The sequence below is a fragment of the Camellia sinensis genome, chromosome 2 (genome assembly GCF_055761805.1).
Source record: "Camellia sinensis isolate YWXY chromosome 2, ASM5576180v1, whole genome shotgun sequence".
Taxonomy (NCBI): Eukaryota; Viridiplantae; Streptophyta; class Magnoliopsida; order Ericales; family Theaceae; genus Camellia; species Camellia sinensis.
Genome location: NC_138962.1, coordinates 38,099,120 through 38,170,797, shown reverse-complemented (window position 1 = coordinate 38,170,797; position 71,678 = coordinate 38,099,120). Strand labels below are relative to the sequence as shown.

The 71,678-nt window shown below is 36.9% G+C and overlaps 3 protein-coding genes, 3 long non-coding RNA genes and 1 pseudogene across 10 annotated transcripts in view; 3 read left to right on the top strand and 4 right to left on the bottom strand.

Moving 5' to 3' along the window:
* LOC145819971 (uncharacterized) overlaps positions 1-568 on the top strand; it is a 2,134-nt gene extending 1,566 nt beyond the window's left edge. The window contains exon 2 of the long non-coding RNA XR_014360812.1: positions 1-568. This exon is cut by the window's left edge and continues 107 nt beyond it. This is a non-coding gene — a long non-coding RNA (uncharacterized LOC145819971).
* LOC114295717 (serine carboxypeptidase-like 18) overlaps positions 1-11,685 on the top strand; it is a 15,186-nt pseudogene extending 3,501 nt beyond the window's left edge. The window contains exons 2-15 of the transcript XR_014360811.1: positions 1,236-1,369; positions 5,816-5,892; positions 5,988-6,110; positions 7,671-7,773; positions 7,895-7,932; positions 8,483-8,558; positions 8,747-8,772; positions 9,227-9,313; positions 9,410-9,565; positions 9,879-9,950; positions 10,040-10,158; positions 11,024-11,137; positions 11,239-11,293; positions 11,399-11,685. The product of XR_014360811.1 is annotated as a serine carboxypeptidase-like 18 (transcript). The remainder of the gene's footprint in view (positions 1-1,235; positions 1,370-5,815; positions 5,893-5,987; positions 6,111-7,670; positions 7,774-7,894; positions 7,933-8,482; positions 8,559-8,746; positions 8,773-9,226; positions 9,314-9,409; positions 9,566-9,878; positions 9,951-10,039; positions 10,159-11,023; positions 11,138-11,238; positions 11,294-11,398) is intronic.
* Positions 11,686-15,381: 3,696 nt separating this feature from the next.
* On the top strand, positions 15,382-23,265 carry LOC114295716 (serine carboxypeptidase-like 18). 2 transcript variants are annotated; one of them, XM_028240029.2, is made up of 14 exons: positions 15,383-15,673; positions 15,933-16,069; positions 18,566-18,642; positions 18,738-18,860; positions 19,543-19,645; positions 19,768-19,805; positions 20,400-20,501; positions 21,025-21,111; positions 21,207-21,362; positions 21,671-21,742; positions 21,832-21,950; positions 22,652-22,765; positions 22,846-22,900; positions 23,005-23,265. In XM_028240029.2, exons 1-14 carry the CDS (start codon positions 15,498-15,500, stop codon positions 23,086-23,088), a joined length of 1,443 nt encoding a protein of 480 aa, XP_028095830.1. In that variant the 5' UTR covers positions 15,383-15,497; the 3' UTR covers positions 23,089-23,265. The 2 variants fall into 2 exon arrangements, with proteins under 2 accessions (XP_028095831.1, XP_028095830.1); XM_028240030.2 differs by lacking the exon at positions 18,738-18,860 and having other exon boundaries at positions 15,382-15,673.
* Positions 23,266-31,639: 8,374 nt separating this feature from the next.
* Positions 31,640-44,177, bottom strand: LOC114295726 (boron transporter 4-like). 3 transcript variants are annotated; one of them, XM_082914120.1, is made up of 5 exons: positions 37,351-37,421; positions 37,082-37,105; positions 36,814-36,984; positions 32,816-32,979; positions 31,640-32,026 (listed from the first exon to the last, which is right to left on the bottom strand). In XM_082914120.1, exons 1-4 carry the CDS (start codon positions 37,393-37,395, stop codon positions 32,893-32,895), a joined length of 327 nt encoding a protein of 108 aa, XP_082770246.1. In that variant the 5' UTR covers positions 37,396-37,421; the 3' UTR covers positions 31,640-32,026; positions 32,816-32,892. The 3 variants fall into 3 exon arrangements, 2 of the variants coding, with proteins under 2 accessions (XP_082770246.1, XP_082770247.1); XR_014360810.1 differs by having other exon boundaries at positions 36,814-36,935; positions 37,082-38,182; XM_082914121.1 differs by lacking the exons at positions 32,816-32,979; positions 37,351-37,421 and adding an exon at positions 43,666-44,177.
* LOC114295727 (uncharacterized) lies at positions 33,317-34,158 on the bottom strand. The gene is made up of 2 exons (XR_014360282.1): positions 33,772-34,158; positions 33,317-33,663 (listed from the first exon to the last, which is right to left on the bottom strand). It is a non-coding gene; the product is annotated as an uncharacterized LOC114295727 (long non-coding RNA).
* On the bottom strand, positions 34,329-36,147 carry LOC114295732 (uncharacterized). Its single transcript, XM_028240038.2, has 2 exons — positions 34,556-36,147; positions 34,329-34,448 (listed from the first exon to the last, which is right to left on the bottom strand). Exon 1 carries the CDS (start codon positions 36,007-36,009, stop codon positions 34,642-34,644), a length of 1,368 nt encoding a protein of 455 aa, XP_028095839.2. The 5' UTR covers positions 36,010-36,147; the 3' UTR covers positions 34,329-34,448; positions 34,556-34,641.
* LOC114295725 (uncharacterized) lies at positions 39,360-41,006 on the bottom strand. Its single transcript, XR_003640987.2, has 3 exons — positions 40,871-41,006; positions 40,188-40,283; positions 39,360-39,495 (listed from the first exon to the last, which is right to left on the bottom strand). It is a non-coding gene; the product is annotated as an uncharacterized LOC114295725 (long non-coding RNA).
* Positions 44,178-71,678: the final 27,501 nt, after the last annotated feature.

Sequence of the window (71,678 nt, the reverse complement as noted above, 5' to 3'; positions counted from 1 at the left end):
AGCTCTTGAAAGGAACATCAATCTACTTAGTTGGGGATTCATCAGAAATCAATGAAAAAATTGCTCGAGAACTAGCTATAGGAGTAATTACAGTAGCTCTGTCCCCTGCCTTCGTAATTTTTATTTATTTATTTATTTTTTAATCTGGGCAAGATGTGTTTGAATTTCATGGCACATTGTTTTTCACATAATTTGATTAATCCATGAAAGCCTTGCCCCCCAAATCCCTTATTAGATCATGAAGAAAGTTGAAGTATTTTTATTTCTTTTCAAATTTGAGTATTGTGACATTGTTTGATTGAGCAAACCAAATAGGATGTGCTGTGAATTGAACATTTGGGTTCATGCCTTGTCTTTCAGGAGGTAATGATGCTTCTCACTCAGCTGAAGCTACAGCCCGCAGAGGATCAAGTAGTTTTGCTCGCCCGAACGTTGTATTGTGCTGTGTTGTTAATGAATGTGTTTGAATGTTAATGCTTCAATTTAGAGTTGTATTGTGTCGAATGTTAATGAATTATGTGTTGTGTCGAATGTTAATGATTCAGTTAATTTGAATGATGCTTTAAAATTATAGGTTTATTATGGATTGAATGAATTATTAGGAATTACAGGTGTATTGTTTTCTTGCTTTGGCGACCAATTTATTAGTCGCGACAAATAAATAATTTTTTTTCGCAAAAAATGACAATTGCCGACCAAGAGTTTTGGTTGCAAAAAATACATCTATTGCCGACCAAAACAGCACTTGGTCGTGGAAACTCACTTTTGCCGACTAAAAGTTTTAGTCGCGAAAAGTAACAAATGGCGACCAAAACCTTTTTTGGTCGTGGAATGTCACAATTGGCGACTAAACTTTTTGGTCGTGGAATGTCATGATTGGCGACCAAAATTTTTTGGTCGCGGAATAATGCTTTTGGCGACCAAAATTTTTGGTCGTTGAATGTGATAATTGGTGACCAAACTTTTTGGTCGGGAAAATTTCACTTTTCATGACCAAAGTGTTTTAGCGACTAAATGAATTAGTCGCGGTAATGATATATTTCGCGACCAAAAATTTGGTCGGCAAATCCGACTTTTTCCGACCAACCAAAATTTTGGTCGCGAATTACTTTTGCCGACCCTCAATTGGCGACCAAAGTAGTGACCAAAAAAATTGGTCGCGGATAACTTTTACCGACCAAAAATGGGCTTTTAGCGATCAATTTTTTGGTCGGTAAAAGTGTTAATTCTTGTAGTGATATTAGAGTAAATGAGTCGAAATTGTTTTACTATTTCATTGAGTCACAAGGGAACCCTCAAGAGGACCCCATTTTCCTTTGGCTCACAGGCGGTCCTGGCTGTTCTTTTTGTGGACTTGTTTATGAAATTGGTATGTTTCTCTTACTTTGTTTAGTACAATTATGGTACCAACACAGAAATCCAAACATATAATGAATTATTATGCCAAAATTTGTCGATAGGGTTAAACCGGGTGAGACTAGACTGCCTTTGATGGTCTGAGTGCGTTACAATCTATGAATAATTTTTTTGGATTATTTTGCTTCTACCTTTCCAATTGGCTAACTAACTTTCACTGTACTTTCTCAGACTGTTGCTACTTTCCAGTCTGTGTCCTTAGTGACACAAATTATTAGGTTTTGCCTTAAATTAACTATTGATCAAAAATGTTTGTTACAAGATATAGTACGTTAATCACCTGATATTTTACATTCAGAATCTTCATTTAAAATGGTGTGAGAATAACTTTTTAGATTGTTTAAAAAATACCAGGGGTGACATATTATATTGTATAAAAAAAATTCTATAGTTTATTTTTGAAAAAATGTATGAAACTCTAAGGGTGTGTTTGGTAACGTTTACGTTTTCAGTTTATATTTACAAAAATTTTATAAACTGGTTTTTGTTTATTTTTTGTTTATTTTTAGAAAAACATAAACTGCAAACGCGTTTGGTAATTGACAAAATGTTTAAAAAAATTTAAAAATATAAAAAGAGTGAGAAATAGCAAGTAGTGGCAAGTGGTGGCAGAAGACGGTGGTGGAAAGTGATGACGGTGGGTGGTGGGTAGCTGGTGGTGACAGGTGTAGTGGTGGTGGTGGGTGGGTGGGTGACGGTGGCGGGTGGTAGCGAGTGGGTGGTGGTGGTGGTGGTGGTGACAGGTGGGTGGCGGATGGCGAGTGGTGGTAGCTAGTAGGTAGCGGGTGGTGGTGGTGGGTGGGTGGGTGGGTGACGGTGGTGGGTAGTAGCGAGTGGGTGGTTGTGGCGGGTGGTAGGTGGTGGTGGCAAGTGGGTAGCGGATGGTGGTGGGTGGTGGCGGATGGGTAGTGGGTGGTGATGGTGGGTGGGTGGGTGACGGTGGCGATTGATGGGTGGTAGCAAGTGGGTGGTGGTGGTGGCGGCGGGTGGTGGGTGGTGGTGGCAGGTGGTGGGTGATAGTGGGTGGTGGCGAGTGGTGGTGGTGGTGGTGGTGGTGGGTGGGTGACGATGGCGAGTGGTAGGTGGTAGCGAGTGGGTGGTGGTGGTAGTAGTGGTGGGTAGTGGCAAGTGGATGGCGGGTGAGTGGCAGGTGGGTGGTGAGTGGTGGTGGCAAGTAGGTGGCGGGTGGTGGTGGCGGGCGGTGGATGGTAGTGGCGGGTGGTGAGTGGTAGCAAGTGGATGACAGGTGGGTGGTGGGTGGTGGTGGTGGTGGTGGTGGTGGTGGCAGGTTGGTGGTGAATGGTGGTGGCAGGTGGTGGCGGGGGGTGGGTGGTGGTGACGGAAGACGGTGGCGGAAAATTGTGGCGGGTGGTGGCTAGTGTTAGGTGGTAAAAAAAAAAAAAAAAAACTGAAAACTCAAAATGGAAACACATTTTTTGTGTTTTCATTTTTTGGCCAAATTTATAAACTGTGACCATTGATTTATAAATAAAAAATTTTACCAAACAAGTTTTTATTTGAGTTTTTAAAATTTTTATAAATATAAACAGAAAACAGAAAACGTGTGTTACCAAACGGCACCTAAAAGTTTTATTAAATTTTCTATCAAATGTCTCACATAGGTATGAGACTAACACCATATGATTCTCTTGTGAGTCTCATAGCCATGTAAAACATTTGGTAAAAAATTTAATAAAACTTTTAAAATTTCTAGCATTACTCTTATGTCTATATAGAAAAACCTTCTAATGAAAATACTGATTGTACTAGTATTTTTTTTTTAGGAATTTTAATGGAAAATGATTGACAAAATTCCTTTTTTATTTATAATATTAAAATGGGCTCATAGGTTAGCTATTGCACATGGCTGTTTGGTGATCATTAATTGATGGAGGAATATCAAAATAATAGGAAGTAAGAAAAATAATTCTAAATTTGTAAAAGTATAATAGTTACATAAATTTAGTGTATAAATTATTTATGTTTTCATGAGCTTGAAATCATTTTTCTCCTTCCAACACTTTTCATATTCCCCCATCATTTATTCCCATTAAGGTGTTTGTATGGCATGATTTCATCCCTTTTTTTCATTCACAATATTCACACAATTAATCAAACAATTTGACTAGATCGTATAATTGTGATTAATAGAATAGAAAAAACTATGACTTTTGGAAAATGTTGATGACAACCTTAAATGTTGTTATTAGTCTTCGTATATGTGTAAAAAGTATATTAAAATTATAAAAATGTTTAAAAAATATATAAAAAATATATTAAGATTATAAATATTTTGATATATGTAATTATTAATGACAACCTTTAAAGCTATTGTTAGCATGACCCATTACTTTTTTAAGAATAGAGATCCTAATCCCAATTGGAGGTTAAATGATTTCACTTAGTAATTGAAAATTTTAAAACTATCTTTGATTCGTAATTATATTTCAATTTTAAACAGTGAATATTAATTCCAATCAAATAATCAACAATAAATCGGCATAACGATTTAATGTGAAAAAAATTATAATTGGAGCATCTCCAGTTGTGATAAAAAAACCATGAGCCAAAACTACAAACAATCTGCTAAGAAGATAAAAAAGGAATTACACATAAGTACTCTCAATTGCCTAACGAAAATTCACGTCCAAATTGACCCAAACCCGATGTGTCTATTCCACCACCGTCTTCACCTTAGAATTGCTTTGCCTAACATTGAATTCACAACGCCGATGTTGAATCCATGACGATGAGCCGTTCCAGAATCTACCAAAGCTTCAAGCCCGAGCTCTCTGAAATCCACCGAAGAACACTTCTCTCTTTTATGAATGAAATAATAAAAACAAACTCTTTGATGCTGTCAATATGAAACTCGTAAATCCATCGATCACTCTCAAATCATCAAAGAAACCAACATATAAATATCATCCAATATAGAAAACCTTGGTAGCTCTCATCTTTGAGAATTTGGACAGGTTAAACCCTAAAACTAGCAAACGGCGCACTTTATACTAAATAGAATTGCAAAGACTGCTCAAGCCAGTGCTTTACCACTCCAGCAGTATAAGAAAAGGCGGTGCAAACATATAGGCCAACCGCTTGAGCGCAACATCGACCGCTCGAGTGGTCAAACTTGTCTCCTACAAGTTCAGACGCAAACAGAGATACCACTACAAGAAAAAGCACCTTTGGCGACTAAAAAATCACATTTGGTAGCTGAAAGTATAGGTTTTAGCGACTAAAAATGCATTAGTAGCCAAAAGTAAAGATTTTTGGCGACTAAAAAAATTTAGTAGCCAAAAGTATAAGTTTTGGCGACTAAAAATCTGTTTGGTTGCCGATATATGGCTTTTACCGACTAATAAAATTTTAGTAGCCAAAAGTAAGGCCTTTCGGCGACTAAAAAAAATTTAGTAGCCAAAAGTGTGGCATTCGGCGACTAAAAATCAGTTTGGTCGCCAGAAGTGAGGCTTTTACTGACTAAAAAAATTTTAGTAGCCAAAAGTAAGGCCCTTTGGCGACTAAAAAAAATTTACTAGCCAAAAGTGAAGCATTCGGCGACTAAAAACATGTTTAGTAGCCAAAAGTAAGGCTTTTTGGCGACTAATGTGATAATTTAAGCGCGGAATTTTTTTTTGTAATGACTAAAAAATAATTAGTAGCCAAAAGTATAGAATTGGTGACTAAAATTATGTTCAGTCGCCAAAAGTGATCTCTTTTTTTTCTACTAAATAATTTATTTTTACATAAATTATGTTCAATAAAAAATAATTATGTTTATATATATACTTTTATATTAATACGTGTCTAAGTACTATATAAATAATATATGTTGCATATATAATTATATGGTGTTATGGAGGCGTAGTGGAAAAAGTGTGTTGTATAAGGTTTATGGTGTTGGAGGTTGATGGTTTGAATCTCCACAAAAGCATAGTGTAATTTTTTTTTTTTTTTTTTTTTTTTTCACGAATGAGCTTTTGGCAACTAAAAAATTGATCGGTAAATGTATAATTTAAAAAATATAATTGACTATTGGCGACCAAAGTTTTGGTCGCTAAAGACTTTTATTTTTGGCGACTAAAAATTAACTTTTGGCGACTAAAAATTCAGTCGCCAAAGGGTTAGATTTTTTTTTTTATTAATTATTACTCCGTATAATTTTATTTCTTCAATTTTGTAATTGTACATTCAAGACCCCTCTCAGCCATCAAAAGTCATATATTTGACAATGAAGAGTTCTAAATGTGGGGCATTAAAATTAAAGGATGATATGATATTCAATAATAATTGAAATAAAGTAAAATATAATCAACCTTAATAATAATAATAAGTCAACAATCGTGTTCTTGTTTGTTTATTTAATTTTTATTGCACGGGTTCATTTGTTTCCATATAGGTCCAATGGAGTTTGTAATTCAAAATTACACCGGGGGTCTACCAAAATTGAGATATTATCCATACGCATGGACAAAGGTGAAATAATAATAATACTTAATCTTGGTGTGTATTTTTATTTTCTTTTATTTTAAATTATTATTAAAATAATGGTGAAAATTTTAATTGTCAAGACTGCTAGCATTATATTTCTTGTTGCACCTGTGGGGACCGGGTTCTCCTATTCACGAACAATGGATGGTTGGCCAACCTCAGACTCCAAATCAGCAGAACAATCTTACTAATTCCTTAGAAAGGTTAGAAACTACAAAAAAATTGTTATAATAGACACATCGAATAAAACACATGATATTACACAACAATATCACTAATGTTGTGTTTGGTTGAAGGATTTGGAGAGGGATTTGGAAAGGAAAATGAAAAAGGTAGGTGAAATGTGAATAAAACATGCCTACATTTCACCTAGTTTTACCCACCTTTTCCCTTTCCCTTTCCATTTCCAAATCCCTCCTCAAATCCCCCAACCAAACACAACATAAATCAATTTTTTTATATTTCCATAATTATAAAAAGACTATATGATCAAGTTAATTTCATTCGTAATTTTTTTATTAACAAATTGCACCTCATATGATTTTGTCTCGATTGGACTCTATATTTGTTACTCGTGCACATACACCTTGAACCTAGGAAGCATGGATACGGATACGGGATACGGATACGATACGATACGGATACGACGATACGACAAAATTTGAAAAACTAGGATACGGGTACGGCGGGGATACGTTCATAAAAAATATTATTTTAACAATTTTTAGTAATGCAGTATGCATAAAAATAAAACCTAAAGCAAAAGACAACTTGATAAAGAAGAAAGATTCCTATAAAACTAAGAGTCTTCAAGGTCAATAGCTTCAACTTGTTCCATTTCATCATTGAATATCACAAGGCCTTAGCTAAAACCAAAAAACCATTCTTAAATAAAAATTTCAGCAAATATACTTTTTTAAGTCATCAATGATAGCCTAGGAAGCACGGATACGAATATGGTGATATGGGGATGTGGATATGGCGATATGTCAAAATTTGAAAAAGTACGATACGGGTACAGCGGGGATACATTCATAATTTTTTTTTTTTATGTAATTTTAATAATGTAATATGCATGAAAATAAAACTTAAAGTAAATTAATAAATAAGGAGAGGGATTCCTATTCACCTAAAAGTGCTCAAACATTCATAAAACATCCAAAACTAAAAGCAAAAGCAAATGCAAATGTAAATTAAATATCATCCTCACATGCCAACACCAAAAAAAGAATGAGAGCAGAGAGAAGAAACGTGAGAGAGTGAAAAAGTGAGAGAGAAGTGAGAGAGACAACAAGGATACATCAATTTGACAAATTCTATTACTTTAACTCTCACTATATTCCTCCTATCAAAGAACTAAACAAAATATTATAAGTAATATATAACTTCGAGTATTCGATACTTCAAAAATTAAGTATCCGATACTTCAAAATTAATAAAAAAATTAATTAAGAAGTATCTGATACTTTTAAGAAGTATCTGATACGTATCCGCGAGTATCCGAGGAGTATCGGTATCCGATAAGTATCCGATACGGATACGTCACCCTTTTTGAAGTATCTGTGCTTCATATGAACCTCTTTATTGGAAGTAAGGGTTACAATTAGTTCAAATTTAAAGATAATATTTTAGGGATTACATTTTCTTTTTTATGTGACTTAAGCAAAACTGATTTTCTATATGTATCATGGTTTTAATTTTAATTATTTTTTAAAATTTTGCTCTTAATTTGCTTATATTTTTGTTGTGAAATATGATTGCAGTGGTTTGATGAACACCCTCAATATCTAGCAGTTCAACTATTTGTTGGTGGTGATTCTTATTCAGGCATTACTGTCCCATTGGTCACTAAAAAGATTGTAGATGGTGACTTCTAACCCTCTTCACAACTAAATCTTTAATTTGCACACAATAGTCTCTTCATTGATACACATCTCCTCCATAAATTCCAACTCTTAAGCTTAGTTTTTGTTTTGTGGGTTTGCAGGTAATAAAGATGGAGTCAAGCCATTTATGAACCTCAAGGTACATGTTTCAATATAAAAGGAACTTGGATACTTCTAGTTAGTCTCTTAAAATTCTTTTAATTCATTGGTCATTAAGTCTTTAAACGGTATAAATCAATTTTCTTTGAACAGTAATGTTACAAATCAAAAGAAAAAAAAAATCACCGAAAAGAATGCAGTAGTACGTGGGTCCCACCCAAATTAATGAAAAAATTATGGGTTTTTAGTATTGATGCTTCTTTGAATTTGAAGGAAGCCTATCAATAGTCCACCAATCAATGCCTATCATGTGCTTGTTAAAAAGCCTATGTGAAGTAGATGGCATGTTGGGTTATCCTGTTTGTTTTAGTAGACTCTTGATGTTATGTAAGGATTAATTGTTGGGTGTTTGTGGGTTTTGAGGTTCTTATGATTGGTCGTTTTATGCAATTTTCTTTTTTTCTTTTTTTTGGGAGGGGGGGGGGGGGGTGCGGGGGGTGTTAGATAATGGTGTGCTGCCTTCTCTTTAGATAAAAATTGGTTGTTTTGGCTGATCCAAAAGCGCTTCTTTGTGTTTGAAATGGTGTCAGGGGTACTTACTTGGGAGCCCACGAACAGATTTGGTTATTGATGAGAATTCAAAAGTAGTTTTCGCTCATAGGATGGAGCAAGGATCCTCTAGAGTGATTTTTTCCTAAAGTTTCCTAAAGTGCTACAGTGTATGGTTGAGATTTATTGGTAAGTCACATCAATTTTTCTGATGTGACTTGCCAGTAAATCTCAACCACACAATATAGCACTCTAGGAAATTTTAAAGAAATTTCACTCTAGAGGATCCTTGGTGCATAGGATGACACTTATATCAGATGAGATTTATGAGGTGATTTGAACTCTTCCGCTGTAAAAATCACCTAATATATTTACACTTCATTCTGATATCTTATGTGATTTCCATAGGGTGATTTGAACTCTTCCACTGTAAAAATCACCTACTATACTTAGAGGCACTTATTTATGTGTAGACTAAGCATATGTAGCTCTTTAAATGTTACTTTGCATACAAAGTACAAACTATTGTCATCTTCATCATTTGTTTTTGAAAACATCTTCATCATTGAAAGTCAAATTTTAGCCCACAAAAAACTGATTTCTCTAATTGTAATGGTTTAGTGCTAGTTCTTTAAATGTTACTTTGCATACAAAGTACAAACTATTGTCATCTTCATCATTTTTTGTTTTTTTTTTTTTTTTGAAAATATTTTCATTATTGAAAGTCAAATTTTAGCCCACAAAAAACAAATTTTCTAATTTTAATGGTTTAATGCTCTTTCCAGAATGCCAAAAAGGGTTGCAATGAGACTTACCTGAATGTAGACCCAGCAAACACAGCATGTATAGTTGCGCTCGGCAATATCAAAACGGTTAGATGGATCATTACTTGTTTTTAATTTTAGTTCAAACATAGTCTTCTTCAAATTCTTTGGGCTTGAAGGTTGAATGAAATCTTGACTTTGCAGTGCATTAAAGATCTGTTTCACAATGATATTTTGGAACCGAAATGTGTTTTTGCAACTCCTGACCCTGGAAAAGAACCTGCAGCACGAAGGTCTCTTGAAGAAGGTCCTTCAGATTTCCTTCTCTCACCTCTAATGATCCCGAATCTTTGGTGCCGAGTAATCTCTCTCTCTCTCTCTCTCTGAACTTTTTTGGTTGTGTTCTCATTTTTCATATTTTCAGAAACTAAGCAATAAAAAGTTCAAAAATACCCATCGTCTTCAATTTTGTGAGAAAACAATTAAAAAAGTAGTAGACAACTTTTTTGGTGTCACATAAAAAGTGGGTTATTTTTAGAATATTATTATTAACTTTTCTTTCTTTCTTTTTTTTTTGGAAATAGTTCACAAAACAAGATTCACTTTCTTTAAATACACATTGTACTAGAAATGTAGAGAGATAGAAAGTTGAACTATTTTACTTCTTTTACAAAATTTTAATTATGTACTCTCCAACATCTGGTCAAATGATGATACTGTTCAAGAAGCTTTACATGTTCGAAAGGTATATTGAACGATCACAACCTTAATTATATATACTTTATATGATCCCACTGATTGACAAATAACGTATCAATGATGGAGCACAATTAGGGATCTGTATTGAATTGGGAGAGATGCAACAAAAGCTTATCATACACAAAAGACATCTTGACTGTTGTTCCTGTTCATGAAGAACTCAAAGAATTAGGCTTAGAAGTGCTTGTGGAGACCTAAGCTTTCTTAACTTTCCATGATCTTGGCTATATTTTGGTATTTTGGATTTGTATGAGACAATCAAATGATCAAAGATACAACATATGATAGAACTCATGATGAAAACCAAGGATGTAATATACTAAACCTGTATTGTTTGCTAGATTAGGCAAAACCTAAAAGCATATATATTAATGGAAAATGGAATGCAAAGAGAATTTTTATACAAAACCCCTCCAGAATGAGGAGTCACAATAGTTGGTGTTTTGATTTTAAATGAAAGTATCAGAAGAAGTGATCATTTTGGCATGAAAATTTATGTACAAAATTTTTATTTGTATATAATTACTCTTTTTGACATTATGAGCCAGATTGGGTTTTGATTTGAAATGAAAAGGCTAAAATCATTGTGTATAATAATGCGGTACAAGTAACGTTGCTTTGAATGATTCAATATTCACCTTACTAACTTCTTATGTATATGAGGAAGAAAGCAAATTGAATTTTTCAGCCTCATAACAACTCTTATGAATCAGGCAGGCAAAACTGAAGGTTATTTCTGATCTACTAGGGTGCATCTTGAATTAAAACAAGGAAAATGTTTGAGAACCACAATTTTTGTGGCCATAATGGCTCAAAACTGCCAAAACGACGTCGTTTTGGGTGCAAAACATGCCAAAACGACGTTGTTTTGACAGTTTTGAGCCATTGTGGTCACAAAAATTGTGGCCCTCTAGCATTGTTGTTAAAACAATGCAAGCTGCATCATACTTTGCTAGCTAGGCAATAATTAATGTGATGAACTTAAGTGAGTTTAGTTATGTTTGAGCCAAAAGTATTCGATCTTTGCTCACTAAAATATTTATTCTCTTTTCTCCACAGTGGTGACCGTGACATGGTTGTTCCGTTTGTGGGTACTATGAAATGGATAAAGTCTCTGAATTTGACAGTTGTCAATGATTGGAGGCCATGGTTCGTCGACGGTCAAGTTGCAGGGTAAGTTTTTTTTTTTTTTTTTTTTTTTTTTTTTTTTTTTTTTTTTTTCAAGTTTCTTATGATCTTATAAGATATTTAAATAAACTTTTTGATGAATGTAGATACACAGTAAAGTATTCTGAGCATGGGTATCGTTTGACATATGCAACTGTAAAAGTAAGATAAAAAAAGAGTCTCTCAATTACTTTCTTCACTGTGATGTACAAATTAAAAATTAAAGAAAAATTATATGCAAGATTTAATTTTTTTTGCCATTTACAGGGTGCAGGTCACACAGCTCCAGAGTACTATCACAGGGAATGCTATTACATGTTTGACAGATGGATTCATTACTATCCTATTTAGTCTCAATATATATATATATATATATATATATATATATATATATATATATCAGGCTGATCAAATTAATATGTTCCATGAGTTCAACCTCATGTAGTGAGCTTGGTTTTTTATTAAATAAACTTAATTGTGTTTTAGTCTTGTACTTATGAGAATCTGAGAAATAATATAAATCTCTGCAAAGTTATTAATGAAGTTTTACATAATTGCTTTGTTTTATGCTAAGAAATGATTGATTGTTTTTGTATGAACTTGCTAGACAATTGAATGTGGTGGGTAGATCTAACCACTAATATTTGGCTACAAAATTAACCATTTGGTGAGAAAGGGAGAAGTTGGAGAGAGAAAAAGGCAGAGTGAGCATTTGAAGATATGGACAGGGAGAAAAAAAAAAAAAAAAGTGCACATTTGAAGGAACAGGTGGAAAGGGTCAAGGAGGGTGAGAGAGACTTTTGAGAGGTGAGCGGGGATCCAATAGAAAATAAGGCTTAGTCTGGGATTCAGCTAAAAAATGTCAATTTTTTATTTTTTGTTTTTTAGTTTTTAGTTTTTAGTTTTTTTTTTCCCCTTAATTTGTATCATTTTTTTTTATAAATACTTTTATGGTCCGTTTAGTGTAGAAGGATTTCAAAAGTAAAAAAAAAAAAAAAAACTAAAAGCTAAAAAAAGTTTACTAATGATAAAATTTTAAAAAAATTGCATTGAAAAAATCTACTAAAGACAAAAAAGGCCAAAAATAATTTGACTTTTTAGTTCCCCTGTGGATTTTTTTTTTCTATATTTTTATTTTTCTTTTTACTTTTTTGATTTGTCTAGTTAAATATAACCTAAAACAATAAAATCTTTTGAAAATTAAAAAAATAAAAAAATCACTAAAGATGAAAAACCAAACAAAAGTCAATCTCAAACTATACTTTAGAAATTATTCACCATCACTAATCGATGTTGTGGTTTTAAATAACATTTTTGGAGTAAGAAAAGAATGATAGTAGCGAGATGCAGAGAGAAAAAGAGTCATGAAGGAGGGAGATATGAGAGGGACAAAGTGGAGAGCGTCGAGGTGTGGTGGCAAGGGCCAGGGGATGCCGCCAAAGGTTGGGGAAGGGATGGGGCGTGGTGGCAGAAGGTTTGAGAAGGGCTAGTCAAAGCACCAAACTAGTTGAAATTAGAGTTTTGGACATTTTAATAATTTAATGAATGATAAAAATGTTATTAAAATATTTAAAATTTAGGATGTCTAACCCCCCAAAAAAACAAAAAATTTAAAGTGCATTTAGAGTCTACCTAATTCTTCATTTCCATATGAAAATTGTTATATATTCTCATCCATAAAATGATTGGGGAGCTTCTTGTTGCAACCAACTATTAGTTGTTCAAACTTTCTTATATTTATACAAAAGATAAGGCCCAGCAATTTGACCGTTAGCCTTGCCTTTGAACGTCTGATGTCTTCAACCGTCTCCCTCCCACACAAGGCAATGTTTGGGAAGTGTTGGTATGACATGTGGGTTTAGGTGGGGTTAGAGTTATTTTAGTCACAAAAAGATAAAATAAGTTTCTTACCTTAATAAAACAAAATGTTACATCTAAATCATAATTATTTTATTTTTTCCCTCACAAAAATCAAAAAAGCCAAAAAGTCTATTTCAAACAAGACTTTTTAGCGTTAGGTTAAAATAGCTAAAAAATTGAAAAGCCAATCCACATCCCAAATGAACCTTATATTTCAAACTTTTTTTCATGAGAAGTATTAAAAATAAATTATAAGAATTATTATTAGTGTTAAAAGATGTATAAAAAATATATTAAAATTATAAATATTTTAATATTTTGTAATTTTTATTGACAACTTTTAAAACTGTCATAAATAAGATTTTTTTTATATATATAATTAAGAAAATGACTTATCACTTTATTTGTCAAAGAATTATTGTCCTTTCATCTTCTTCTTCTTCTCTTTTTTTTTTTTTTAATAGTGCTATATGCATCAATTGATATATTAATTAGTGTATTAACGGATGATATGACATAATTTTAGAAGCTTTGAATTTTTATAATTTGTATAATGGGTGAAGGCATAGTTTTAAAATAATAATTTCATAATTATGTTGATACACTAATTAATATACTAATTGATACATGTAGTACCATCGTTCTTTTGGTTGCTTCGAAAAAGTAATTACTGTCCTTATGGAGAAAAATTATACTTTGCTCTTGGGGCAAAGCCATGTAATGCTCTAAATTATATTTGATTGGCGAAAACAATAGACCTTATCACTTTGGTGCCTCTTTTAGGAGACAAATAGACTAGTGTTCAACCTTAAATCGTGTGAAGGAATGCTCCTAGATGACCCAATACCTTCTCCCTTGTGGGAATGGACATGCGCTATTAATTTCATGAGAAATTGTTATTAGACTTTAGGGGAAATATTAAATAAATTAGAAATAAAAATATTAATTATGATCAGTGAAGACCTGGTGTAATTGATAGATACTAATTTCTCCATTTTCACTATAATATAAATTTATTTTTAAATAAAACTATGCAAAATGTTATAAATAAATGGTTTTTTTTAACCAAATGATATTGAAATTAGACATAATGCATTGATTTCACGCATATTTATTAATGTGAATATCACTGATACCATGTTTAAGTAGTATGAAAATAAAAAAAGGTAGTACACTCTACTATGATGTGAAATAGTTAAAAAGAACAATGCTACAAGAATTGAAAAAAAAATATTTGAAAAATTTGTCATTTGAGCTAATACTGACTTCTCTTTTAATAAAGTTAAAAGGATTTGAGCTAATACTGATAATATAAAAATATAAAAATAAATATGATAAAATATATTTTTTATCGTAAAAAAGATGAAAATATATATTTTTGCCATTCATATGATTAACGGATTATTATTGATGTAAATTAAATCTTTATGAAAGTTTAATACAATTATGTCAAACTTGTGGATCCCACTATATTTTTCTAAATTTCATAGGAGATATATGGTAATTTACCCAAACCTAGAGTCTGTTGCAACTATATTTCCAATGTCTTTCCTTTGTTCAACCAACTTTTCAGGTCTTTTGACCAAAAAAACAGAAAAAAGAAAAAAAATACTAAATAGTAAATACCAATTTTTTTTTTTTTTTTTTTGGTATCCATAAATAACAACTTTTAATAGCATGAAGTACCAACCAATTGAGCAATGGCGAGTTTGGAAATATATATACACACCATATGATATACTACATATGGCACCAACCAAATCTATGAAGCATATATATATATATATATATATATCCTCATCTAATCGGATGGTCTACGAGCCATTAAAACAACAACACTGATAGAAAGTTTTAATTTTAAAACTCTAAAGAAAGTTTTAGTGATGTGGTAAGAGAAAAAAAAAAAAACAAAAACAAAAACAAAAACATAGGCACACACATTACATCACATATGAATCCCGCTCCTTACCATATCACCAGAACTCTCTTTAAAATTCTAAAATTAAAATTCTCAATCTTTATTTTTAAAACAAAGCGGTGACGGTGAGTGAGAGGAGTGGTGATGGAGGACAATAAAAGTGTAAGATGATTGTTAAAATTAATGAATTTTTTTTATTATTAAATTATCAGAATTGTCACTTATTTGTTGACAACGGATATAAATATATAGTTTAAATTTGATATTATTTAAAAAAATTAAGATTTAAATTGAAGCATATAAGTGAGGGTTTGATTTATTAATGTGGTCAAACTTTTAATTTTTTTTAATACCCCCAGCTAAAAAAAATAAATAAAATAAAATAAAAAGAGAAAAGAAAAGAATGTTGTATGATTAGCTATGAAATCAATTTTTTTTAATAAAAAGACTAGGGGCTCAGCTATCTAACCCATCGTCAGCTGCAAATATAAAGCACAAACCAAAGGGACCAAATGATCATTCCATCTTAGCTTTCCCTCTCAATAACAACTAACGAAGTGCCTCAATTGGCACTTGGGAATATCTGATATGTTTCCAACAAAGTCATACAGTTCTAGCTTCTCTGCTAACTGTGTTAGATATGGGTTGTACATCCATTATTTTCTGCTTCTACTTCTACTCTCAGCACAATCTGTCTTAGGCGGCCACATTGTCAAGTATTTACCGGGATACGATGGCGAACTTCCCTTTAAACTTGAAACTGGGTATGCTCTATTTTCAGCATTTTCTTCTTTGAAACTGGTAATGTAATGCCCTTCAAATTCAAAACAACGGCGTCACCCAACAATAAAGTTTTCTGTTATTAGTGTCACGAAACAGTCTCTTTAAAAATAGAGATAGAATTGCGCATATCTTGTCATTACTGAACTTTGCTTTAACAAGAGCCTAGTGCACTGACTCGGAACAAGCTAGATGATGTTACTTGAAACATGTTTTTAGATTTTTGTTGTTTTTGTTTTGCAGATATATTAGAGTAAATGAGTCGGAATTGTTCTACTATTTCATTGAGTCACAAGGGAACCCTCAAGAGGACCCGATTCTCCTTTGGCTCACAGGCGGTCCTGGCTGTTCTTCTTTTTGTGGACTTGTTTATGAAATTGGTATGTTTCTCTTACTTTGTTAAGTACAATTATGGTACCAACACAGAAATCCAAACATAGAATGAATTCTTATGCCAAAATTTGTCTATAGGGTTAAACCAGGTGAGACTGGACTGCCTCTGATGGTCTGAGTGCGGCGCAATCTGAGTTTTCAATAACTTTTTGGGATTATCACGCTTGTACCTTTCCAATTGGCTAACTAACTTTCACTTGACTTTCTCAGACTGTTGCTACTTTCCAGTCTGTGCCCTTATAGTGACACAAGATAATTAGGTTTTGCCCTAAATTACCTATTGATCAACAATGTTTATTAAAAGATATAGTACATTAGTCACCTGATATTTTGCATTCAGATTCTTCATTTAAAATGGTGTGAGAATAACTTTTTAGGTTGTTTAAAAATACCAAGGGTGACATATTATATTGTATAAAAAAATTTCTATAGCTTATTTTTAAAAAAATGTAAGAAACTCTAAAAATTTTATTAATTTTTTTGTCAAATGTCTTATATGGGTGTGAGACTCACACCATATGAGTCTCATGTGGGTCTTATAGCCATGTGAAACATTTGATAAAAAATTTTGTAAATCTTTTTAAATATCTACCATTACTCTTATGTTTATGTAGAAAAATACTGATTGTACTAGTATTTTTTTGGGGATTTAAATGGAAAATGACTGACAAAATTAAATGGTACTATTTTAGAGCTGTTATTCCCTTATTTATTTATAATATTAAAATGGGCTCATTCGTTAGTTATTGTACATGGCTGTTTGGTGATCATTAATTTATGGAGAAATATCAAAATAATAGGAAGTAAGAAAAATAATTCTAAATTTATAAAAGTATAATAGTTACGTAAGTTTAGTGTATAAATTATTCATATTTTCACGAGTTGGAAATCATTTTTCTCCTTCCAACACTTTTCATATTCCCCCATCATTTATTCCCATTAAGGTGTTGGTATGGCATGATTTCATCCCTTTTTTTTCGTTCACAATATTCACACAATTAATCAAACAATTTGATTAGATCGCACAATTGTGATTAATTGAATAGAAAAAACTATGACTTTTGGAAAATGTTGATGACAACCTTAAAAGTTGTTAGTAGTCTTCGTATATGTGTAAAAAGTATATTAAAATTATAAAAATGTTAAAAAAATATATTAAGATTATAAATATTTTGATATATGTAATTATTAATGACAACCTTTAAAACTATTGTTAGCATGACCCATAACTTTTTTAAGAATAGAGATCCTAATCCCAATTGGAGGTTAAATGATTTCACTTATAATAATTGAAAATTTTAAAACTCTCAAGATATTGATTTGTAATTATATTTTAATTTTAAACAGTGAATATTAATTTCAATCAAACAATCAACAATAAATCGATACAACGATTTAACGTGAAAAAAATTATAATTGGAGCACCTCCAATTGTGATAAAAAAATCATGAGCCAAAACTACAAACAATCTACTAAGAAGACAAAAATGAATTACATAAGAGTACTCTTAATTACCTAACGAAAATTCACGTCCAAATTGACCCATACCCGATGTGCCTTTTCTATCACCGTCTTCACCTTGGAATTGCTTTGCCTAACATTGAATTCACAATGCCAATCTTGAATTCAGGACGATGAGCCATTCCAAAATCTACCAAAACTTTAAGGTTGAGCTCTTTGAAATCCACCGAAGCACACCTCTCTCTTTTGTAAATGAAATAATAAAAACAAACTCCTTGATGATGTCAATATGAAACTTGTAAATTCATCGATCACTCTCAAATCATCAAAGAAATCAACATATAAATATCATCAAATATTGAAAACCTTAGTCGCTCTCCTCTCTGAAAATTTGGACGGGTTAAACCCTAAAAATAGCAAACGGCACACTTTATACTAAACAGAGTCGCAAAGACTGCTTGAGCAAAATGAGAAAAGACGGTGCAAACATATAGGTCAACCGCTCGAGCGCAACATCAACCGCTCGAGTGGTAAAACTTGTCTCCTAGAAGTTCAGACGTAAATAGAGCTACTAGATGGACCATTCATCGCATGAGCACACAAATGACCGCTCGAGTGTTCAAACAACTCTGGTTTGTTAAAACAAAAGAGCAAATAAAATTACAACTAAAAGAAATTTTGTCAAACGAAATTGCTAATTAAAAAAATTTAACAATAATAATAATAATAGTAGTAGCAGTAAGGGTTAGATGTTTTTTTTTTAATTAATTATTACTTCGTATAATTTTATTTCTTCAATTTTGCAATTGTACATTAAAGACCGCTCTCAGCCATCAAAAGTCGTATATTTGACAGTGAAGAGTTCTAAATGCGGAGTATTAAAATTAAAGGATGATATGATATTTAATAATAGTTGAAATAAAGTAAAATATAATCAACCTTAATAATAATAATAAGTCAACAATCTTATTCTTGTTTGTTTATTTAATTTTTATTGCATGGCTTCTTTTGTTTCCATATAGGTCCAATGGAGTTTGTAATTCAAAATTACACCGGGGGTCTACCAAAATTGAGATATTATCCATACGCATGGACAAAGGTGAAATAATAATAATACTTAATCTTTGTGTGTATTTTTATTTTCTTTTATTTTAAATTATTATAAAAATAATGGTGAAAATTTTAATTGTCAAGACTGCTAGCATTATATTTCTTGATGAACCCGTGGGGACCGGGTTCTCCTACTCAAGAACTGCGGACGGTTGGCCAACCTCAGACTCCAAGTCAGCAGAACAATCTTACCAATTCCTTAGAAAGGTTAGAAACTACAAAAAAAAAAAAAAAAAAAAAAAAAATTGTTATAATAGACCCATCGAATAAAACACATGATATTACATAACAATATCACTAAATCAAATTTTTTATATTTCCATAGTGATAAAAAAGGTTTGTTTGGGAAGTGTGTTGATTTTTTTGATTTTTTTGGCTATTTTAGCCTGAGGCTAAAAAGTCTCATTTGGGAAGAGCTTTTGGCTTTTGGCTTTTTTGGCTTTTTTGTGAGAAAAAAATGTAATGTTTATAAATTGGATGTGATATTTTGTCTTATTAGATTAAAAAGTTTATTTTATTTTTTGTGATTATTTTAGCCAAAAATGCCTGACTTTTTTCTTTCCAAACCAAGGCTATATGGTTTGGTTAATTTCATTCGTAATTTTTTATTAACAAATTGCACCCCATATGATTTTGTCTCGATTGGACTCTATATTTGTTACTCGTGCACATACACCTTGAACCTTTTTATTGGAAGCTAAGGGTTACAATTAGTTCAAATTTAAAGATAATATCTTAGGGATTACATTTTTTTTTATTTTTTTAAAATCTTTTTTTATGTGTCTTAAGCAAACATGATTTTCTGTATGTATCATGGTTTTAATTTTAATTATTTTTAAAAATTTTGCTCTTAATTTGCTTATATTTTTGTTGTGAAATATGATTGCAGTGGTTTGATGAACACCCTCAATATCTAGCAGTTCAACTATTTGTTGGTGGTGATTCTTATTCAGGCATTACTGTCCCATTGGTCACTAAAAAGATTGTTGATGGTGACTTCTTACTCTCTTCACAACTAAATCTTTAATTTGCACACAACAGTCTCGTCATTGATACACATCTCCTCCATAAATTCCAACTCTTTAAGCTTAGTTTTTGTTTTGTGGGTTTGCAGGTAATAAAGATGGAGTCAAGCCATTTATGAACCTCAAGGTACATGTTTCAATATAAAAGGAACTTGGATACTTCTAGTTAGTCTCTTAAAATTCTTTTAATTCATTGGTCATTAATTCTTTAAATGGTATAAATCAATTTTCTTTGAACAGTAATGTCACAAATCAAAAGAAAAGAAAAAAATCACAGAAAAGAATGCAGTAAAATTACTGAAAAAAATATGGGTTTTTAGTATAAATGCTTCTTTGAATTTGAAGGAAGCCTATCAATAGTCTGCCAATCAATGCCTATCATATGCTTGTTAAAAAGCCTATGTGAAGTAGATGGCATGTTGGGTTATCCTGTTTGTTTTAGTAGACTCTTGATCTTATGTGTGGACTAATTGTTGGGTGTTTGTGGGTTTTGAGGTTCTTATGATTGGTAGGGCACGTATCAATCTTGTTGGGATGTGCCTTTTATGCAATCTTCTTCTTCTTCTTCTTCTTCTTCTTTTTTTTTTTTTTTTTTTTTTTTTTTTTTTTTTTTTTTTTTCAGGGGGGTGGGGTAAATAATTGTGTGCGGCCTTTTCTTTAAATAAAAATTGGTTGTTTTGGCTAATCCAAAAGCGCTTCTTTGTGTTTGAAATGGTGTCAGGGATACTTACTTGGGAGCCCACGAACAGATTCAGTTATTGATGAGAATTCAAAAGTAGTTTTTGCTCATAGGATGGCACTTATATCGGATGAGATTTATGAGGTGATTTGAACTCTTCCGCTATAAAAATCACCGAATATATTTACACTTCATTCTGATATCTGATGTGATTTCCATGAGGTGATTTGAACTCTTCCACTGTAAAAATCATCTAATTTACTCACACTTCATTCTGTTATATGACGTAAAAATCACTTAATTTCAAATATCAGACAATTTAGAGGCACTTATTTATGTCCAGACTAAGCATAGGTAGTTCTTTAAATGTTACTTTGCATGCAAAGTACAAACTATTGTCATCTTCATCATTTTTTTTTAAAACATCTTCATCATCTTCGTCATTGAAAGTCAAATTTTAGCCCACAAAAAACCGATTTTTCTAATTGTAATGGTTTAATGCTCAGCATATGTACTTCTTTAAATGTTAGTTTGCATACAAAGTACAAGCTGTTGTCATCTTCATCATTTTTTTTTTTTTTTTTGAAAATATCTTCATTATTGAAAGTCAAATTTTAGCCCACAAAAAACAAATTTTCTAATTTTAATGGCTTAATGCTCTTTCCAGAATGCCAAAAAGGGTTGCAATGAGACTTATGTGAATATAGACCCAGCAAACACAGCATGTATAGTTGCGCTCGGCAATATCAAAACGGTTAGATGGATCATTACTTGTTTTTAATTTTAGTTCAAACATAGTCTTCTTCAAATTCTTTGGGCTTGAAGGTGAACGAAATCTTGACTTTGCAGTGCATTAAAGAGCTGTTTCGCAATGATATTTTGGAACCGAAATGTGTTTTTGCAACTCCTGACCCTGGAGAAGAACCTGCAGCACGAAGGTCTCTTGAAGAAGGTCCTTCAGATTTCCTTCTCTCACCTCCAATGATCCCGAATCTTTGGTGCCGAGTAATCTCTCTCTCTCTCTCTCTCTGAACTTTTTGGTTGTGTTCTCATTTTTCATATTTTCAGAAACTAAGCAATAAAAAGTTCAAAAATACCCACCGTCTTCAATTTTGTGTGAAAACAATTAAAAAAGTAGGAGACAACTTTTTTGGTGTCACATAAAAAGTGGGTTATTTTCAGAATATTATTATTAACTTTTCTTTCTTTTTTTTTTGGAAATAGTTCACAAAACAAGATTCACTCTCTTTGAATACACATTGTACTAGAAATGTGGAGAGCTAGAAAGTTGAACTATTTTACTTCTTTTACAGAATTTTAATTATGTACTCTCCTACATCTGGTCAAATGATGATACTGTTCAAGAAGCTTTACATGTTCGAAAGGTATATTGAATGATCACAGCCTTAATTATATATACTTTATATGATCCCACTGAATGACAAATAACGTATCAATGATGGAGCACAATTAGGGATCTGTATTGAATTGGGAGAGATGCAACAAAAGCTTATCATACACAAAAGACATCTTGACTGTTGTTCCTGTTCATGAAGAACTCAAAGAATTAGGCTTAGAAGTGCTTGTGGAGACGTAAGCTTTCTTAACTTTCCATGATCTTGGCTATATTTTGGTATTTTGGATTTGTATGAGACAATCAAATGATCAAAGATACAACATATGACAGAACTCATGATGAAAACCAAGGATGTAATATGCTAAACCTGTATTGTTTGCTAGATTAGGCAAGACCTAAAAGCATATATATTAATGGAAAATGGAATGCAAAGAGAATTTTTATTCAAAACCCCTCCATAATGATGAGTCACAATGGTTGGTGTTTTGATTTTAAATGAAGTATCAGAAGTAGTGATCATTTTGGCATGAAAATTTTTGTACAGAATCTTTATTTGTATATAATTACTCTTTGACATTATGAGCCAGAGTGGGTTTTGATTTGAAATGAAAAGACTAAAATCATTGTGTATAATAATGCGGTACAAGTAACGTTACTTTGAATGATTCAATATTCACCTTACTAACTTCTTATGTATATGAGGAAGAAAGCAAATTGAATTTTTCAGCCTCATAACAACTCTTATGAATCAGGCAAGCAAAACTGAAGGTTATTTCTGATCTACTAGGGTGCATCTTGAATTAAAACAATGCAAGCTGCCTCATACTTTGCTAGCTAGGCAATAATTAATGTGATGAACTTAAGTGAATTTAGTTATGTTTGAGCCAAAAGTATTCGATCTTTGCTCACGAAAATATTTATTCTCTTTTCTCCACAGTGGTGACCGTGACATGGTTGTTCCGTTTGTGGGTACTGTGAAATGGATAAAGTCTCTGAATTTGACAGTTGTCAATGATTGGAGGCCATGGTTCGTCGACGGTCAAGTTGCAGGGTAAGTTTTTTTTTTTTTTTTTACTTTCAAGTTTCTTATGATCTTATAAGGTATTTAAATAAACTTTTTGATGAATGCAGATACACAGTAAAGTATTCTGAGCATGGGTATCGTTTGACATATGCAACTGTAAAAGTAAGAAAAAAAAAGTCTCTCAATTACTTTCTTCACTGTGATGTACAAATTAAAAATTAAAGAAAAATTACATGCAAGATTTACTTTTTTTTTGCCATTTGCAGGGTGCAGGTCACACAGCTCCAGAGTACTATCGCAGGGAATGCTATTACATGTTTGACAGATGGATTCATTACTATCCTATTTAGTCTCAATATATATATATATATATTAGGCTGACCAAATTAATATGTTCCATGAGTTCAACCTCATGTAGTGAGCTTGGTTTATTATTAAATAAACTTAATTGTGTTTTAGTCTTGTACTTATGAGAATCTGAGAAATAATATAAATCTCTCCAAAGTTATTAATGAAGTTTTACATAATTGCTTTGTTTTATGCTAAGAAATGATTGATTGTTTTTGTATGAACTTGCTAGACAATTGAATGTGGTGGGTAGATCTAACCACAAATATTTGGCTACAAAATTAACCATTTGGTGAGAAAGGGAGAAGTAGGAGGGAGAAAAAGGCAGAGTGAGCATTTGAAGATATGGAAAGGGAGACAAAAAAAAAAAAAAAAGAAAAAAGTGCACATTTGAAGGAAGAGGTGGAAAGGGTCAAGGAGGGTGAGAGAGACTTTTGAAAGGTGAGCGGGGATCCAATAGAAATTGAGGCTTAGTCTGGGATTCAGCTAAAAAATGTCAATTTTTTATTTTTTGTTTTTTAGTTTTTAGTTTTTAGTTTTTTTTTCCCCTTAATTTGTATCATTTTTTTTTTTATGTAAATACTTTTATGGTCCGTTTAGTGTAGAAGGATTTCAAAAGTAAAAAAAAAAAAAAAAAAGCCTAAAAGCTAAAAAAAGTTTACTAATGATAAAATTTTGAAAAAATTTAAAAAAATTGCATTGAAAAAATCTACTAAAGACAAAAAAGGCCAAAAATAATTTGACTTTTTAGTTCCCCTGTGGATTTTTTTTCTATATTTTTATTTTTCTTTTTACTTTTTTGATTTGTCTAGTTAAATATAACCTAAAACGATAAAATCTTTTGAAAATTAAAAAAATAAAACAATCACTAAAGATGAAAAACCAAACAAAAGTCAATCTCAAACTACACCTAAGAAATTATTCACCATCACTAATCGATGTTGTGATTTTAAATAACATTTTTGGAATAAGAAAAGAATGATAGTAGCGAGATGCAGAGAGAAAAGGAGTCATGAAGGAGGGAGATATGAGAGGGACAAAGTGGAGAGCGTCGAGGTGTGGTGGCAAGGGCCAGGGGATGCCGCCAAAGGTTGGGGAAGGGATGGGGCGTGGCGGCAGAAGGTTTGAGAAGGGCTAGTCAAAGCACCAAACTAGTTGAAATTAGAGTTTTGGACATTTTAATAATTTAATGAATGATAAAAATGTTATTAAAATATTTAAAATTTAGGATGTCTAACCCCCCAAAAAAACAAAAAATTTAAAGTGCATTTAGAGTCTACCTAAATCTTCATTTCCATATGAAAATTGTTATATATTCTCATCCATAAAATGATTGGGGAGCTTCTTGTTGCAACCAACTATTAGTTGTTCAAACTTTCTTATATTTATACAAAAGATAAGGCCCAGCAATTTGACCGTTAGCCTTGCCTTTGAACGTCTGATGTCTTCAACCGTCTCCCTCCCACACAAGGCAATGTTTGGGAAGTGTTGGTATGATCGTGACCCATTTGTTTATGTGCACGTTTGACATGTGGGTTTAGGTGGGGTTAGAGTTATTTTAGTCACAAAAAGATAAAATAAGTTTTTTATCTTAATAAGACAAAATGTTATATATAAATCATAATTATTTTATTTTTTCTCTCACAAAAATAAAAAAAGTCAAAAAGTTTATTTCAAATAAGATTTTTTAGCGTTAGGTTAAAATAGCTAAAAAATTGAAAAGCCAATCCACATCCCAAATGAACCTTATATTTCAAACTTTTTTTCATGAGAAGTATTAAAAATAAATTATAAGAATTATTATTAGTGTTAAAAGATGTATAAAAAATATATTAAAATTAAAAATATTTTAATATTTTGTAATTTTTATTGACAACTTTTAAAACTGTCATAAATAAGATTTTTTTTATATATAATTAAGAAAATGACTTATCACTTTATTTGGCAAAGAATTATTGTCCTTTCTTCTTCTTCTTTTTTTTTAATAATGCTATATGCATCAATTGATATATTAATTAGTGTATTAACAGATGATGTGACATAATTTTAGAAGTTTTGAATTTTTGTAATTTGTATAATGGGTGAAGGCATAGTTTTAAAATAACAATTTCATAATTATGTTGATACACTAATTAATACACTAATTGATACATGTAGTACCATCGTTCTTTTAGTTGCTTTGAAAAAATAATTACTGTCCTTATGGAGAAAAATTATACTTTGCTCTAGGGGTAAAGCCATGTAGTGCTCGAAATTATATTTGATTGGCGAAAACAATAGACCTTATCACTTTGGTGTCTCTTTTAGGAGACAAATAGAGGGGATTTGGTGATAGCCCCCTCACTATCTATTTTGTCTTTTAAAAGGACAAGAATTATATAAGTACTTTCAAAATTTCCTAATATTTTAAAATTTGTTTCTTTTACTATATTATCCTCATATCTATCAACTCTCCTATTAAGCTATCTTCACTGTGTATTTCAGAGTAAAATTTTACTCTATATAAAAGTAAAATTTTACTCTGAATAAGAGTAAAATGTTACATTCTGAAACTAAAAGTAAAATTTTACTCAGAAAAACGAGTAAACTGTGAGACTCTGAAGCTAAAAGTAAAATTTTACTCTGTATAAAAGTAAAATTTTACTCTGAAAAACTAGTAAAATGTTAGACTCTACACAAAAATAAAATTTTACTCTGTATAAAAGTAAAATTTTAGTCTGAAAAATGAGTAAACTGTGAGACTCTGAAGCTAAAAGTAAAATTTTACTCTGTATAAAAGTAAAATTTTAGTCTGAAAAATGAGTAAACTGTGAGACTCTGAAGCTAAAAGTAAAATTTTACTCTGTATAAAAGTAAAATTTTACTCTGAAAAACTAGTAAAATGTTAGACTCTACACAAAAGTAAAATTTTACTCTGTATAAAAGTAAAATTTTACTCTGAAAAACGAGTAAACTGTGAGACTCTTAAGCTAAAATTAAAATTTTACTCTACACAAAAGTAAAAAAGCGAAGGCAGTGTTTGTGGAGGCTGAAGTGTTTGGCAATGACCACCTATTGATAGTAAAATTTTACTGTCATTCTCACACCAGAGTAAAATTTTACTCTCATTATCTGAAACAAAAAACAGAGTGGTTCTGTCAAATGAAATTAGATCAAAAACAACAAAAATAAATCCAAAAAAAAAAAAAAAACAAAAAAAAAAAAAAACAAAAATTAATCAACAAATCAACATATCTAATTGAGAAGAAAAACTTCTAAAACTCGATCAACAATCACAAATCTCAATAAAAAGAATACATGTGTTCAACAGCACTCATACACACAAATATATATATATATATATATACATATATTCAAAACTAAGCGATCAATTCATTGCTCTTTGGAGTAACAACGATCAATTCAAAGACGATCTGTTTCTTCTCGTAGACGATCTCCTTCGATTTCCGGCACCGGAGGACAATTTTCTGGCCCGTAGTTGATTTTGTTCCCGATGTTCTTGATGAGTTCATTGTAGAGATCGGTTTCGGCATTGTTGATTGCCAGAGTTTCGCCTGATAACTAACCGGACTTGGCTAAAAGAGTGATGACGATGACGCTAGCGGTGTTGGCGAGGTCTGAAGCTTCCAGATCTGAAGCTTGAAGGAGTTAGAGAAGGGAGAGAGGGAGGAGAAAGACAGAGAAGGTGGGGAGAGAGTGGGTAGAGAATGTGGAAAAATTTAGTTGATGGTATAATAGTCTAATAAAATATTTAAATAATAAATTTTGTCATTTATGCAAGATTTTATAATTATGAGGGGGTTTAGAAAGTATAATTTTTTTCTTAGTCTTTTTAACAATGAAAGGAAGGTAAAGAGGGTTTATAGCCAAATTTTCCGACAAATAGACTAGTGTCCAACCTTAAATCGTGTGAAGGAATGCTCCTAGATGACCCAATACCTTCTCCCTTGTGGGAATGGACATGCGCTATTAATTTCATGAGAAGATGTTATTAGACTTTAGGGGAAATATTAAATAAATTAGAAATAAAAATATAAATTATGATCAGTGAAAATCTGGTGTAATTGATAGATACTAATTTCTCCATTTTCCCTTTAATATAAATTTATTTTTAAATAAAAATATGCAAAATGTTATAAATAAATGGTTTTTTTTAACCAAATGTTATTGAAATTAGACAGAATGCATTGATTTCAGGTATATTTATTAATGTGAATCTCACTGCTACCATGTTTAAGTAGTATGAAAATAAAAATAAATAAATTAAAAAAGGTAGTATATTCTACTATGATGTGAAATAGTTAAAAAGAACAATGCTACAAGAATTGAAAAAAAAAATATTTGAAAAATTTGTCATCTAATGACATCTTAAAAAAAAACATATAACAAGTTTTATAGTTTTGACATTATTCACTGACTTCTCTTTTAATAAAGTTAAAAGTATCTGAGTTAATATTGATAATATAAAAATATAAAAATAAATAAGACAAAATATATTTTTTATGGTAAAAAAGATGAAAAAATATATATTTTCCATTCATATGATTAATGGATTATTAATGATGTAAATTAAATCTTTAAGAAAGTTTAATACAATTATGTCAAACTTGTGGATCCCACTATATGTTTCTAAATTTCATAGGAGATATTGTTGGAACAATCTTCTGTGTATATAAAAAACTTGAAATAAATTCAAACAAAACAAATAAATAACATATCAGATTTATTTATCGAACCCAAATAAAATTAAGACCAAGTCAAGTGTGTGACACTCTGTCCTTAAGACAGATTCGCCCCACTACGGTACTTACGGTTGAGTGGCGTCTATCTCCTAGGATACAATGATCTTCACAAATTGTAGTAGTACTCCAAACAATTTGTTCGGTGAACCAAACCTGTGCTCTAACTCTCTGAATATTTATTCCTAAAACTAAAATGAAGAATAATTCACTTAAAAGAAAATGGACAGCAAAGGAACAAAATTTCAGCCTAAATTTTTCCTAACCCAGATGCTCTGGACTGCAGCAAAATGAATATATATATATAGGCAACACAAAAAAAACCCGAACAGGTACCTATGTTTGAAGTGAAAAGGTGTACCAATATGTTTAAACAGGAAACCAACTTTTCAAAGTTGGTTTTGACCGTTACACAAGAATTGGTTTGACCGTTGCACAAAGAAAACAAATTTGAAAAAAGTTTTCATTGCTCAAACAAAGGAACAGCAGGTTGATTTATTAATTAAACTATTTCAAATATATATATATATATATATTAAACTAATTAAATATATATATATATATATATATATTAAACTATTGAAATAGTTAAATAAATAAATAAATAAAGAGGTACAAACTTTAGGAAACATTTAAGGAACCTAAAATTTAAATTTAGAATTAAATTAAATTCTAAAATTACACATTTTAAGAAACCACTTAGGAACTCAAAATTTGAATTTAGAATTAAATTAAATTCCCACAATAATTTTTATTGAAAAAATTCAAAAGAATTTTATCTAAAGAATTAATGTTAAAACCGAAAACGACGTCATCTTTCCATTCACTCATAAATGGTTTTGACGTTCCGTCTTCATCACTTCACCTCTTCGGACCCACCCCAAAAGACGTTTGGGGTCCACCCAAATTGGGTTAAAAAATATGCCTATATAAAACCATTTTTTCCAACAGATATATAGTAATTTACCCACAAATATTTATCAACCAAATCACTCTCTTTGATCAAACCTAGACTCTATTGCAACTATATTTCCAATGTCTTTCCTTTGTTCAACCAACTTTTCAAGTCTTTTGACCAAAAAAACAGAACAAAGAAAAAAAAATACTAAATAGTAAATACCATTTTTTTTTTTTTTGGTAAACATAAGTACCAACTTTTAACAGCATGAAGTACCAACCAATTGAGCAATGGCGAGTTTGGAAATATATATACACACCATATGATATACGACATATGGCACCAACCAAATCTATGAAGCATATATATATCCTCGTCTAATCGGATGGTCCACAAGATCACACACATGACAGCCCAACAAAACAAAGCATGGCACCAACCAAATCTATGATATACTAGAAAGAACACTTTCGGCGACTACTTTTCCCGACTAAACTAAATTTAGTCGTCAAAGGTATACACATTAGCTACTAAAAATCTGTTTGTTGCCAATGGTAGACATATTAGCTACCAAACAATATTTGGTCGCCAAAGGTAAATTCGTTAGCAACTAAACCTGTTTGGTCGGTAACTAAACCTGTTTGGTCGATAAAAGTCCAATATTCTGCTACTAAAACTATATGTTGTCGGAATTGCCTTTACTTGTGGCGACTAATTACCTGTTAGTCGTTAAAAATATAATTTTGGGCGACTAAATATGATTTTGGTCGCTAATTGCACAATCTTGATAAATTATAAAAATTTTTTATAGGTATTTATTTAATTTTTGGCTACTAATTGTATGTTAATTGTGGAAAAGACCAATATGTAGATATTATTAATTCATTTTTGGCTACAAATGTGTTTTAGTCGTGCAAAATAAGGGTTTGGGCAACTATTTCAATTTTGGTCGCTAAATCTGAACGCTTTACCGACTATAATTCAGTAGCCAAACATTCACTAAATTGTGGAGGGAATATTAAATATTTCATAAAACTTTTAGCGAACAAATTTCAGTTTGGTCGGGAATAAATATTTTTTGGTATTATTTTTATTGCAATAGAAGTCCACTTTCCTCCCTCTCGCACTCTCGCCTCTGTCACTGCTCTGTCTCCATCGCCATCACCGCAAGGCTAGCTGGATCATCACTTTGTCTCCCTCCTAGGTATGTCCTTTATTTCACCTCTCTCTCTCTCTCTCTCTCTCTCTCTCTCTCTCTCTCTCTGTGCATCTCCCTCACAATTTCATGCCTCCTTCTCTGTATGGCCTCTCGGTTTCCCTCTTTCTCTCTCTCGCTGTTTACACACACACACATACATGAATATATTTATATACACACACACATACACAAATCATATATACACAACCTTGATTCCATATTTAATCGATTATACACTGGTACACTCACGCCTTTGTGACTGGGTCTCACTCACGCCTCTACCCTTTTCTCTATAGTTTTGTCTCTATCGCCATCACCGCAAGGGTTGCTGGATCATCGCATAGTCTCCCTTCCAGGTATGTCCTTCATTTCGCATTTGTCTCTCCCTCTCTTTGTATCTCCCTCTCGATTTCCCTCTCTCTGTCTCTGTACTACAACAAAAACAGATAAAGATCACACTTTTTTTATGTGATGTATGTTTTTTAATCACACTTTTTAAGTTTTATTGAAGTGTGATCTTTGAGAGTGTGATTAAAAAGAGTCATTTTTAATCACACTTTTTAAGTGTCATTAAAAAATGATTCATCACACCTTTTAAATGTGATTAAAAACATTTAGATCACATCTTTTAAGTGTGATTAAAAACATTTAGACCACATCTTTTAAGTGTGATTAAAAACATTTAAATCACATCTTTTATCTTTTAAGTGTGATTAAAAACATTTAGATCACATCTTTTAAGTGTGATTAATAACATTTAGATCACATCTTTTAAGTGTGATAAATAACTAATAAAACCTGTGATAAAAAAAAATTCGACATATTTGAAAAATAATCAATATTATTTTTGTACGCGCATTTGAAGAATATAATACACAATATATACTATATTTTAAATCACAACCATATATTGAATAGAATAACGTCATATATTTCATAAATGAAAGTTAAATGTTCAAAAGTATATACAAAGGAATTAATAAAAAGTTTTTAACTGTAATTACACATTAAAAAATATATAAAAAACTTAAAAAAACTAAATTCTTGAATTCTTTAACCATATTTTGCATCTCTCCAGGAAATTTCTAACCTGAAAAATAAAAACAAAAATTAATTCAAAAACCGCTAAAATCAAAAAATATATTATGAAAATGGAATAAATCTAAAGAATCGTAAAACATAGCTCAAGGAAAGAATCAGAAAGAAAAATATATATAACCACTTCATTTTTAGGAATTAATCATTGCTAATGCTATTAGGTCCCAACATAATGAAGAGTACATCTAGAATTTCAAAGAGCAGCTGCTCAATCACTTCGATAATACAAGTCAAACAATTGAAAATGCAACTTAATATGTTTAAATTCTATCATGATTAAAATGTATATGTTATAATTACAATGGCAATTCATTATCAAATATTTGCAATATAAAACATATGCATGAAATGACACTCACTTTTCATATAGACCCTTAATTTGTCCTTCCAGATCTTCATTGAGAACTATTAGATACCCCTTCAAACGCATGTTCAAAATGTTCCTCACTACAACAGATAGAAGCAATGAAAATAAGTTTTTAAACCAAGAGATGGGAAGTGACAGCATTTTCAAGAGCTGTAAATCTGAACACTACCTATCAGAATTTTCTTTCCTCTGGATTTTGTTGTTTCAAATTGATGTGATGTTTTCCTTCTTTTCCCCATTACTTCGCTTGATTCTATTCAGCATTTTACTGGTTGATAAAGTTAAGCAAAGCAAAGGAGCCATTATTCTGTTCATTGATGAGTTGCACACTCCGGGATCAGAATGTAACAGGGAATTTCTGCTTAATCTCCCATTTATCAGTCAAAGCTCTAACCAAAAAAAAACTTTAAGAAGCAACAAAATACAGAAATGAAAATTAAATTCACATAAAAGAGAAAGATTCAGTAGAAGTTATGAAGATAAACCTCATCTTGACAACTATCAATAATCTTTTTGATCCTGAAGACCTCCCAAAAAATCTGACTCTCTTCTTCAATATCATCAGTCAATGCCTCAGCTTCTCCATAGCTGTAATTGCTCACTTGATTGATATTGAATCTTATCATAGGCTTCTCCATAGCTGGAATAAGTTCGAAAATAACCTAGAAATCAGATTTTTTTTTAGGAGGAATCTATGTGCTAATTCCAGGAATACTATGGCAAAGAAATAGTGAAATACAGGGAAGGAAAATAAACTCTCAGGATTCCAGCATTCTTTCTAACGCTTCAAGAATTAATTACCACAACAATTGAGTAATTGATGCTGATCCGAAAGGTTTTGCATATGGATAAACCTAAATGCCGACAAGCATATGCCAGATAAGGAAAACTTAAGACATATAGGCCCCGTTTATTTTCAGAAGTAGAATAGAAGGGATTAATAGTGAGGGGATTAAGTAAAATTGTGTTTGTTTTGATAATAGTTGTTAGTGTAGGAATTGTTAAATTATTTTTATATAAAATAATAAAACAAATAAAAAAATATAAAAAATTAAAGATTAATGTTTATAAAAAAATTCCCAATATATAAAAAATAAAAAATAAATAAAAAAATTTCTAATCCCCTCACTATTTTTCTGATACCATCTCCACCTCCTCCATCTCAATCCCCTCCCCAACCTCCATCTATATCACCTCCACCATCCTAATCCCCTCTCCAACTCTGCAAACAAACACAACACTAAATAACACCTCCACCATCCTAATCCCCTTCCATCTACATAACCCAAAACGAACGGGCCCATATGAACAAAATGCACAATTCAACATCCCAAAAACACGAGAGAACAAGTTCAACATCCGGATCTAAAGGCAGATTAGGGTATAAGTAAATAATTCCTCCATTTTTTTTTTAATTTTTTACGTCTACCTTCCGTTTGAGAACAACTAGGCTCTTGGTGTGCATCGGAGACTGTGGGATGACCCCATTTGAAGGAGGAAGTCCAATCAGTCCACTAGGCTCTTGTTGTGCATCGGAGACTGTGGGATGACCCCATTTGAAGGAGGAAGTCCAATCAGTCCACAAAGAAAAGTCTGATAACCATAGTTGTCAAATCGGGATTCGAACCGTGAATCGAAATGGCCATGTACTGAATCGCGAATCGAATCGAATCGTGAATCGTAAAGATTCACTTACGTTTTCTAAATTACATAAAAAAAACATATTTATACACTTAAATATTATAAATATGAAATATTTAGATTTAAAAGTAATAAAAATGTTATTTTACATGATGATCACGTGGTCTAAATAAGTAAGACGCTTCTATGGCAAGAGATGTGGGTCCAAGCCCCACTGTGATCTATGATCCTATATTATATTTATGTATTTATGATATAATTTATGTAAATTCACATCACAACATATATGTATGGCAATTCACATTCATCATGAATAAGGTTCACAACTTAACAAGTTCTAAACTTTTCAAAACTCTAATATATACTTGTAAAGTAACTTGTGTCAAAAAGAGACCATACAAAACAAAAGTTAGATTAGACAAAGTTGAAAATTCCAAGAAGTCTTCATTTCTTCATTTCAATCTTCATCATCTCCAAGGTCAATATCATCTTCATCATCATCTACCATAGTCACTTCATCAAACTCTTCTTTCTCTTCCTCTTCCTCTTCCCCACCTTCAATCAATTCAACTTCATCATCATCATCTTCAAATACTTTTCTTTTTCCTCTATCGATGGCATTTAAATTTCTTGGTCCTACATTAATAAAATTAAATAAGGTTATGAATGAGCAAGTAAATGTGAAAATATAGAAACTAAATCTTTGAAATTAACTTATTTAAAAATTAAAATATACAATTATACCTCTTTTTCTCTTTTTGCTAGTTGTTCCTTCATCATCTTCGAAACACTCTTGGATGTCCATCTATGAATGATCTTCGGGTAGACATGGATCTTCTTTCTCGGTAATCCATTCATCATCGGATTCCATATCCGATAAATAAATAGGATCATAAGTCTCACCCCTTTCTTGTCTCTTAATTTGCGTCAACTCAAGTTGAATGTTATACTTCACAAAAACCAAAGCATTCAACCGTTGTTGCTCCAACCGGTTTCTTTTCTTTGAGTGCACATGATCAAAAGTGCTCCAATTTCTCTCACACCCGGTGGCACTACAAGTAAGACTTAGCACTCTAATAGCTAACTTTTGAAGCTCTTTGCACTCTTCTCCGTAACTTTCCCTCCATAGAGCTGTAATTAAATGATAAAGAGATGTTAGAGAATAATGCATGCCATTGCCAACATAATTGTTGTGAAAATGTGAATATATAATTTCATAATAAAAAATTTTACCGGGTTGTTTCTTTTCCCTTGTCAAGATGGCCATGCTCATACCAAACATACCCTCGGCCTTCTTGAACTTTTCTAATTGCTCATAAACCTTCACTCTATCCTCTATATCCGGATACATCCTCTCAATGGTTTTAAATAAACCAATTTTCACCTCCGTATCCGCATTGAAGTTTTCTTGATAATGAAACCTAGAAAGAAAGATAAATTCATAAATAAATTCCATTACACATTTTGTATATAAGTCACACAACACAACACAACACAAATAATTTGACCAAAATAGAAAAAAACTTACATTGGATTAAGGTAATATGCCGCCGCATGCAAAGGCCTATGGAGTTGTAAATCCCATCTAGTATCAATAATTTCCCAAATGCGCTTCTATCTACCTCTCACATGGTTCAAGTTTGAAGCAATTTCTTCCTTCGCTCTATCCATAGCTTCATAAATAAATCCCATTGCCGGCTTTGCATCACCATCCACAAGCCTCAAAATTTTCACCAAAGGGAGCACACACTTCAAGCAATACTTGATTGCTTTCCAAAATCTAGCATCTCCCAAGATTGTTCCTTGTGCCTTTTTTGCATTAACAGATGTAGAATAACTACTTCTAGCCCACTTTTCCGATGCAAACATAGCTCTAAGTTGGAGCTTTCTATCTTGGAAACTTTTTAAAGTAAGGAAGGCGGTGGCAAATCTAGTAACCGCGGGTCTTGTCAACTCTCTATTCTTTGTAAATTTTCTGAACAAATCAAGCACCCAAGCATGCCTATAAATGTACACAGCGATTTCCTTGGCTTTAATTATTGTGTCTTTGAAAACCGTCAACTCACCTATGTCACTCAACATTAAGTCAAGGCAATGTGCCGCACATGGGGACCAAAACAATTTAGTCCTCTTCTCTTCCAATAATCTACCGGCACCCACATACGCCGATGCACTATCGGTTACCACTTGAACCACATTTTCTTCACCAATTTCATTCACAATGTCATCAAGCATCTCAAACAATTTCATAGAATTTTTAATTACACCGGAGGTGTCCATTGATTTAATAAACACCGTTCCACTTGGACTATTAACAAGGAAATTAGTAAGAGAGCGAGACTTTCCATCGGTCCATCCATCGGACATTATAGTGCAACCCGTCTTCTTCCATTCTTTTCTATACGCTTCTAAACTTGCATTCACATTATCAACCTCTTTTTTCAAAAAAGAAACTCTCACTTCATGATAACTTGGTGGTTTCAATCCCACACCATACTCACCAACCGACTTCAACATCTTCTTAAACAAAGGGCTTTTCACTAAATTAAAAGCCAATGCATGCCCATAAATAACTCTACAAATATCTCTAATCACGGGCTCCCTTTGCTTTATCATTTGATTCAAAGTTTGTTGCTTTGCCCTCCCCTTTGTGACATACGAATCCATAGTTCCCCCTTTACTTTTTCCCTCAATATTTTTTTCTTCAAAACAATCAACATCTATAATGTTGTCTTGTTTTTTTCCACTTAAGAGTTGTAAAAACATATTCATAACATCTTCAGAAACTTGACTACAAGCACCAACATTATCATGAGTTCCGGCTAAATGATTTTTCATTCGAACCACTCCACCCCAATAATCTTTTCCACAATAATTACATCTCAAATACATTCTATTATCATCTTTGATACGGGTACAATGGTCCCATGTTGGATCTTGTTCTCCACTTTTTTTTTTGCTTTTCATATTTTTTTTATCCATTAAAAAAAATAAAATATTTTTTTAATGTTCCACCCACACAGCAGATTCTTCAATGCTTCTACAGTCCACACAATAGACAATAATAAAGTAATGGATAATGGACAATACAGTAATGGAAAAAGGAGGAGTCTAAAGTAATATAGTATTTTATATTCCCTATTTGAAGTTTGTCTGGTAGTGTACTACCTCAAACAAAATTGCAAGAGCAAGAAGAGACGACCAAACAGCAGCAAGGGACCACGAAGCTCTGCGTCAAGGGCCACGAAGACTATACAAAGGGCCACGAAGTAGATTCCAACAGCAAGGGACCACCAAACACTGCGAATAGGGACCGCGAAGCTTTGCGTCGAACAGAGAGGTGAGTTTTTCTAGGGTTTTGTCTGTTGGAAGTAAAAAGGGATCATGGGTTACCTTGGGTGGACTGTCGTTTGGTCTTAGAAGACCAGGCGACCCATCTTGTGCCCAGAAAAAGTAAAAAAATTGGCCCAAAAATTGATTTTTTTCCATTCGGGTCCGAGAAACTGGGTCGACCCGCGACAGTAACGAATCGTGCGATTCAGCGATTCTTCGATTCGTATCGTGAATCGATCGATTCAGATGCGATTCTGCACCATTTCCGATTCCATGTACCTGTTCGAATCGATTTCTATGTGTATCGAACCGAATCGTACGATTCAAATCGCGAATCGTACGATTCTAACAACAGAGCTGATAACACATAAATTAGAAGAGAACATAAGCTCTAGGTAAAGCAAAGCAGATAAGAACAACTGCTAGGAATAGGAGAAGTCCAATTGTATATACCATGAATCCCAACAAGACGATGTCATAATGGTAAGCAGAAGGATTCTTGAGATTGAACTTTTGTTGCGCCTTCTGTGAAGCAACACTGTGGTCAAAGAAGTAAAGCCCTGCTATCATTACAGCTGGAATAAAGGCAGCAAAGATGTAAGCGAGAGGAACTTTGGCCATATCCTACATGACAAAATTTTCAGAACAATGTAATTATATAAATCATTTTTGTGTTTTATGATTTGTAGCAGGTTCAGAGTATCTAAATATATCCACATACCATAACAATATCTTGGGGATCCACCTGCCAAGAAAACGAATATTCAAATGTCATTTAACCAAGTTAAGAGATAATTCTAGTTTCTAAAAAGAAATAAAAATTCCAAAACCATTGAAAAATGAATTTATAATGAGCCATAACACACGACTAAAATTATGGGCATAATGCTTGAAGATGATGTTCCTTATATAATCATTTAAACTAAAAATTCCAGTAACCTGATCAACCAATCACTTTGAAGGCAATTAGTTGTAAACAAGTAAAGCTACCTGAAGATCATTGCAAAGGAGTGTGATGCCATCAGCCAAAATCATGTCAACATATGGATTGCGCAAACCCACAATAATTTCAAAACAACAATACAAAGCAATCACACTCCTCTGACAATAAAAATAAAGATCGACCGCACAAACAACCTTGGAGTTGTAGAAACATTATGTTAATAAATTTGATGGGACAAGTCACAAGAGGATCAAGAAGCGACAGCCTTCATTCAGCTTCCAGCAATTACCGTGAGCTAAAGAGAGAAAATCATTTTTAGATAATACTTGCCATACCATCACACTCAAGTTGAGAAATGAGAAGCAAAACTCTCTAATATTTTTACAGTGTAAAATATCAAACCTAAGACTTTGACTTTGAAGACCTACAACTCTCTCAAACCCTTATTTACATTCTAAAAGTTAACTCTTAATCAAGATACATATTCACCTGCATATCCTGAGGATCAAGATTAGATAAGTACTCTTGTATACCATAATCTACTTGAGTTTTCATCATTTCAAGAACATCAAAAAAAATTCATGAATCTTGGAAAATTTGATTCAATGCAAACGCATTGTGCTTAGTTGGTGTTACTAGTGAAAAAGAAAGATATCTAAAGAGTTGTGGGTGTTGATATTGTTCCTACAAATCTACAAGGGCAACTTTCTCTTCTAGAGCCTTTTACTAACTTAATTTATCTTGTCAAAAGTTTAAAAGAAAAAGAAATGACAAATTTTTGGATACTCGTGAAAATTAATAACATTACCAAAAGCAGATTATACTAAAATTCTTAGGAAAAAGTTCTGCAGATTGTAGCAACACTTATGTCCACTAAATGGAAGAAGAAATGGGAAGTATTAGTGTACGCACCGTCACTGAGGACCAGAACTAGATCACTGTCAATAACAGTTGGGATACGATGAGCAATAGTGCACACAATGTAGTTCCTAAACTCTGTTCGGATGATCTTCTGGATTAGATTATCTGTAGCTGAATCAACTGAAGCAGTGGCTTCATCAAGAACCAAAATTCCTGCCTATTTTAGTAAAGCCCGGCCCAGGGAAACAAGTTGCTGCTGCCCACACTCCAATTATCTCCATTCTCTAGAACTATGAATTTCAGACAAATACAATTATCAACTGGTCTTAGACATGCCAAAAGGAAAGCTTCTAGATGTAATATTAATAATAGAGCTTAAATTTAATGCTCAAATATTTAGTGCAAATACCTGGTGTATCTAGCTTTTTCTCCTTCCGGCAAACAAAATCCCCTAGCTGAGACTTCTCAAGTGCCTGTTCCAAATCAAAATAGAATCATTAAGAAGGTCAGTCTTTCGGGTAATCATAACATGCCCATACATTAAACTCGCAAAAAAGTTTGGGAATAAACACTGGAAAGCCAAACTTTAACAACAAATTTTTGGCAAGAATTTATAGAAGGAACTACGGAATTCATATTACAAAAAATGGGATCACTTGTGATTTCAGAACAATTTAAAATAGTTGTGGCTATCCATAATATCTGGGATATTTCTTCTAACAGTTTATTTTATGGACTTCACTTGGCCGAACTGTTACAGTTTAAGATTTTCTTTTTCAAAACTTAGAAAAATGAAGACAAAAAAGGTAAGTAGTTGAGTTTGACCTGCCAAATTTCTTGATCTGAGTGCTCATGGAGGGGATCAAGGTTGCCCCTAATGGTCCCTTCAAATAAGTTTGGATCTTGGGGTATAATACTTAGATGGCTACGGGGGTCATGAAGGCCAATTGTTGAAATATCAGTATTGTCTATAATAATTCTGCCGTCTACAGGCTCAATCAATCTGAACAAAGCCTAGATCAATATTATTTAAGAGTTGGACGTTATTAAATTTCTTATATTTGTTACAAAAGAAATAAATCTAGTAACCAAAATCCAAACTATTTTTCTAGGACAGGTGAGTTTCTAGGGAGAGAACTCAAGAGAGACTTTTTAAACTCCAGACACGTGTGTTGACATGAAGCCGTGTACCAAAAAACCCTCCCATGGCAACCTTAAAAAGAAAAACTTGTGACCACAGCTCCAATGCACAATATGGCTTGATATTTGTGAGACTTCCCAAGCTTTTCTGCAACGACACCAATTTCAAAACTACCAGGAACCCACACTACCTGATACATACATACAATAATTGAACCTATTATTAATGAGTGTTCAAGCAAAACAATGACCACAGACCATGTAAAACAATTGGAATGATGAAAGCATTACATGATTTGTGCTACATTTATCCACATCAGCACCAACAATTCCACCCCAATAAATAATAGCCAACTCATGTTTTAACATGATAGTGATCTGAAATATTCTAAATCATGTCAGACCAGGTTTGTTTTACCACAGCAAATGTTCACTTTTTCCGCATGACATTCAATTTAGCAATTCATTAAGGTGAATCCCTGACTAATCAAAGTACTTTTGGTTATAACCTATCCAAAAGGTGGTGATTCTTTGCCATCAGATGCACAGGCAGATCTGACAAGCCCCAGGATAGGAAATTCAGCACATCGAGGAAAAATAGTCATGTATGACAAATATGGAGCTAGTCACGCATCAAAATCACCCCATCAATCAGGCACTCCAAATGAGACAACATTTTCACTTATAATATAGAAAATCAAGTCATGGATTAGAAATCCAGTGATATTATACCCTTTCACACATTCAAGATATGCAGGTTAGGCATCTGTTACCTATTCCAGTAGAGATGGAAATCTAGGTGAACAAATCTACCAACAAAGGAACACAATAAGAGGGAAAAAAAAGTAGCCAACTTTTGAAAGGGTTCCAGATAACTACATACATCAATGTCTTCTTCTTTAACTGAATATCTCTTGAACGTGTCCAAAGCTCCCTCCAAAAGCAGCTTCGTCACAATCTCATTAAACCGTGCCACAACCTTTGCAACGGAAACAAATTATTAGAAACATCAAAGGGATACACATCAAAATAGAATATAAATTGAACTACTGCAAATATTTAATTGAACCAACATTACCTAGATTACTTAATCATCAACTCAAGTTGCAATTTACCTCTTGTTTTTTTCTTCTTTTTTTTTTTTTTTTTTTGGAGCAAAAAGTAAATAAATAAAAACTACATAATTTTAAAAGAGTCATTTTTTAAAAGAGTCATTCGTAGGGGAGAGAGAGGTGTTGTGAATGAAGTGGTTGTAAAATTTTGTTAAGGCATAACCACTAATTGCAACGAAATGAGAGCATTAATATGAAGAGACAAAGTAGAACACATTGTTACATGGCCAGAAATTGGAATATATTTGAATGTTCAGGTAAAATGTGGAAATGCGACCAACATAGAACTAATGCACAGCTAGAAATAGAATTTCATAGTACATTATGCATAAAATATATGCATATAAGCACAAAGTGAAGCATTCATTGATGAAATTGAATAAATCCCATGTGCTCATTCAAACAAATGCTAAATAACAAGAGAGGGGTGGACATAAAAAATAAATAGACTGACCACAGCAAAGCGAAGGCCCTCAGTTGCAGTAAGAGATCTCGTCAAATGTCGAACAGCTGTTGTGCATGCGAACGACAAAGATCAGGTCCGAGAAAGATCATCTTCACTGCTCACACCCACTCCAACATTAGGCCAAAAGCCTAAAAATAAATAAATTAGATAGACATGATTAACACACAAATAGTTTTCATATTAAATTTAAAAAGGAAAATAAACCTAAAATTAAAACTATTCACTTGGGATGGCCAATGAAGAAGTTGTCATAGGTGTTAATTTATGATGAGGAAATAAACGACTATGAAGAGGAGAGTTGTGATGATGTCTAGGTGGTGTGAGCAATGAGCATAAGCTCTTCTCATGATTGAAGGAACGATAATAATCGTACTCTTTGTTGGCGGCAGTAGCGGTGGTAGTGTTTGTAGCACCAAATGTTGCAGCAGTAGCCATTGTAACTCTTAAGTTCAAAGTTCAAACGACAACCCCTATGAGCAAGGACGGAGAGGGTTACAAATATTATGTACAAAAATTTAGACAAATAATGTCGACTATAGTTATATTTTTTTAACCATAATTTGCAATGCATTAACGTATATTAGACAAAAATATTCAATATAAACTAATATATTAGAGGACCAAACAAAAGGTAGTTTTTTTTTTTCTAATTACAAATCCATGTAGTCGTCTATTGAAGAAAAGGGTCATACCTAAGGGTGTCGGGCTACTGAGAATGAATATAGAAGATTCTTTCGCAATTTCAAAAAGAAAAGAAATTGAGAATCCAATGGTTTCTATAAAATTTTGGTGCTTTTCATTCGGATATCAATTTCTATCAATTTTTGAACAAAAACCAAGTCTTCATCTATATACTTCCGAACAAAAATCAATTGTTATTATGGGCAACCAAGGCTGGTGGAGTTGACATGGTTGATAATGTCTTTACCTATCTAATAAGAAAAAGAAAAATGCTTGGGAGCACTAATTAGTGCTCCCACTAATTAGGTGGCAGTGGGTCCTGCCATTAATGATGTGATGTTTTGGTCTTGGAGTTGTGTTTTTTTTTTTTTTTTTACTTTTTTAATGCATTAGTGCTATTAGTGGTGATGTTTTTAGTGGAATGAATCATTGTTGTAAGAAAAAATGTTAAAATTAGAAGTCATATCGGGCTTTGTCTCAATTGTAATTCTTTTAAAAATTTTAAAAATAATTACTTAATTCTTTTAAAATTTTAAAAAATAATTACTTTAAAATTTAGATGAGTGTATATGACACAGCAAACATAATTTTCTCTGTGTGATATGTATCTGAATTGCCAAATGACTATATTTATCCATGTTTGTTGTGTAAGCTATAGATGACTTCTAGCAGAACCTTGAATTTTTTTGCCAATTTTGAGACTAAGACCAGAGAAGGTGCAATAACTACAGAACACAAATATAGCACCCATCCAAAGAAAATATACACCAGAAGGGATCCAAAGATCCGGACTGCACTAAGAGGTAGTGCACCATGCCTAGACAATTCAAAAGAGGGTCCCTCAAAATCTTTTGCATTCGAACATGTAGAAGAACCAGCAGGGATGCCCAAACACACAAACACTAAACTAAAGTTTATTACAGCACCAGAATTCCAAAATAAATGGTTGCTCATAACCAGGTATCATATCATCTAATATGATCAAAACAAAGTGCATTCGTTTAAGAAATAATTTAATACTAAGACCCACAGACATTACCTTAACAAGGCAACTACTTATAACAGGTTCTAGCACAGCCAACAGATGATCACCTAGACTAGTGATGCAAATTCGTCCAAAAGATGAAATGGAACCTTAGACAAATTGACAATTTTATTAATACGGTCCATCAAAGAGGTAGGTGTGAGCACTAGGAAGCCGTTTTCATGTTATGTTATGGGATCAATCTAGGGGCTTCAAGGAGCTAATCATCTAGGGGGAATAATAGGGTAATGCTAGTGACTGGAAGGCACCAAGGGGATGCCAGATGGGAAAAAGATTACAGCACTTTAACAAACATAAAACAGGTGTCACCATTTTATCAGCCAAAGCCAAAAGTGAAAATATCTATAAATAGCCCCTCTACTGATGCCTTGAGGCAAACACATCTTATCTTTCACTAATTTTGACATATATGGAGGCCTCTCTGTCTCTCCAACTCTCCTTCTCTAGCAGTAACATGTACAAAGGTAGAACCGGGGGTGGAAAAGGGACCGTGACCCACTTAAAGCTCTCAAAGTCCTGCTAAATATTTCATTGTTTGCTCCTGAATATCTTAGATTGTAAAGAGTTGACATCTAGAAAACAGAATACCAAAATGGCCAATATAAAAGATTGAACTCAGCATTCAAAACTAGCACAAAAAATCATAAACCCACTAAAAATAAATCTAGAGTTTAAAAGGATTTATGTCAATTAAACCAAACAAAATTAATCATAAACCCATCAAAATTAATAAGAAACTATCAAAAATACCAAAATACTCTCACCCATATTAGTTTTAAATCCATTAAAAAAACAAAAACAAAAGGATACAAATATAAAGAAAAAATTTGTTTACAGAAACAGATTGTTTAAAATAATTTTTTTAAAAAAACAGAAATTGTTTCACCAATTTTGAACAGAAAATTTCAGCATAAATTATGCTATAAATCAAGAAATCTGAAGCAATTAACAGAAGCAATCAAGTGATTTTTTTTTTTTTAGAAAAAAAAGGAAATTTCAACAAATCTCAAGCAATCTAAAGCAAATAAATATGAAGAAAATTGGAGGGAATAAATACCTGGGGAAGGATGGAGAGAGAGAGAGAGAGAGAGAGAGAGAGAGGAGACTGTTTGTGAAAACAAGGGGAGAGTCTCTCCTCCACTTCCATCATCGTTCTTCTTCTACCATGGCCTCCTTTGTAACCCTAAACACACCGCCTTACAATCTTCACTCTCTCCCTTCCCTCTTTTTCCACTCACCAGGGGCAATCGAAGCAGCTATTAGTGTGCGCTAGCTATGAGGTCGGTGAAGAGGGTTGGAGAAGAGGGAGAGAAAGGTCAATCAGTGAGCGTGAGTGAGAGAAAGGTTTAGGGTAGTAGAGTAAAGGATGTCGGTGGTGATGAGGGATGAAGATGGAGCGAGAGAGTCCATGGGAAGAGATGAAAATTTCTTAATTTTTAATTTTTAATTTTAATATTTTTGGCTGAAAGTTTCGTATTTTTCAGTTTTGGCGCTAATTAATTTTTATTTAGCGCCTTTTTTCTTAGTAGCACCTTTCATGATAATAATTGTGTGTTGTGAAAAATGTAATATTTTAAACGATTGATTTATTATGTGTAGTGGAAAGTATATAATTTTTAACGGTTGATTTTTTGTGCATCGTTAAATATTTAATATTTTTAGTAGTTGGGATATGTGTATGGTGTATAGTTAATATATTAACGGCATGCTATATGCACGTCATAGAAAGTTTTATTATTTACGATTTTTTTTTTTTCATTTGTGTTTTGGTGTTGGGGCTTTTTTTTTAAAAAAAAATTAGGAATTGTATATTTTATCTAAAAATCAAATTGGAATATTTTATACAATCACACTTATTTAAAAAGTGTGATTAAAAAATAGTAATGTATATATAATCACACTTTAATCAGAAGGTGTGATTAAAAAATATATAAATAATCACACTTTAATTAGAATGTGTGATTAAAAGTATATATATATAATCACACTTATTTAAAAAGTGTGATTAAAAAGTGCTAGTGTATATATAATCACACTTTAATTAGAAGATGTGATTAAAAATATATATATATAATCACACTTAATTGAAAAGTGATATAAAAAATAAATATTATCACACTTATTTAAAAAGTGTGATTAAAAAGTGCTAGTGTTTATATAATCACACTTTAATTAGAAGATGTGATTAAAAAAATATATACACAATCACACTTAATTGAAAAGTGATATAAAAAATAAATATTATCACACTTAATCAAATTAAGTGTGATTAAAATATCAATCTAATTTTTTTTTATCACACTTCCAATAAAAGTGAGATATTTTTTTTTTGTCAAAGTGTGATCTTTAACTATTTTTGTAGTAGTTACACACACACGTACATATATATATATATATACACACACACACACACACAAAAATCAGATAAGAAATGCTGGAAATTAGGGCATTGTGATTGAAATGTGATTGAAATTAAAATTTAGGGCAATGCTTGGGGTGAGATGTTATTGAAATTAGGCCAATGTTATTCAATTTGAGTGTAGAAATAACAGAAATGCTAAAATTAGGCCAATCATTTACCATATGCTGTAAATTATAAATAAATAAATTACTTTAAAGCAGTTTACTTGCCCATAATTGTGGGCATAGCATTTACCATACATTGTTCAAGAATTATGGGCATAGCATTTACCATAGGCTGAAGAAGTGTGTGTGTGACTGTATGTGTTCATGTGTGACTGTATCTATTAAAATGTGTGTGTACATATAAATTGATCTGTCTATTAATCATGTTATGCTCTATCTAAGAGATGGTTAGGTAATAAAACCATAAACTTATTTGTGTGTTGCAACAATGCAAGGCTTTCAAGTTATAATGATAAATCACTCTCACATGAGCTATGCATTTCTTTTTTGAAATGCATCTGTAACTGAGGATTCACCACACAAATACGTAATGAGAGGCAAGGAGAGCAACTCATCCAATCAGATATATTTGCAGATTTTTTGGTTATCATTATGGTATTCCACAATTTCTGAGGGCCTCCAATGAAAAATTATTTGGTGTTTTTAAAGCATTGCTTCAAACTAAAAATACATTTTACACTTTTTTTTGTTTGGCTAAAAGACAATGATTTGTAAATATATATAATTTATAAAATATATTGAGACTGATGTGTGAATAGTTTTTTATTTTATTTTATTTTATAAATTATAGAATAATAGTAAATGAAGAAATCATAATAAGCTATATCATTTTATATAAAAGTAGTATTCAACAATTTTATGTTAGCCAAATAGTAACGGTTCATTACGAATCAAATAATGTCAAAATATTTCTTTATATATACTTATATATATATATATATATATATATATATATCAAAACTAATAATAGCACATCAACCATCATCACATTGGTATACAGACTACTACAAGACATTGCTACAAAAACACGCAATACCTTCTTCTACGAAGGCATGGACCATGCAATATTCACGGATTCTCAGACAATGAACACCCCTTCCACCAAAAAAAAAAAAAATGAAAAAAAGGGGAGTCACAAGGCTTCTCTAACGGCATTTTTTGTGAATGAAAAACATGTCATGCACACACACTGTTGAGAGCATGAAAGGAATGTGATTCTTTTGATATATCATTCTATTATTTACCATATGGTTTCACTAGTAGTAGTGCTCTACTAGTTATGTTATCTAGTGGTCCGAAATTAGGGGTCATTTCTTAAATTAACTTCCATAATGACACATTGCACGGTACAAATCGTGTCATTTCGTCCAACCCTAAAAGAGATTTATGTGACAAGCCAAACAACGATTGAAAAACAACATATATATCTCAACTTGAAATGCGTGTTCTTATTTGTTTCTCGGTTAATCTTCGCGTGAGTTGTAGGTGACAAAATGGACAAGAGTTGGATGACGATAAATAATAGGTTGACAAGTAAAGAGTATCAACAATGGGTGAAGTCATTCTTTGATTTTGCTACGTCAAATTTAGGTGTACAAGATGAAATTAGGTGTCTGTGTGTCGATTGCATTAATGGCACAAAATATAGCAGAGAAGTTGTGTAGATGCACTTGATCCAAAGAGGAATGACATCTTCGTATATAACTTGGGTGCACCACGGGAACATGTTTCCGCGTCTCATCCTAGTGTATCAAATGACCAATGTGGAGGTAGTGGCGAATGTATGACATATATTGATGATCCGCTCATGGATGAATTGCCTATTATGTTGGAAGAAATATATGTGAGTGGTCTTATGGATGATCATACCGACGAGGAACCTAATGGTTTGGAGAGGGAGGATTTGCATAAGTTCATTAGGTTATTTGAAGATGGACAACACAAAGTTTACCCGACATGTGAAAAGTTCTCTGTGTTATCATTCGTCATTAAGATGCTTCATGTGAAAGTGTACAACAAATGGAGCAACAAGTCATTCGATATGGTTATGCAGGTATTCAAGGACATTCTACCAGAATGTGATAAAACTGTTCCATGGACACTCTATGATGCTAAGAAGTTCTTACGTGACTTGGGTTTGGGATATGAAACAATTCATTCGTGCAAGAATGATTGTGCACTATTTTGGAAGAAGAGTGCAAATTTGGAGAAATGCCCTACATGTGACGCGTGTAGATAAAAGTTGAACGATGATGGTGGTAAAAAGATTCCACACAAGGTATTGCAGTACTTTCCTTTGACACCGAGGTTGAAAAGACTGTATATGTCCAAAAAAAAAATAGTCGTAGACATGAGATGGCACACTGAGAAGCGTGTGGATGATGACATATTAAGGCATCCGGCCGATGGTAAAGTATGGAAAGACTTTGATAAGTAACATCCAACATTTTCTGATGACTCTTGAAATGTAAGGCTAGGGCTGGCAACAGATGGTTTCAATCCATTTGGAAATATGAGCACACCATATAGCATGTTGCCCGTAATCTTAATGCCTTACAATCTCCCGTCGTGGAAGTGTATGAAAGAGCCATTTTGCATGATGTCATTGCTTATTCCCGGACGTTCGGCACCTGGAAGAGACATTGATGTTTACTTGCAACCATTAATAGAAGAATTGAAGAATTTGTGGAAGCATGGTGTGCAAACATATGATGCATCGAGCGGGCAAATTTTCAGAATGCATGCGGCGGTAATGTGGACCATAAATGACTTCCCTGCGTATGGTAACATGTCAGGGTAAAGTACAAAGGGTTACTTGGCTTGTCCTAATTGTAACAATACTGCATCGTCCCAGGGTTTACGAAGTAAAATAGGGTATATGGGTGCTTGTCGCTACTTGCCTGAGAACCACACTTGGCGAACAAGTAAGCTCTTCAACGGTTAAACGAAACATAGGTCCAAACCTTTGGACTTATCAGGGGAACAAATACTAGAGCAAATTGATTATGGGACTTACAAGCCATATGGAAAGCACCCAAAAAATCAAAAACGACAAAGAAATGAACATCAAAATTTGAATTGGAGCAAGAGAAGCATTATGTTTGACTTATCCTATTGGAAAACGTTGAAGCTTCGACACAACCTTGATGTCATGCATATTGAAAAGAATATATGTGACAATGTCATTGGGACACTTTTGAGCGTAGATGGAAAGAACAAGGACACGGACAAAACATGCTTAGATTTGGAGGACATGAGAATACGTAAAGAGTTACACTTGAAGAGGCGTTCTAATGGGTCCTTTGAGAAGCCTCCCGCATTGTACACATTGTCTATGAAAGAGAGAGAAGGCTTTTGTGATTTCTTGAAATCAATGAAGTACCTTGATGGCTATGCAGCAAATATCTCCAATTGCGTGACCGCTCAAGCTGGAAAATTATTTGGCCTTGAAAGTCATGACAGTCATGTCCTTATACAATGACTTCTTCCAATTGGGATGCGTGGCTACCTTAATAAGGAAATTGGAATGACACTTTTTGAGTTGGGAAATTTTTTCAAACAGTTGTGCTCAAAGACATTGAGGCGTTTAGATGGTCAAAGCCAAGTTTCCCCCGAAGCAACTGATGATATGTGGTCATTAGCCAATGGTCCTAGTGGCTTAGTGAACACATATTCAAGATGTATTTGTAATGGTGTCCGTTTTCATACTATCGACCGTGACAATCGTCGTAAAAATCAGAATAGTGGATTAGTCATGGAAGGGGAGCATGAAGGCCAATTGATACACTTCTATGGACACTTGTGCAGAGTGTAGGAAATGAACTATTTGTTCAAATGTCAGATTGTGTTGTTCCAATGTGAATGGTTTAACACCGGTTGTAGTAGAACTATGCGTGTAGAACCACATTTGACAACAATTGATGTAACAAGTCGATGGTACAAAGATGACTCGTTTGTATTACCAAGTCAAGTTGAACAAGTATTCTATGTTAATGACAACAAATTAGGTACCAATTGGAGAGTCGTAGAAAAGTTTCTATAGCGATTCCAGTTTCCCTTTTCTTTAACTGTTGTGCCCGGACTTAGGTTCCGTGGAGTTGGTTGTTGTATATGTCTTGTTTGCATCCTTTACTCCTTGCATTCGAGTCTTGAGTTGTGTTGGGCGAGTTTGAAACAGGTTGGTTGAACTTAAAAACCAAGAGTAGTTGCCCAAATTTTAGCCTTCACGCTCGAGCGGGGATTTTGACGCTCGAGCGGGCCCTTCGTTGTTGTCTGTCCGCTCGAGCGGGGTTTTCGACGCTCGAGCGTAGTTTTCTATCTTCCAGTTTCTCCTCTGCAGAGTTGTACGCTCGAGTTGGAGTTTTGACGCTCGAGCGGGTTGTTGTGTGTGACGCTCGAGCGGGAGGGTAAATTTACAAGAGTTGGGGTTTTAACTATATCAAACCTAGATGCATGTTTGGCATGGGAAAAGTGAAATTAATGTTAAAACATTAATGAAAATGGAACCTAAGGGTTGTAATGTTAATTATGGAAAACGCCCTAATTACATTGATTAATTAATTTGTATAATTAAATGTTGGGAATGAGGAATTAAATTGAGAATGTGGAAATCAGAAAGGGAAGGGATTAAAGGGTGTAGTTGGATTATTTATCACTCACCTAGTTGAAATGTTGATTATATATCCATTGTTGCATTTATTTTCTGTATAGAATAACTGCTTTGGGCTATCGGTGGAGGATAGTCGTGATTGTTGTAGACAATGTATGATGATTAGGCAAACGAAAACTAATCATTGGAATGAGTCATTGAGTATGATGATTGAAAGAACACGTTAAATTTATGTGTTGTGTGATGATGTGTATAATTATTGTTTATATGCATTGTGTTGTGTTGGAGGAGATAGGGGATGTACTCCGCGGTTTAGGGGAAGATAGGGGATGGACCTCTAAACCGGATGTGTTGGGAGGAGATAGGGGATGGACTCCTTAGATAGAGCTCATATGCTTATCTAGTGATGTATTGACAGAGCTCATATGTTTGTCATTGGAAGTGTGATAGTGCTCATATGCATATCTGTGGAAGTGATGATATAGCTTGTATGCTTATCTGTTGGTGTGTGATATAGCTAGTATGCTTATCTATTATGAAATGGGAAGTGTTTGATATGAGTTACCGTCTCATATGAGTTGTTTGGCCAGGTTTTGAGCCGTGGTTATAAATTGAGAATTGAAAAGAAATGGGAAATGGACTTTAATATGGACTTGTATGTCATGAAACCGTAAAGTGTGATAAGGAAAAGTACCTGTGTTGGCCATCTATCAACTGCTAATCTTTTAGTCATTGTTCATATTTGGTTTAGTGTATTTCTACTGGGCTGTGGCTCACCCTATAAGGGAATATCATTTCAGGTACAGGTAGCATGCCACCTCCAAGGACGTAGCTTGGGAGGCTAGAGGCAGGCAGACTTTTGTCGTTTTATTTCTTTGATGTATTACATGTATATTCAAGCCAAGGACTTAATGTGTAAATGAGTTAGCACTCTTTTGTTGTAACCAAGTGTTAACTTGGAAAGCTATAAGCCCGTAGGGCATTTGCTTTTGTTGTTAACATGTAATACTTTTGTAAGAATCTACTCTGATGAATAGAAGAATGTTTATCTTTATTACCAATTCATGTCTATATTGATGGGTTTAATGTTATTATTTTGAGGGCGTTACAACTTGGTATCAGAGCGTACCGGGTTCGAATACTTTGGGTACGTGGGAAGTGATTAGGATCACAATGGGTTTGTCTCGCTTGATAGAGACTTAGATGTAGTGTTATATGCTACATGCTTAATTGATGACATGCTTATGTGACTATGTGGGTATGGGATTTAGTTTCTAGGATGTTGATTGGATCCCTGGGTTTCTATGAGTCTTGTTGGAAAGGCACTTGATCAATGCTGTTTCTAACCGGAACTCTAGTAACGCCTCGGGACTATCATTATCCGGAGATGAAATTCGTAAGTGCTTATGTGTTTATGTGCTTACGTGGAGTGAATTACAGTTGTCCATGCATTAGGACGTGAGTGTCTAGTTTTGGCATATTTGTGAATGTGCTAACGTTCTGTTTTACCTTTATTAGGATGTCAGGGCGAGGAAGAGGTGCTAGGCGTGGTAGCCCTGCGAGGCAGGAAGCACCTTTACCGGATGATATTCCGGCAGTGCAGGAGGGTGTTGGTCAGGCCAACGTGGCCGAGCCAGCGGGCCAGCAGGCTATGAGTGCCTTGGCACAAGAGATAGCAGGGGCTTTGGGTATTCTCAGGGCTGGGAATCAGGCAGCTGAGGCAGGGCCTTCTTTCTTGAAGAGGGAGTTCTTCCGGTCTAACCCGGATGAGTTTGTTGGGGATCCAAAGGAACCACTGAAGGCTGACGAGTGGTTAGAACAGATGAGTAAGACGTTCGAGATGCTTGGCATCGAGGACGGAGCTTTGAAAGTGACCTTGGCATCCTTTCAGCTGAAGGGAGATGCGGGTCAATGGTGGAAGTACGAGAAGGCTCGTGTTGGTGGAACATGGGAGGCGTTTGTGAATGCTTTCCAGGAGAGGTTCTTGTCTGCAATTGCTAGGGAGAAGCTGAGGGATCAGTTTAGCCGGCTTAATCAGCAGGGCATGTCTGTGGCAGAGTTTGAGGCCACTTTCACTAGTTTGTCCAGGTTTGCACCTGAGTTGGTGGCGTCCGAAGAACGCCGTTGCTATGAGTTTGAGCGGAAGTTGGGGCGGGGCCTCAAGCTGAGAGTTGGTGGGTCTTACATCCGAGAGTATAGACATTTAGTGGATGCTGCAGCTCATATGGAGCTCATGATGCAGGAGGAGGATGAGGGACAGAGAGGCTCCAAGAGGAGCCAAGATGGCCAGGGTGATGGCAGGAGGCAGAGGGGCTCTAACCCTCAGCAGTCGCAGGGTGGTGTTGCTAGATCGACATTTCCAGTGCCGAGTGCAGGCTCCAAGAGAGGTAGTCAGGGGGATTTCACCTGTTACAAGTGTGGCCAGCTGGGTCACAAAGTTTCGGTTTGCCCGCAGAAGGGAGGGGGTCAGCGAGCTACTTCTTCTTCAGCTAGACCTCAGGGCCAGAGTCAGGGCAGGGGCCAACCTTTGTCTTGTTATCAGTGTGGTCAGCCTGGGCACCTGAAGAGGTATTGCCCATAGTTGGATGCCACATCGGGAGCGTCTGGTTCTAGGCAGACGCAGAGTTATCAGCCAGCTCAGTCTGCGCAGGCCTCTAGGGCCAATCCAGGAGCTTCGTCATCCCAGACTGTGCAGCAGTCTTTTGCTCCGAGGGGTGAGCAGGTAGATCAGGGGCCTACAGGGCGCGTGTACGCTGTTACCGCGCAGGATTTGGTACCGGCTCCATCGGTAGTGAGAGGTACTTTTCCGTTTTGCAACTCGGTTGCTAGTGTGTTGATTGACACGGGTGCATCTCATTCTTTTGTATCTGCTGCATTTGCATCTGTTTTGGAGTTGGAATTAGCACAGTTAGCATCTCCTATTTGTGTAGTGTCACCTCTTGGGGGTGAACTGATCTTGAAACAAGGTGTTAGAGGTTGTGATATAGAGGTCGCCGACCATAGGCTTCCTTTTCCGTTTGTTGTCATGCCCATGAAGGGCTTTGATGTTATTTTGGGTATGGACTGGCTATCGTCATACCGGGCTGTTATTGATTGCTACCGCCAGAGGGTCACAGTTTGTACCTTGAGCGGGGAATGTTTCCATTTCTTGGGGGATCGGGTTGGTAGTGTGTTGCCGCCGATGTATGATCCGCGAGGGCGGAGTGAGCTTAGTGGTCTACTTGCTAGCTTTGAGAGTGGTGAGTGTGGTGAGACCCAGATTGTATTGCCGAGGGTGGTTTGTGAGTATTCGGATGTTTTTCTCAAGGACCTTGTTAGTTTGCCACCTCACCGAGAGATAGAGTTATCTATTGATTTAGTGCCAGGCACGGCGCCGATTTCTATGGCACCTTATCGTTTTTCTCCAGCAGAGTTGGTTGAGTTGAAAGTTCAGCTCCAGGAATTGCTAGATAAGGGTTTTGTTTGCCCTAGTGTTTCACCGTGGGGAGCACCGGCCCTCTTTGCTAAAAAGAAAGATGGTGCCTTGAGATTGTGTATAGACTACCGCAAGTTGAATCGGGCTACGGTCAAGAATAAGTACCCTATGCCTCGTATAGACGATTTGTTTGACCAGTTGAAGGGTTCCCGTTGTTTCTCTAAGATAGACTTGAGATCGGGTTACCACCAGTTGAGGGTCAGGGATGAGGATATTCCTAAGACGGCATTCCGTACGCGGTATGGCCATTATGAGTTTCTGGTGATGCCATTTGGGCTTACCAATGCACCGGCAGTCTTTATGGACTTGATGAACCGGATCTTCCGGGAATTTTTAGACCGTTTTGTAGTCGTTTTCGTGGACGACATCCTGATTTATTCGCCTTCAGAGGAGGAGCACGAGGCACACTTGAGAGTGGTGCTTGAGTTACTTAGAGCCCATAGGCTGTATGCCAAGTTTGGGAAGTGTGAGTTCTGGCTGAGGGAAGTCAAATTCTTAGGCCACGTGGTATCCGGGGAAGGGGTGTCTGTTGATGCATCCAAGGTTGAGGCAGTGCAAGATTGGGCACAGCCTAAGAGTGTGTTTGAAATCCGCAGTTTTCTGGGATTAGCTGGGTATTACCGTCGGTTTGTGAAGGATTTCTCCAGGCTAGCTTCGCCTTTGACTAGATTGACGCGGAAGGGAGTCAAATTTGTGTGGAGTGAGACTTGCGAAAAGTCGTTCCAAGAGTTGAAGGTTAGATTGACTACCGCTCCGATTTTGATTATTCCGGAGAGAGGGTTGGGTTATGCGGTTTATTGTGATGCCTCACGAGAGGGTTTGGGTTGTGTGTTGATGCAAGAGGGGAAAGTGGTAGCTTATGGCTTACGTCAGTTGAAAATTCACGAGAAGAATTACCCTACACACGACCTAGAGTTAGCAGCAGTAATCTTTGCCTTGAAAATTTGGAGGCATTACCTTTATGGTGAGAGATTCGAGGTGTTCTCGGACCACAAGAGTTTGAAGTATCTGTTTACACAGAAAGACTTGAATTTGAGGCAGAGGAGATGGATGGAGTTCATTGAGGACTACGACTTTGAGTTGCATTATCACTCGGGAAAGGTCAATGTTGTGGCCGATGCCCTTAGTAGGAAATCCATTAGTGACGTAGCTTGTATTGCCATCCGAGAATGGGAGATGTTGGGAACACTTGGCGAGTTTGATTTGCTACTGGGCGAATCTGTTGAGACTGCGACCTTGTTTTCCGTTGTTGCGCAGCCTACACTTGTGACTAGAGTGTTAGAGGCACAGAGAGGTGACCTTGAGGTAGAATCCCTCCGAGAGAAGATCTCAGGTGGGAAGGTTGAGAAGGGTTTGACGGTGTATCCCGACCTGAGTGTGAGATACCGAGACCGTTTGTTTGTGCCGGAGTCTTGCCGAGAGGAAGTACTCCGAGAGTTCCACTATTCACGTCTTGCGGTGCATCCGGGAGGCACTAAGATGTATCGGGATTTGGGTCGCCAGTTTTGGTGGTGGGGTATGAAGAGAGATGTGGCTGTTTTCGTATCGAAGTGCCTTACTTGCCAGCAAGTGAAGGCGAGCATCAGAGGCCAGGGGGTTTGTTGCAACCCTTGCCTATTGCCGAGTGGAAGTGAGAGCATGTCACTATGGACTTCGTTGTAGGTCTTCCGAGGACTCAGCGGGGTAGTGATGCTATTTGGGTGGTCGTAGACCGGTTGACTAAGTCGGTGCATTTCATTCCTATGCGCGTGAGAGATTCGGTAGATCATCTTGCCGACTTGTATGTTCGGGACATAGTGAGGTTGCACGGGGTCCTAGTGACGATCGTCTCAGATAGAGATCCTCGTTTTACTGCTAGGTTATGGCAGAGTTTGCAGAGTGCCTTGGGCACTAAGTTGACCTTTAGTACGGCTTATCATCCTCAGACAGACGGGCAGTCTGAGCGTACTATTCAGATCTTGAGGATATGCTTCGAGGTTGTGTCCTTGACTTCAGTGGGACGTGGGAGAGGCACTTGCCATTGGTAGAGTTTGCCTACAACAACAGTTTTCAGTCTAGTATCGGTATGGCACCGTTTGAGGCCTTGTATGGCCGACCATGTAGGTCTCCGGTTTGTTGGGCCGAGGTGGGTGACGCACCTTTGTTGGGTCCGGAGTTGGTTAGGGAGACGACGGAGAAAGTTGAGCTTATCCGTAGGAGGCTTGTTACAGCCCAGAGTCGCCAAAAGAGTTATGCTGACCGTAGGAGGAGGCCTTTGGCGTTCGAGGTAGGTGATCATGTTTTCTTGAAAATATCACCTAGGCGAGGTTTGATGAGGTTTGGGAAGAGTGGGAAGTTATCCCCTCGATTCATTGGGCCATTTGAGATCCTTGAGAGGATTGGCGAGGTTGCCTATCGTTTGGATTTGCCGCCGCAGTTGTCCGGAGTTCATGACGTGTTTCATGTGAGTATGCTTCGGAAGTATGAACCGGATCCATTGCATATATTAGATTGGACCGACTTAGAGGTAGATGAGGATGCCTCGTATGAGGATAGACTAGTTCGGGTCTTGGATAGACGGGATCAAGTCCTGCATGGCAAGACCATCCCTTTAGTGAAGGTTTTGTGGAAACATCACGGAGTGGAGGAGGCCACTTGGGAACGTGAGTTGGAGGTCCGCGAAAAATATCCGGACTTGTTTATTGATGAGTAATCTTGTATTTAGATTTTGTAATATTGCTGGACTTAAGAGCTTTATATATGTCTTAAGTTGTAAAACATTGGTAATGTTTTGGTTTAATGAAAGTATGTTGTAGAACTTACCTTGATATGGGAGTTGATTATGATATTGCATAAGTTGGCTATATTGTAAAATTGGAATTGTATCATGTACATTGATTATGATATGAACTGTGAACCATGTGTGTTGGAAATGGTTGGAAATGGTTGAACCATGTATATTGTATCATGTATGTTGTGAAATGCCTCTTGAAAAGAGATGGAATTGACCGGTAATGGGTCGGAATGTGTAAATATTATGTCGTAATGTTGTTAGAAATAGAGGAAACCTGTTTTTGAAAAACTTGTGTTTAATTTCGGGGACGAAATTCTTTAAGGGGGGGAGGTTATAGCGATTTCGGTTTCCCTTTTCTTTAACTGTTGTGCCCGGACTTAGGTTCCGTGGAGTTGGTTGTTGTATATGTCTTGTTTGCATCCTTTACTCCTTGCATTCGAGTCTTGAGTTGTGTTGGGCGAGTTTGAAACAGGTTGGTTGAACTTAGAAACCAAGAGTAGTTGCCCAGATTTTAGCCTTCACGCTCGAGCGGGGATTTTGACGCTCGAGCGGGCCCTTCGTTGTTGTCTGTCCGCTCGAGCGGGGTTTTCGACGCTCGAGCGTAGTTTTCCATCTTCCAGTTTCTCCTCTGCAGAGTTGTACGCTCGAGTTGGAGTTTTGATGCTCGAGCGGGTTGTTGTGTGTGACGCTCGAGCGGGAGGGTTGACGCTCGAGCGGAGACCTGGTTCTGTAAAAATTCTGGAAGTGTGTATTCGCCGCTCGAGCGGGATTGTTGGTGCTCGAGCGGGAGTCTGTGAGTGACGCTCGAGCAGGGAGTTTGACGCTCGAGCGGGGAGACTTTTATATAAATTCGAGATCCGACTTTTGGATCACTTTTTCAAGATCTTTTCTCTCTCTTACTTTTCCAAAAAGCCATTTTCAGAGCTTCTCACTCTAAAACCGGCCCTTCTCTCTTAGATTTGTTCTAGTAGGAGTTGTTTGCTCACTTTTGGTCTTTACGAAAGTTGTGTTGATCGTCGAGGGCTACATTTTAATCTGAAAATTTCGGTATTTGAAGCATTTTGGTTTTGGTCTTCATCTCCATTGGAGCTCAAACTTTGAGGTGGGGATATCCTACTCCTCTTTATGAGCTTTGTCTTTAAATTTTAGTATTTTGAGATGTTGGGGGTTGGTTTAGAAATTTGTGAAAGTTTGGGGGCTTTTGTGTAAATTTACAAGAGTTGGGGTTTTAACTATATCAAACCTAGATGCATGTTTGGCATGGGAAAAGTGAAATTAATGTTAAAACATTAATGAAAATGGAACCTAAGGGTTGTAATGTTAATTATGGAAAACGCCCTAATTACATTGATTAATTAATTTGTATAATTAATTGTTGGGAATGAGGAATTAAATTGAGAATGTGGAAATCAGAAAGGGAAGGGATTAAAGGGTGTAGTTGGATTATTTATCACTCACTGTAGACGTCCCCCGAACGCCCTGGGAGGAACGAGCTCCCGTTCTGTTCATTTGGGGTCACTACAGCTCAGGACTCTAAAATTGTCACGGTTCTAAATCTGAACCAAAGAGTCCAAATCCGGCAAATCGTTTTTAGAAAACAGATTTTTGAAAGAAGTGCCAAACATGGACTGCTTTGCCAGATACAGAGTCGCCACCTAAATATTTTATTTTGGAGAAATTTAGGAAACCCTGACTCGTTGCCTAAGGCCACGTGTCCGTCATCACCAAAGTTGCCTCGGCTCGGGAACTTGGGTACGATTGGGGAAGGTCACTTCGTGAGCACCCCCGCTCGCCCGATCAAAAATCGGCCTCTACTAACCATGATATCAAGTTTTGAAAACATTGTATGTTCTTATTCCAGTTATTAGACTAGATTCACTATGTGATGCGCACAGCATACAAGTATAAACTGGATCGTCTGAATTGGAACAAAAACATTTCATGTTTGTTTATTTGAAAATGGTTTGATGGTGCTACCCGCAAGTAGGCTAAGACGTGGATTTGCCATCCTCGGGTGGGCTTAGAAAAACATGATTTTGCCACTATCTAGTGGGCTTAAAACACACATTTGATGAATTGTTCCAATTCAAATAACCCAACCTTCACCCACAGGCATTCAGGCAGTTATATCACATAAGCATATAGCCTCATGGTAAACATGCTATTCATGGCGGTCACTCACACGCATGCAAGGATGCTAAAGCATAAAACTTACCGAGTACTCCAAGCCAAAAAAGAAGCTAATTAGAAATCCATGCATGATCCTAATTATACAGAAATGCCTAATGCAACACATGCAAAAGTGCAGCTATAACAGGCTCGGCTACTCTAAACATGGCATACGGAATGCTACAACTAACATGTATTCAACTTGGAATTGAAATACAAATGCAGTTAGTATGATGCGCCGAGCCCGGTGCATGCAAAACAGATGAATGAATGCAAACATGCTATCATACTGTATGCTAATTGAAATATGCCCTAATCTAACCATCATAAGCAGGTAAATAAAAGGGAAGAAAGACGTAGGGTTGGAAGACATACATCACACTCACGCACACTTATTACAACATTGCCCTCGCGCAGAGGGTCCGAATAAATAATACAGTCCCAAATGAAAGAATAGTACAGTCCGAATAAATATTACAGTCCAAATATGTACAAATTCCTAATTAATTAACAAATTAACTAAGAAAATAAATAAACTGGCATGCAAGCCAGGGACTGCCTTGATTCCATCCCGGATGATGAATGATGCATGCCCGGGTTGCTTTTGCGCGGAAATCCATGGCGATGCCCCAATTAGCCTCTGTTTGCACCTGTTCTTGAAATGCGTGCCAAGCCTCGGAAGACCGTTGATTCTTGATTTGCTGCAACAGAGAGCAGGAAAGGGGCATAGCAATGTATTTTCACAAATGTATGCATGCCTCGATCCTCGTGCCACCAACCACGCATCTCGATGCATGATGGGCGAGGAGTCGAATTGCACAATTTAATATGAAATGAATGCACATGAAAACACAACAAGACCTAACTCCATCATGGATGATCCAGAGTGTCGGTGACTAGGGAATTGAGACACATTCCGTCACTCGGAGTACAGAACGTACCTCGTTTCCCATGCTCGGGCTAACTTCTATCCCAAGCACAATGCAATATGCATGACATGCATGTAATGCAACTAAGATACAACCTAGCATGCAAAATGCTATGGAATGGCATACACGATGCACGAAATAATATGGCATACACAATGCGCTAACATACAACCTAGCATACGCAATGCTATGAAATGAAATGGCATACACAATGCACAATGGACTTACACCAACATGAGTGGACCTCAGCCACACTCACATAAGAGGCCATCAGATGAAAACAAGACAACTCGAAATGCGTGCACGCGTGCACGCAAACCGAGGACCGACCCTCAGGCACCGAAATGCCACTCTAATGAGGCATGGCAAAGACATGGAATGTGATATGCAAACATGAAAAAATCAGTAGCTAAAATGAGATGCAAAACAGCCCCGAAACCCGGTAAAATGAAACCCGATGCATGGAACGAGCCCCGAAACATGGATTTTGGTGCATGAAATGGCTTATAACTATACAATACAAACATAATTTGAACATGAGATGAAAATACAGAAGCAAGGCAGCCCCTAGACAAGAATTTTTACAGTTTAAATCATGGCCAAACAGTGAGCACAAGTTGGGCTAAATTAGCATACAAAAGTGGCTCCGCAAGGGAGGCAATGAAGCAAGTGGTAGATGCAAAGCCCAAACAGAAAAAGACCCTTCTACAACACTGAAGAGGGACCAAAAATATGACTACTTACAGTTTATGGCAGCCCCCAAAACAGCATACAAACATACTCAAAATGCCATGCAAGGTAGGGGCCAAAAGAGGTTATAACACAAAGTATACAAAGCATGCCTCAAACAGGAAAAGATTCTTAATGAAACATGACAAGGGGGTCAAAATATGGCCACTTTAAGTTCGGACCAAGGTCCAAAAACAGAAGAAAAATAGGCTAAAAAAATCATGCAAAATGAGGCAAAAACATGGATTTCAAAGCAAGTAGCACATGGGGTATCTAAAAAGTGATGATCCCTTCTTTGATGTTGAATAAGGGCTCAAAATAAGCTCACTTACAGTTTATAACATGCCCGAAAATAGATTACATATAGGCCAAAAATAACATGCAAGATTAGGACCTAAAGAAGAGATAAAGAAGGAGGTGCAAGATGGAGACCCCAAATGACAAAATTCCCTTAATGAAACATGAAATAGAGCTCAAATAAGGGTACTTTCAGTTTTGGTCAGAGCTCAAAAAAGTAAGCAAAATAACTAAAAAAAAGATACAAAAAAAGAGCCAAAAAGAGGGGAAAGGGTGCTTACCCTTGTAGACCAATCTTCAACAACTTCTTGGACCAAATTTGCTGCCTCCTAGCCTCTGAGAAGACCTCCAAGCTGCTGTAAATGGAAGTGGTGGAGTGGTGCTAGGTGATGGTGTGAAAATGGGGTAGGATTTGGGTGTTTTTTGAAGGAAATGAGAGATGGAGGGAGATATGCATGCAAGAGCCTCTAAGCAATTTTTTTGTCAACCCAAAACCAGAGCTGGATGCTCTATTATATAGGCAAAAGGAGGGGAAAAAGAGGGGAAAAAATGGGGGGGAAAACATTCAAGTTTCCCCCCCAAAATTTGGCTCGCTGGATACAAAATTTGGCCCTCCGGATTCAAAATTTGGGGGGTCAAAGAGGTCAGTTCTGAACTAAGCAGGGTGCAAGGATCAAGGCCGGCCAGGTTTTGGAGCTGCAGGTGGCCGGCTGGCCACCCCCATGGCCGGCCGGCCAGGGGTCAAAAGGGCCAAGGTGAATTAATGGCTGGCCACTACAAATTGGTGTCCTCCCAGATGCCCTCAACACAGCCCTGTGGTTCAAAATTGTCAACTGTAAAACAGGAGAGAGAATAGGCCATTTTTAGGAAGGGTTCAAAAGGGTCAGGTGGAGTTACTGGCCGGCCACCAACTTTTGGTGTCCTCCCATGTGTGTACAACACAAATATGGGGGTTAGGATTGAAGAAAGTGATCCTAGGGTGGTCAACATTAGCTTGGAAGTGAGAAAAACGAGCGTCGGAGGAATATAACTGGTTGCTGAAAAATTGCTGGCCTCCCACCCTTCTACGGCCTTCCTGGTGATGAAACAGAGGTACCTGCCAAAAATGAACGAAAACCGATGCAAAATGAATGTTCGGGGGCCAGAACGCGCAGTTCGAGGCCCCGAAAACTGCCTGTTAAGCACCGAAAGTGGCATTCGACCACGAAGTGGGTCTCTCAGACCTCAGTGTCCCTCAAAAGGGAGTAAATAAGATGCATGCCAAAAACTGGAGCGATCGGAGATAGTTGGGCGGTCCCGAACCGAGCCACACGGCCAGACGGCTCTGAAAAACTGGGAACCGGGCTCCGAAACGGACAAAATGGCCTACAGCCACAAAATGTAGCCCACGGCCACTGAGAGATGGTCTACGGGACCTCTCCCTCCCCTCAGGAAAAGAAACAGAGAAAACCGAGTCTGGTTCGCAAACCGAGGCAAGGCACAGAAGAGGGTTCGGAAATTTGGAGGCAGGGCTCACGGCCGCGACTCAGAGACTTCTGAACGAGCACAAAATGCAACATCACTGAGCACTCAATCGGTGACGTCTGAGTCTTAAGGTCAGTCAAAAATGGGGTGTCTACAGTTGCCCCTCTTTGACAGAAATCGGAAGTCACAAGTGACGGGAGTGAATGTCAAAGCCCAGAGACGACCCATTTTTGACAAGGCCGAAGACTTAGACAAACGTACAAGATAAACAGAGATGTGCCCGCAGGCATGCCCGCAGGCAAGGGGGCAAAATGCAAAGCGATTTGCACAGAGCCGGAGGTAACTCAATGATCATGCAAATGCAGTAAGCTGTAATGAAGCAAGTATTCGCAAATAGATGCAACAGTTTTAAGCAAGAATGTAAAGCAACAACTACATTTCATGCAGTTAAGAATGCGGAGAATTGTTCAATTCTCATCGCGTCTCACACGAAGAAGATACGATACCTGCGCGATTCGTCTGGTCGCACCAGTCTCAAATGAACCGTACATACAATATCGTGCCTGCAAAAGAGAGAAATTCAACAAGCACAATATGCTAACAACATATATTCAACGTGATTCCGAAAGTTTGACACACGCAGTGTCGGCGAGTGAATGCATCGCGATGCGAGAAAGGAACGTGCGTGACAACGCATGCTCAAGCACAGAGGTATGAAAATATCAAGAAATGTGCATAATAATGCAAGTATGCTCATGAGAATGCAAGTTATGTGCATGATAGTGCAAAACGAGCATAAATCAAGGTACCCGTTTGTTACGAAATAACGAGCAAGGAAACGCGTGTTTCGGCGAAGGCGACTCGATCACGGCCTCCGATTCACTTCTTGGAAAGGCTACAACACATTCAAAAAGGATACATTTTGATTTCGATGAATAATGATGAGACACATGTCAGAACTTGAAGCTGAAGTTCCGGCGGAACAATTTCGCGACAGAAAGTGCACTTTTCTTGAACTTTTTCAGGTCCCAGGAACTCCGATCTTCCTCAAAATTTGCAGAGAGCTAGGTGAGCATGTGGGGGATACCACCGGCCAGTTATTTTCCCAAGGGGAGGCCACCGGCTACTTTTCAAAAGGAGAATGGCCGGCCAGCCAGAAAAGGTGGCCAGCCGGCCACCTGCCCAAATCCGCAGGCAAATTGGTCTTTTCACCTTCTTTTCTTTATATTCTCTCACCCAAACACTTTGAGCTCATAACCTCAGCCACGAAATCTTCTCCTCTTGCTTCCCAAACTATTTTCTCCCTTAGATCTGAGCTCTATACGCGTTTTCCAACGCCCCACGCAAGTTGTTTTCGCGAAATCTTTCAGTTTCAAGCACTTTGAACCGATTAAATTTTGATTTCGGGGCTTCTTTTCTCATTTTCACCACTTGAGGTGAGTTTGTCTCAATATTTGGAAGATTTTCTCGGGAGTTGACTTTTGTTGACTTTTTCATTTCCCGAGAGTTGACTTTTGTTGACTTTTTCCAATTTTGGCTCATTTTTGCCCCTTTTGCTGATTTTCCGAAATGGCGGGTAATTTTCCTCATGGTGGAGGCTCTCCGGGTGCCGGGGATGATTTTGATGTCATGACTTTGCCTTCGAGGGTTCGACCCTTTATTCCCGAAAGATATGCCCCGCCGGCACATGTTCTTCCCCGGGCGATTTTTCGTCACTTTACTGATTTTGATGATCGAGCACCCGGAGATCTACTTCTGCGAGAGCCAGAGCATCACCTCTCCTATGAGGCACGAGAGGTATTTACTTCATTTTCTGCATTTTTCGTGCATTTCGTGCCTTTGCCATGCTTGAACACACAGTTTAGCCTATGACATAGTACTTTGTTTGCATCCTGAACATGTGGCTTAAACACTTCAATTTCTGAACACTCGGCTCATTAATTGATTGCGAACGCACGGCACACATTAGTTGAGAAGTGAACACACGGCTCAAACACTGATTTGTCGAACACACAGCCCGAATTTGAAGGTGAACACACAGCACACACTGACTAAGAGTAGAACATGCAGCCCAAACTCTGATTTTCTGAACACGCAGCTCGGATTGAAGGTGAACACACAGCCCACACTGATTGAGAGTAGGACACACAACCCAAACATTAATTCTCTGATTTTCTGAACACACAGCCCAAATTGAAGGTGAACACACAGCCCACACTGATTGAGAGTAGAACACGCAGCCCTAACTCTGATTTTCTGAACACGCAGCCCAAGTTGAAGGTGAACACACAGCCCACACTGATTGAGTGTAGAACACACAGCCCAAACTCTGATTTTCTGAACACACAGCCCAAGTTGAAGGTGAACACACAGCCCACACTAATTGAGAGTAGAACACACAGCCCTAACTCTGATTTTCTGAACACGCAGCCCAAGTTGAAGGTGAACACACAGTCCACACTGATTGAGAGTAGAACACACAGCCCAAACTCTGATTTTCTGAACACGCAGCCCAAGTTGAAGGTGAACACACAGCCCACACTGATTGAGAGTAGAACACACAGCCCTAACTCCGAGATGAACACGCGGCCCATATTGAAGGTGAACACGCAGCACACACTGATGTAGAGTAGAACACACAGCCCTAACTCCGAGATGAACACGCAGCCCATATTGAAGGTGAACACGCTGAAGGTGAACACGCAGCACACATTGATTGAGAGTAGAACACACAACCCAAACTCTGATTTTCCGAACACGCAGCCCAAGTTGAAGGTGAACACACAGCCCACACTGATTGAGAGTAGAACACACAGCCCTAACTCTGATTTTCTGAACACGCAGCCCAAGTTAAAGGTGAACACACAGCCCACACTGATTGAGAGTAGAACACACAGCCCTAACTCCGAGATGAACACGCAGCCCATATTGAAGGTGAACACGCTGCACACATTGATTGAGAGTAGAACACACAGCCCAAACTCTGATTTTCCGAACACACAGCCCAAGTTGAAGGTGAACACACAGCCCACACCGATTGAGAGTAGAACACACAGCCCTAACTTTGATTTTCTGAACACGCAGCCCAAGTTGAAGGTGAACACACAGCCTACACTGATTGAGAGTAGAACACGCAGTTTGCTTACTTTTCTTCGCACGCAGCCTATTTACTTGCACACAGCTTATTCATTTCATTGGCACACAGCTCATTCATTTCATTGGCACACAGCTCATTCATTTTTATACTGACACATGTATTCATTCTGAATGCAGGTTGGTTCTCGCATTGTGCGGGGATATGGCTCCACCGCTGTGAGAGATTGGTATGTTGAGCTTCCGGAGGCTGTCCGGGATTTAGTAGATCTGGCGGGGTTCGGGGCCTTCTGCGTTGGGTTATCGCGTTGTCCTGCCAGGAGGACAATGATGGCAGCTTTGGTGGAGAGATGGTGGGACACCACCAACTCCTTTCATTTTTCCGCCACTGGGGATTTGACTATGACCCCGATGGATTTTGCTGTATTGACTGGCCTGGACATAGGAGGTTGGCCCATTCCTTATGACGAGGACATGGACGAATGGGAGGCCGCTTGGATACATTTGCTGGGGGCCTGCCCGCATGTTGACAGAGCTTCCGGGAGAGTCCGATACACCTGGTTCTCTTCCCATTTTCGGAGGGGGGAGATGGAGCCCAGGACTCCTGAGGAGGCAGAGCAGTATGCCCGTGGTTTTCTTATGTTCCTTTTCGGGACTACTCTGTTCGCCGATAGAGGGAACACGGTTGGGCTGTATCTGTTGAGCGCTCTGGTTGACCTATCACAGGTCGGTCGGTATGACTGGGGTGGCGCCGGCCTGGCTACCCTTTACTGCTACATGAGCGCGACCTCCCGCGGGCAGGGAGACTTACTTGGCGGTTATTGGAGAGCCTGGGAGGTACTTTCTGTCCTCTTGATTTACATTTCTGCTCCTCATTACTTGTACATTGCACACACAACGCACTTTACAGTCTGTATTTTGCCCTCAGCACTTTGTATTTACATTCTGCACTGCTTTTCTCAGTTATGGGTCTATGTATATTTCCCGACGTTAGCCCCAGAGTTGGTGGTGGCAGGGCCCCTCATGACCCCGTACTCACTGGTGTTCGAGGGCCAGCACCGGCCGAGACCCCGAGAGACTCTCTTTTATCTACGGCAGTATTTTGACTCTGTGTGAACGATGGAGGTATTTCAAAACTCTCAGTCCCTTCCATATTTCATCTTTGATTTGCCCCGCATATTCCCGATTTCTGATTGGTTTATGCACTTGTTATCCGCAGATTACATGGCAGCCTTGGGCACCCTTGGGTGATGGTCTCCGATTTCAGTATGCCGGAGGATCGGGCACCTCCCAGTATAGGATCCTGCTCGAAGGACCGGTTGGTAGAGCATGGTTTCTGGGGGAACGCTTTTTGCATCAAGTATAGGGGTACACTTCTCAGGACCCTCCTGCAGCACCCCCAGTCAGTATGCGAACTGCTGATAGGCTCTCTTCCCAGGATGTTACTGGAGCTATGTTGGGCACTGATGCTTTGCTACATCTCGAGGATGGGGACTATGCCACTTATCGCCACACATATCTGATGCCTCCATTGACGGGAGTTCGCACTCCGATGATGAGGTCTGCTGGTATGCCATCTTCAAGCCAGGCCCAGGCTCGAGCTGCAGACGCCCCTTCCACCAGCAGGGCTGGTACATCTAGAGGTGGGGGTGGATCGGTTCCCCCGATTCCTCCGACTCTTCCTCATCCTGGGTGGCCGGATATGCCGACTGAGCTGATGGGGTGGCAGTTTGGGACTACCTCTGCGATTCCGATCCCGATTGAGCCTCTGATGCCCGATCATCGATATGTCATTGATCCCGACTCACCGCCGGTATGTTCTACTGCTTTTCATCTATCATTCAAATGCTTTGACACTCCTTTATTCGTTGATGATTTGAGCTTGTATCTGCAGCCACCCAGAGAGTACATGGAGGAGGTGATCGGATGGTGGCCTCACTCGAGGGCATGGTCTTGCGGAGGGAGGCACAGTTGTCTATCATGGGCTTCCAGGTACCCTTTAGTTTTCTGGCATTTATCATACTTCTGATGACATGCTAATTTCTACTGCATTGATAGGCTATTTGTGTAGAGCACATCTGACACACACCCTGCTTGTACACTGTGTTTTCATGCACCCACTTCATGTAGTTTTTACTTGCATCTGCATCTGATGTACATGTTTGGACTGATGTATTTACTTTGAATTCTTTGTTCTCAGATGCCTCCGGTATATGCTCAGCCCAGGCCGGGCCACCTGGGCCTTTTCACGGAGCTGGGCCATCCAGGCCTTTTCACGGAGCTGGGCCATCCAGGCCTTTTCACGGAGCTTGGCCATCCAGGCCTTCCCGAGGAGCTGGGCCATCCAGGCATTTCCAAGGAGCTCGAGGAGGGCCCTCTCGCAGACGCAGGGCACATGTTATAGAGGCGGAGCCCGATGAGGAGGAGGAGGAGGAGGTTACAGACCGTCAGTCAGAGACATCTGCTGAGGAGGGGGACTCCGGTCTTGGTTCCGTGAGTGGAGGCGAGGCTGAGGGAGATCCCGAGGACGACAGCTCCGACCCGGATGATGATGGTGGTGCAGAGGTTGTCCCGCAGAAGAGGATGAGGAGGGCCTCTCATTCCCGCTCCCGAGGGCATTGATGCTGCTGTTTCCTGCTTTATTTTCCTTTTTGCTAGTAGTTTGTAGCACTTTGCATATTGTTAGGCAGTTTTATTTTCTGTAAAACTTATACCTTTGTTTGTTGTAAAACATGGTGGAATGAAACAGCTTTTGAAAAGGTATTTGTATTTTAAACTTTTAGCATCGTATCGCATCATTTTATTTTGCACAAAAATGAAATTGAATGGGAATGTGCATTGTGTAATCACCAAGTCAGGTAGTGAACCGACGCAACAAACTAAGCAACTCAACTTACTAAGATATAACAGAACCCTAGCAAGTTTACAACTCGATAAACAAAATGCAATAATGTTGACAATTCGATAAACAAGACTTAAACAAAAAGCTTAAACAAAGAGTAACAACTCAAAAACACGAAATACGACAGCTCGACAAACAACTCGATAAGCAAAACGACAACTCGATAAACAAAACAACAACTTGATAAGCAAAACAACAACTCGAAAAAAAACAAGACTTAACAAAGTGAAGTGTACTTCGGACGATCTGGGCAACGGAACGCATCCAAGACAGTGGGAAATAGAGGCCTTCGGCACATCCGTTGCATGGAAATGCTTGAAACTTTCCCTTGGAGGGTAAAACAGGGCCAAAGGCATACACTGGAGCATGGCCGGCCCCTTTTTTTTGCAGAGAGGGGGCCACCAGCCATTTTTGTAACAAGAAGTGGCCGGCCTGCCAGAAAAGGTGGCCGGCCGGCCACTTATCCCTGAAGCCGTCCAATTTTTGACACTTGTCCTCCTAAATAGGGTTTTTCCCTCTTTAAAAGCCTTAGCTCCGTGCTTTGATTCAATTCATCTTAGTTTTGCACAAAGATGGAGGCGTTTCTCGTTGAAAATCTCACAGCTTGGATCGCTTCTCTAGATGGCTCGAAAAAGTTGAACTTCCGGGGTTTCGGCTTGAATGCACTATTCACGCTGAGCCGCACTCCGCTACATCTCCCTTTTCTCCATGCTGCGGTGAGGTTTTGAAACCCAGTGACGCATGTCTTTAGCTTTGGCGGTCAAGAGGTATGTCCAACTTTTGAAGATTTTCAGGTTTTGATGGAGTCTGAATGCTATGAAGAGATCTTGCCCCAGCTCCGCTTTGGCCACGCCCAGGCTTTAGGGCGGATGTGTGGACTCACTGCGCATGATGCTCGGTCTCTGATCTGTAATGGGAAACTGGATATCCTTGGTTTGATCCATCGCTTTTCTGACGCCGGTGACCGTAGCAACCATTATTGGCAAGGTTTCCGGCAACACGCCCTTTGCTTGTGCTTGTTGTCTCGCTTTCTGCTTTCCCCGGGCTTTGGCGGAGCTAGCATTCGCCTGATTGAAGTTGCTCAAGGCTTGAGAGAAGGAAAGAGCTGCATCGCCATGACCTTGGCTGAGACACTAATGGGCTTGGATTCTGTCTATCGCCGGGAGACGACTAGATTTGCTGGGAGTCCACTGCTGCTGCAGGTAATGTTTCCCACCCAATCTCACATATGTATTTGCTCACATCACTCGGCCCTCAGGCTCGGTTTTTCTCACAAAACCCTTTTCTCACTTTTCTCTCACCGTACATCTCTCTATTCTTTATTCTCTCATTTTTCATCCCTCCCCAGGTATGGTTAATGGACAAATTGCAGGTTGCAGACTCTTGCCCGGCCTACTCGGCTCGTGACTATTTCTTTCGACAGCGCCTAGTCAATGCCCCTGATGAAAGATGGTGGTTTGACTGGATGTGCAATTTGTCCGCAGATTGCATTGCTTGGCGTTGTCCTTGGCTCAATCTCCCGGCAATGAGCTATAGCATGTCCCGGCTGATCGGGATCCAGTTGATTGGTCTAACCCACTGCGTATTCTACTTTCCGTTCCGGTTCCTGCGCCAGTTTGGTCATGATCAGATCTGCCCACCAGAGGGGATTGAGTACCCAGCTGCTTTCCCGGTCCGAGGTGCACAGCTTGCCCGATATGCCACAGCATGGAGGACTAGAGAACTCCTGGCTCCTGCTCCCACTTTCAGTTGCACTTTGTCTGACGAGTGCTTGGATTGGCTCAACGAGGAGGCACAGGTTGGGCCTAGCTTGGCGTCAGAGGCTTCGACCAGCTCTGGGAGGGGGCGCAGGGATACTTGACTCGACTATGCCTCAGATTTATTGCCTTATTAGTACTTTCAAGTTTTCTTTATGAATGTAATAAAAAGCAACTTCGATTGTATGCAAGAGTAGGAGAACTCTGTTTTGAAATCAATGAAATTGAAGGTTGTGGTACTGAAAACTTTCAGCTTTGGTCCAAAAATGGTCTTAGTTGTAAAGAGATTAATTTGAACAAAGTCAACTTTAATTAAAACTTTTCAAAACCATTTTCGATATGGATCAGAACTGGACACGCCTAAGATCTGTCATTGAGATGCACAACCCTAGATCCCTACAACTGGAAAGTTGCCCCTAGTTTGAAGAGTACCGCGGCACTGCATGGCAACGGAAAGTTGCCCCTAGTCTGAATAGCGCTGCACCATCGTGGCAACGGAAAGTTGCCCCTAGTCTGAATAGCATTGTACCAGAGATCACGATAAATGCTGATGGGTAAAGATGACCGAGATGGTCAAAATGGACAAAGTTGATCGGGGAAAAGTTTATGGCTGAACTTCAAGGTGAAGTTGCCTACGTATCCCAAAGATGGGAATCAAGCCTTACGTAGTTCAGGCTTAGGTTCACTCGGGTATTTTCACTCTCCTTTTACGCTCTAACTTTTGCCAAGGTCGCCCTTTGCGGGTTTTCAACCTTGCGAGCTCAGTTTTTATATTTTCCAATTTCTTGTGCTCTAACTTTTGCCTAGGTCGCCCTTTCGGGTTTTCGGCCTAGCAAGCCTTTCAGTTTTTATATTTTCCAATTTTTTGTGCTCTAACTTTTGTCTAGGTCGCCCTTTCGGGTTTTCGACCTAGCGAGCCTCTCAGGGGTAATATTTCTTTAACTTGTCCATGTTGATCGGTTGGGAGAATTCTAGGCCATCTAGATCCATCAGAACCACAGCTCCACCTGACCAGATAGCTTTGATGATGTAAGGACCAGTCCAATTGGGTTTGAATTTGCCCCTTGGGTCGTGGATTGGGGCTCGGTTGTCCTTGAGCACCAAATCTCCTTCTTTTAGATTCTTGGACTTAACCTTCTTGTTGAAAGCCCAGGAAATTCTACGCTGATAGCCTTGAATATGGTACAGTGCTTTCAGTCTTCTCTCGTCAAAAAGCATGAGTTCCTCAAATCTGCTCTGCTGCCAATCTGCTTCGGCTATTTGACACTCAGCCAATACTCGTAATGACGGAACCTCAATCTCGATAGGTAGAACGGCCTCCATCCCATAAACCAATGAATACGGAGTCGCTCCGGTAGAAGTTCTGATTGAAGTCCTGTAGCCCCACAGAGCAAATGGCAGCTTATCTGGCCAATCCCGGTAGGTTTCCACCATTTTCTGCGGTATGTGTTTGATATTCTTGTTGGCGGCCTCAACCGCTCCGTTGGTTTGCGGCCAGTATGTAGATGACTTATGGAAAGCCACATTGTATTTTTCCAACAAGTCTATCACTTCCTTCTTGACGTGGTAGCCATTATCTGAAATTATCTCGTTCGGGACCCCATAACGACAGATGATGTTATTTCTGATAAACTTTGCAACGTGTGACGCCTTCAACACTGCATATGATTGGGCCTCGACCCATTTCGTGAAATAATCTATCGCAACCAGGATGAACTCATGCCCATTCGACCCCTTCGGAGTGACAGCCCCGATCACATCGATTCCCCAAACTGAAAATGGCCATGGCGAAGTCATGTTGTACAGCTTTGACGGCGGGATGTTCATGCGGTTTGCATGAATCTGACACTTGTGGCATCGCCGATCAAAACTAATACAATCCTCCTCCATGGTGGACCAGTAATAACCCTGTCTGAGGATCTTCCGTGATAGCATTATCCATTCATATGCGCACCGCATTCTCCTCCATGGATGGCCTCCATCAGGCGCTTCGATTCCTCGGCTTCAACACACAGTTTGTGCATTCCCAGATGACCTCTCTTATACAGTTTACCCCCACAGATGATGAACTGGATGGCCATTCTTCTGATTGCCCTTTTATCCTTGGCATTTACCCCTGGCGGGTATGCTTCCTTTTCCAAGAAATTCCAAATGTCATAATACCAGGGGTTTTCGTCCTGAACCTCATCTATAGCAGCAATCGACTCATAGGCTGGCGCAAATTTCTGGTCAATGACGACTGGACGCATCCGGATTCCAAATGGGATGTCTATCATGGAAGATAGAGTTGCTAGAGAATCTACGAACCTGTTGTTCTCTCTTGGAAGATGAGCAAAGTTTAGCTTTTCAATCCGAGGAATTAACAAGTCCAAGGTCTGGTGGTACATCATCATCTTTTCTTCCTTGACTTTCCAATCTCCCTTTGCTTGAGATACAACGAGGTTTG

Coding starts and splice junctions, on each gene's coding strand:
- LOC114295716 (XM_028240029.2), top strand. CDS start 15,498: ATGTTTCCAACAAAGTCATACAGTTCTAGCTTCTCTGCTAACTGTGTT. Junction 21,743..21,831: donor AAGCTTTACATGTTCGAAAG/GTATATTGAATG, acceptor GAGCACAATTAG/GGATCTGTATTGAATTGGGA. Junction 22,901..23,004: donor TGACATATGCAACTGTAAAA/GTAAGAAAAAAA, acceptor TGCCATTTGCAG/GGTGCAGGTCACACAGCTCC.
- LOC114295732 (XM_028240038.2), bottom strand. CDS start 36,009: ATGGATAAAAAAAATATGAAAAGCAAAAAAAAAAGTGGAGAACAAGAT.
- LOC114295726 (XM_082914120.1), bottom strand. CDS start 37,395: ATGATTTTGGCTGATGGCATCACACTCCTTTGCAATGATCTTCAG. Junction 36,985..37,081: donor ATCCCCAAGATATTGTTATG/GTATGTGGATAT, acceptor TTTGTCATGTAG/GATATGGCCAAAGTTCCTCT. Junction 32,980..36,813: donor TCGTCTTGTTGGGATTCATG/GTATATACAATT, acceptor TATGGTTATCAG/ACTTTTCTTTGTGGACTGAT.